Genomic DNA, 72,089 nt, shown 5'->3' on the forward strand with positions numbered 1-72,089 from the left:
TTAAAATTATTTTACGAGGATAAACTGTTCTTAAAATTATTTTAAAGAACATTAATGTTCTGGAAGATAGAGGTAGTAGAATGGCAGAGGATAGGATAGTACGGATAGCACGAGATAAGTCACCAAATGGACGAAGAAGTGCGATAATTTAAATAATTTAGGAGGATAATATTAAAGAAGAAACTGGATTTAAAGCCTACATACAAGAAGGAAAAAAACAAGAAGTTATAACGCCACCTCAAGATGTAGCTCTTATTAAAGACTGACTTTGATCAAACTTTCTTAACGATCTATAAAACGACACATGTATTAGACCTGAGAAAATCTTGGCTCATAGATCTTTTAAGCCTTATAAACTAGCAAAAGTAACAGAGATAAAGTTTGACAAAATATCTAAGAGATTAATATCCAGCTGAGCGGGGTGTTATTGTCCGAGTTGTGAAATTTCATAAACAAGGATCTACTTGTTTGATGAAATGATCCCTTGTTTATATAATTTCTACAACAACTATAGCGGAATAACATCGTTAAACAGCTGCTACAAATATTGACATCATTATTCAAAATAGGACATCTTCTTCATAGATTTCAAGCAAGTATTTGACAGCCTAATACGACCAAATCTAAGAGAGGACATGAAAAATCCAAAGATTCGAATGAAACTTATAGAGCTTACGAAGCTTAGAATGGAAAGGATCGACAGAGATAGCAACTGAAGCAAGACCAGGTATCAAGACAAGACTTACTATCAACCTCACTATTTTATGTCGTGATAGAACGAACAATAAGAGCTACCCAAAAAGAAAGATGCAATTGTAACGTCAACTTTGCAACTTGTTGCGTATTTGAATATTATGGATTTGTCAATAAACATATTAGGGATTTGACAGTAAATAAAATAAAGTTTTAATGCTCTAGAAACATACAGGTCATACGGATAGTATTGGAAAAAATGAGTTCAAAGCGGTAGAACACAACACTAAGTACCTAGTACCTTTAGCTGATACTGTTAATGGAACTAATAGTGGAAGCATTATAGTGAATAAACGAATTTAGTCAGGAAACCAAACTTAGTAAAAATAAAAAAGTTATATAACACATAAGCTCACTCAGAACATTAAACTGAAAATTTACAAAGCAATAATTAAATCAGTAATCATAAATAATATGTTGCTGAAGTAACAGGTGTGATAACGAAAAAAGAAGATAAAATAAGGATACAAAAGAAAAAAGAATTCCCATAAGAGCCCATAATGCTCAATAAACTTAGGTAATAATCTTCTTTCTTCTTCCTTCTTGTATGTAGGCTTTAAAGCCTGTTTCTTCTTCAATATTAGCCTCCTAAATTGTTTAAATTATCGCACCATATTTTTCTTGGTGTTTCAATACTTCTTCGTCCATTTGGTGCTTATCTCGTGGTATTAGTACTATTCTATCCTCTGCCATTCTACTAATGTTTTCGCTCCACTCCTGTTTCCGTTTTGTCATCCATCCATTTATGTCTTCTACATTGCATGATCTTCTTATGTTTTCGCTTCTCTCCCTATCCAACAGACTTTTACCGGATATTCGTCGAAGTATTTTCATCTCTGTTGTTTCTAGTAGTCGTCTCATTTTATATGTGTCAGGTCTTGTCTCCGCCGTGTATGTCAATATAGATCTAATTGATGTTTTACAGATTTTTGCTTTTGTGTCTTTTCTTGGGTGTTTTTTCTTCCAGATGGTATCATTAAGAAATCCTTCAAGAGAACCTTTACTTGGTTTTAAGCTTTATTGTCGTACTTTCTGTTCATTATCTTCGTAACTGGTTATATCTATTCCTAGACACTAAACTTTGCTTCCTGCTTTATTATTTTGCCATCAATTTCGATTTTCCATCCTAGTGGGTATTAGGATGTTATCATACATTGATTTGGTTTTTTTTGCTGATATTATCATATTGTATTTCTTGGCTGTTGTATTTCTTGACTAGGTAATGATTAATTCAGAAAATTAATGAACCACGAAATAAGAGTTATTTCGAAAAGAGAAAACACCGTCTTCAGGTCTTCCAGATCCAGAAGCAGGTATTAAAAAATCACCACATGCAGACAGTAGCCACGAAGAAGACCCAAAACAATATCGCAGCACCGGACAATTGAGGATCTTAGGAAGACGGGAGATAGAGAATGGATATCCATATGTAAATTCAGGAGAGACTAAAGAAATTTTGTAGAAGAACCCAACTTACATATTAAAAGCCGGGTCAACACCACGTAACAAAACATGTTAATAACAAAGTTGTACAACAGATTTGTTGTTCAAACAAAAAATTAAAAATATTCAAAAAAGCAACACTTACATTTTTTGTTCCTTCTGATTTTAGGTATCTCTAATAAATTTTAAGTTATTTTGAAAAAAAAAACATTTTTAATTTTTTTTAACATAAGCCCGTTGAACCGATGAAACTTACAGATCATATCAATTATACATAAGTAAAGTAACTTGTGAAGCGGTAACGATTAATTTGACGTCTTTTGACGAAAAAAAGGAACCAAATTTATTTTGAGCGTAGGTATATTGCTTACTTACTTTTGATGCTACGAACTATTTTAAAAAACAAAAATAAATATTTTTTTAAGCACTTTAAAAAAGTTGTAAAGAGTTTTCCCCAAACAGTGCATCATTTTTTGGTTATTTTACGTTGAAATATTCGTTTTCAAATTTGACAAATGTGAATCTATTTTTCATTAGCTACAACTTTGCTTCTACTGGGACCAGAGAGTCCATAGGTACACCATTGTTTTCACTTATTTATAAGCTATATTTTTACTAAGAATGTTTTTTTCAATAAAATACTTACTTTTTGAGTTATTTGCAAAAACTATTTACTCGCAAATAACTCGAAAAGTATCAACTTTGTGAAAAATGCTATAAAACAAGTCAGTTTATCCATTTCCGGACTTATTTTGAACGTATATTTTTTCACCAACGAGAAGGAGTGAAACCCCCAGGGCAAAAGCACACATTGGCACAATATCATTTTTCTTCTTTGACTTGTTACCTATGTGTATCCCAATGTCAATCAAAGCGGTTCTTTAAAATTTGGAGCAAAAAGCGTGAAAAAATGTACTAATGTCACATTTTTGTTACAAACAACATTTTTGTAACAAAAATTGTTACAAAATGGCAGTATTTATGAATGTGCGTCGTAGTTTTAGTTATTTTTTATTGTTTTATTTAGTTCTATGTAGTCTGACAGTCTGATAGAACGTAAGACTAAAATTGAATTTAAAAGTCAGTAAAACAGTAACCAAGCGACAAATAAAAAATAATAAATGCCTAGAGAGGAATTAAAATAAAAAAAAAAACAGGCAATACAAAGTAAACTATCGAATAGGTAATGGTTACATTGATTTCTCAGTAGGTTAGCTTATCTTTGGTAATTGTTTTTTTTTTGAGAAATAAAGGAACCATAAAGAACTAATAGTCCGTTCTTTAACGGTAAAATATTGCAAAACCTCTAAATTTTAAAGAACCGCTTGGATTGACATGAAATTTGGCAAACACATAGCCAACAAGTCAAAGAAAAAAAGTGATATTGTGCCGATATGTGCTTTTGCCCTGGGGGTGGTTTTCACCCCCTCTTGGGGGTGAAAAAATATTCGTCCAAAGAAAGTTACGAAATGGATAAACTGGCTAATTTTAAGTAACTTTTCTTCTATAGAGTTTTTTCACTAAGTCAATACTTTTTGAGTTATTTGACAGTGAATATGTTCATTTTTTCAACAAGATAACCACGCTTTTAGACGGTTTTTCGTAAATAACTCAAATAGTAAGTATTTTGTCGAAAAAACATTTTTAGGTAAAATATATCCTGTAAAAAATTTAAAAAAATGGTGTATATATCACGTCTCTACACCTAGTAGAAGCAGAGTTATAGCTAATGAAAAATAGGTTCATATTCGTAAAATTCCAAATGGAATACTTTAACGTGAAATAACCAAAAATTAAGCACATTTCAGGGAAAATTCATTACAACTTATTTAAAATGTTTAAAAAATGCTTCATTTTTGTTTTATAAAAAAAATTTCTAACATCAAAATTAAACAAGTTACGCTCAAAATAAAGTTAGTCCCTTTTGGTTTTGGTAAAAAAATCGAGAAAATCACCCCCTAATTAGTATCTTAAATGAACTTAATCTTTACGACTTCACAAGTTTCTTGACTCGTGTATATATTGTTTATATGATCTGTAAATTTCATCGGTTCAAAGTCCTTATTATTGAAAGGGCTGTAGTTAAAAGGGGTTGAACGAGTCACTGATCACGAATGTATGCAATTTTAGAAACACCAAATCTTAATCAATTTTTGTCTAACAGAAAAACAAAAAAATACATGATATTCAGAAAAGCAACTCTGACTTTATTTGTTTTTCGAGATTTTTGGTATCTCTAACAATTTCTAAGTTATTTTGAAAAAAAAAACATATTTTTCAAAATTTAAATTTTTAAAAATTTTACTTTGAAACCAAATTGTTTCAAAAATAAGCACTTTGACTCGATCAAACTTACAAATCATATAAACACAACATAAGTAAAATAATTTGTGGGGTGGTAACGATTAATTTCATTTAAGTTGCTAATTAGGGGATGGTCTTCCCGATTTTTTTTTTTGCAAAAACAAAAGGGAACAACTTTATTTTGAGACCAACTTGCTTAAATTTAATGCTAGAAACTTTTTGTGAAAACAGAAATAAAGCTTTTTTAAACACTTTAAAAAAGTTAAAACAGGTTTTCCCCAAAAAGTGCTTAATTTTTTGGATATTACACGTGGAAATATTCTATTTGAAATTTGGTGAATATGAATCTATTTTTCATTGGCTATAACTCTGGTTCTACGAGATCCAGAGACCTAACGCGTACACTATTTTTTTTTACTTTTTTATGTGCTATATTTTTGCTAAGAACATTTGTTTCGACAAAATACTTACTTTTTGAGTTATTTGCGAAAAACAGTCCAAAAATGTGGTTATTTTGTTGAAAAATGAACATATTCACTCGCAAATAACTCGAAAAGTGTTGACTTGGCGAAAAAGCTCTATAGAACAAAAGTTACTTAAAATTAGTCAGTTTACCCATTTCCGGACTTATTTTGGAGATATATTTTTTCACCCCCAAGAGGGGGTGAAAGTCACCCCCAGGGCAAAAGCACACATCGGCACAATATCACTTTTTTTCTTTGACATGTAAGGTATACGTATGCCAAATTTCATGTCAAACCAAGCGGATCTTTAAAATTTAGAGCAAAAACAACACAATTTACAATATACAATATACAATATACAATATACAATACAAAATATACAATATACAATATACAATATACAATATATAATATACAATATACAATATACAATATACAATATACAATATACAATATACAATATACAATATACAATATACAATATACAATATACAATATACAATATACAATATACAATATACAATATACAATATACAATATACAATATACAATATACAATATACAATATACAATATACAATATACAATATACAATATACAATATACAATATATATTTATGCACAGATATCAAAGTGAGGTCCTGACATTACGCGCACTTAGTGAGGACCGGTAGAAAACGTAGACATAATCGTTTCAACTCTTCATAGTGACCTTGACAAGTAAATAGCAATTAAAAAATGACGAGTATACACAAAAAAAAATACGTATATGTGCCCCGTATTGTTCAAGTATATTGCCACCCAAGTGAGGCCATTATACGCAGCTATTAAAGTGAGACTGTATATACTTTTTCGTTATGCGCACAAAGTGAGGACAACTTTACGTGTATATTTCCTTACAGCTCATCAAGTGAGGACCATACAGTGTTGTCGATAAATATGAGATTAATCGTTTCTACTGCCTTTTTCTGTATAACACAGTAAGAATTATTATTGTTTCGATGTTTCAGTCACTTGTAGTTATAAGAAGATGTGGACTCTTTGTTCTTGCTCGTACTGTTTGTTAATTTTATAACATTTTAGTACCTCAGCATTAAATCACGGTAGCCTTATCGGAGACTAGCGTTAATAAAGAAATAGTTTTATATTTTTTAATAATTTACGTTAAAGATGGATAGGAAAGCAAGAATTTTGAAAATAGCGTTAGTTGAGAACAATAATAATCAAAATGGAGGACACAGTGATAGTTCAGTTATGTGAAATTTATATTGAACTTAACATATAAATATAAAAGCCCGACTTTTGATCTAAGGGGAACACAGTTTTTACGGTACATACATATCTGTCATTTGTCAACCCCCTCCCTTCCATTTCCCCCACCCCTTATTTTTAAATAGGGAAGAGGGGCGTGTGCTAGCTCATTTGAAAGGATATTCAATTCTCTATCCAGTATTATTAACATTGACATAATTATCTATACAGAGTGTATTTTAGTATAGCTACTGTTGCCCCTGTCGATTTTCATTTTGAAATGAAAATTTTAGAACCTTAATTTTAGTATACAAGATGATTTACTTAATTTAATTAAACTTAATGTACCTTTTTTACTGACTTAATTTTACAGTTATTCCACTAGATGGCAAATACAGTGAATATTTGCATATGTTTTATTTCGAATAATCATTTTAAAATAGTTTTAGTTTTCTATTTTCTCTGAAAATTGTTGCAAGCTTCTTGTTCTTATACTTCAAATCATGTCACTACAAATTTATACGAGACTACATATTAAGAGTATAGAAAGTATTATAATATATGACATACATGCTTTTTTCCATTTATTGAAGATATTTCACCTTATCCTGAAACAATGCAATGTGACCAAGTGTCCTCAACTAAAAAAATATATCCCACTATTTTGATATTAAATGTATATTTTGTACTATAAACCGTATTGAAATAGATTGCAACATGTGTGCGTGGTTGGGATATTGACTGCGAAACCTAAGGCTTCATTCGCCTAATCATATTTACCTTTGATTCTTATAACAATAAATAAAATTGATTAACATTTAATATCAATATTATTAGTGTTTTTAAACAATATCAGTATGATATATCAGTATGATAAAGTCAAGATAAACAATACTATAACAGAAAGCTTTGAGGTCAAACAAGGACTGCGACAGGGTGATCCATTATCGCCTATAATGTTTAGCATATTACTAGAAAAGGTTATACAGGAATCAAACATTAATAGAACAGGTCTGATCTACCACAAAAAACATCAGTGCTTGGCATTCGCAGACGATTTGGTAATCTTGGCTAGGAGCAAAATAGAACTTATAGAAACACTCATGAAACTCGAGGAGAGGGCAGCAACCAAAGGATTGTATATAAATGAAGCAAAAACAAAATATATGGAATGGACAAATAAGCAATTCGTTCGGGGGCAATACATAACAATGACAACAGCGAAGGGAACACAGTATAAATTCGAAGAAGTTGAGAGATTTGAGTACTTAAGAACTGTCTTCACAAGAGATCCTAACTGTGAAGAAAAAATACAAAAGAGAATTATGTCGGACAACCGCGCTATATTTGCTTTTAATGGGTTGTTAAGAAGTAAACATATATCACGAAGAGCAAAACTAAGAACTTACAAGACCGTAATAAGGCCGATAGTAACGTATGCTTCTGAAACATGGGTCACAACAAAAAACATCAAGAGTTTTTATTAGTTTGGGAGAGGAAAATGCTGCGCAAAATCTTCGGTGGGAAAAACTTAAATGGACAATGGGTAAGAAGAACAAATAAGGAACTAACTGAGCTCTATCAAGATCCTAACATACTAGCAGTAATTAAGGCGCAAAGACTTAGATGGTTGGGCCATGTGCAGAGGATGATTCCATCTAGAATTCCCAGAATGGTACTATCTAGTTCATTGGCAGGGAAAAGACGAAGAGGAAGACCGAGGTCACGATGGAGTAATGGAGTTAGAGAAGATATGAGAAGAATTAACTTAAGGAACTGGGAAACAAAAGCGACTGACAAAAGGGAGTGGAAAAGAATAGTACATCAAGCCATGGGCCTACTAGGCTCGTAGTGCTTACATATTATAATATCAGTTTTCTAATATTATCCAGTTCCATATCCAGTTCCGAATCCAGTGGTTATATTTCTTCCGTATTGTTTAGTTTCGCTTCCAGTGATTGTATTTTTTTTCTTGTTTTTTTTTTGAAATATTTATTTATTATTTTATTACTATATTGTTTTATTGTGCTCATAATAGATTGCAACATTGTCTACAGACATGAATGCAGTAACAATAAATAAAAAAATCGGAGATCCACACCCCGGATTTGAAATCGAAACCTCTGCTTTACGAATCCGAGATCCGAGGTCTACCCACTAGGTCACTAGGCTATCGCTCTTAGACAATATTTTTTCCTGAAACGGGGAACTTTTAAAGCCGGGTCTAGACTATGTAACAAAACATGCTAATAACAAAGTTGTACAACAAATTTGTTGTACAACTTTGTTATGTAACTTGTTAATAGCATGAGTATCCAGACTATATAACAAAAAACAAAACAACAACATGAGCATAAAGTTTGCAGCATTTTAGATGGATAGCTGGTGGGTTAGGTAGTATATAAAATTGCGTCATATAAGTATGGAGGATCTTTTCATAGCAACAGCAGCTTGTGTAATATTGTGGAGGCGACACCGGCGCGTTAAATTAATATTTTGGATGTGTCCTTCATTAGCAGCTCGAGCAAAATATAGGTAGTGGTACAGCTCTTTTAGCTGATCTGGAAAGAGATAACGAAGAGAGGAGACATTAAATGTGATGGCAGTTTTAAAAACTTCTTAAGAATAGAAAGTTCTGATTTTGAATTTCTTATAAATGAAATCGGCCATAAAATAGGCAGGAAAGACATTTCGAGATGCAATTCCAGTAAGAGAAAGATTAACAGTTATATTATTAGCAAAGTATATGAGGCGTTCTTTGCAAAAACCCCAGTTGTCCTTTTTTTTCGGAAATGGACTTATGGCTTCTATGGATTGAAGGACTAATTACCTACGTTCCTTGCGTAAGAAACTTGCATTAAAATTACAGTAGTTCAAAATATAAGCGACAAAAATATAGGCGATTCCGCCTAAACCCCATATGTCAAGCGCAATTCCCTTCAAAACCATAGTTGTTATTGGTGTTTTTGCGGGAAACTTTATCGCTTGGCTGTCAGAACCGTGGGCTGTCAGTAGGTTTTTATAGGTTAAATATCCTTCGAATAGTTGTGTTGCGTGATATTATAAGTAAACACCATTTTTCGTTCATTTTTTATTTTGGTTTATTACTATAAATATCGTTTTTCCTATAAATTAATGAAAAATTCCTGCAAAAACCCCATATGTCAAATGAATAAATGTCCTTCATAAATAAACAAAAGGAAAAAATAATGTTATTTATATTGTAAACTGTGTGTAATCATCAAAATAATAAATCACTAATTTGAGAATTTCCGTAAACTTAATAGGGTTCAATTAAATAACTTTTTTTTAAATATCTCCGATGTTGTAAAAAGTGACATATGGGGTTTTTGCAAAGAACGCCTCATATTTTTTTAACTTTTTACTTATTGTTTCAGAGAGGAAGTATAACATTTCTGTAGAATTTAATTCCTCAGTATTATCGTCTTCACCTGTTCATGATTGAGTGTCACTGTCTGTTTGAATTGGTGTAGCTGGAGAAGTAGCGGATGTAGGTGTAGTGGACGGAATAGAAAGGCTCAGATATATTGTATGATTGAGTGCCTGTTTGAGTAGCTGATGAAGCAGTCTGCATCTGTGTAGCGAATGAAGTGAATGTTACAGGTTTTATGTCTGAACACTCTGCTCTGTAGAGAATAGTATTTATGTCAAATTTAGAGTTGATTTGCACCGATTTGCTGTTAAGGTTCCGCGTACTGCTTTTTTCTTTTGTTGGCTTGAGTTATAGGCGTACGTGCATTGCATTAGTTTTAACTACAGTTTCTGTATCTATTTTCACTTCTATTTCAGTCTATTCATCGTGTTTTTTATTTGTTTTTTAAATCAATAAATGTAGCTCATCCCATAGCAATCCCATAATACTCGTTACTTACGAAATAGCTCAATTAAATGAGTAGTCAGTTCTTTCGACAATTTCATCGCGTAAATAACCCTACGTGAACAGAGCAAAGAAAAATCTAGCACAATCACTCCAGAATGAACAAGGCGATATGACTCCAACGGTTGCTGCTCGCGTAGGTACTATGCCAGAGAAATGTTTCAATAACATGTTTTTAGGTGTAGATCAGTCGCGGTGCGGTTTTATAACTTTCTTTGATGTTTACCGACATCTGTTGGATAACATAAAACATGCTATATAACCAGAAAAATGTTATACAACACTGTGTTTTAAAACTTGTTTATTTAAAATTTTGTAACAAGTTACAAAACTTTGTTATTTAACATGTTTTGTTACATAGTCTGGACCCGGCTTAACGGTAACTTCTTATAGGTAATACACTACAATTTCTGAATATTTTTTCTGAAATCTATCGAATGGTACCAAACACGACCCCACGGAGGTGGGTGGGGGAGTTACTTTAAAATCTTAAATAGGAACTCCTTTTTTTTTATTTCAGATTTGGATTCTTTGCGTAAAAATAAGCAACTTTTATTCGAAACGGTTTTTCTAATTACGGATAGGTGGCGCTATAATCGGAGAAAACGGGTGTTGGAAATGGAAAATTAAATTAAAATATGGAAAGTCCCCACTAAAATGGAAAATTTTACTTAACTTTTTTGGTTTTAGAACCTAATAATCACAACCCAATAGGTCCCCAAAGCGCTCGAGTGACTGCACATTTAGCATACTTTGCTCCCCTACTATATATGTATTATAAATAATATGCGAAGTAATTATTAACCCAAACAACCATAATTCAACTTTTATTTACTAATAAAGAACTGGACGAAAGTGTCACATCAGCTTTTATGAAACACATGAATATTTACATAAAAAGGTAAGTGATCTGCTTGAAATCGATATTCCCAAAATCATCTAAAAATTGTTTATACTTGAGTACTTTGAGACTCTTGTATGAAATGTGAATACCGAAATACGATTAGGAATCTCCATTATGTAATTTTTAAATAATACATAATTCTTAGGAAATGAAAGGTATTATACAAATGTGTTAAAAAATACTACCTACTGAAATTTTTTGATGGCAATAAATGATGAATTGGTTTATCGAATTTATTTTTAAGGTGATACAGTAGCGATCAACAGGTAGCCAAAACGCGTTCCAAGATTGAGGCTGTAATTTTGAATATTTTTTCGAGATATTTGGCACACGTATTTGTAATATAATAAAGAATGGCGGTACAGAGCCCAATTTGAAAAATATATTAATATGTGGAAATTACTCTGTAAATAAATACAATATTAAAAGAACCAGTCTGTACCGCCATTAAGAAGAACAAAAAAATACACTTTCTTCAAATAAACTTTTTTATCAGATGCCTAGATTTTGTGTCATTTTGGAACTACTAATGAAATAAAAAATTTTAGTAGTTCCAAAATGACACAAAATCTAGGCATCGGATAAAAAAGTTTATTTGAAGAAAATGTATTTTTTTGTTCTTCTTAGTGGCGGTACAGGCTCGTTTTTTTAATATTGTATTTAATTACAGAGTAATTTCCACATATTAATATATTTTTTAAATTGGGCTCTGTACCGCCATTCTTTATTATATTACGAATACGTGTGCCACATATCTCGAAAAAATATTCAAAATTACAGCCGCAATCTTGGAACGCGTTTTCGCTACCTGTTGATCGCTACTGTTTCCTCTTAAGTAAAATATGTCATTTGGATATTTTTTTAAACTCGATAGATCCTAGGGACATGTCGGTAGATCGGTAGGATCATCACTTTTGGGAGTTTTGGGAATATCCCAATTGACAACGCAATATACACCGACGCCGTCTACAACGAGCGACGAATCAGAGATGCCAGATTGGGGTACTTTCGCCCATTTTTAGGGTAATTTGAAAGCACATGGGAAAATTTTTATAGGTTGAATTGGTTGAGGAATTTTTCGGGAGGAAAATTGAGCAAACTGAATTGCAATATAAATGTATTGTTATGATCTGCTTTTTATTAATTATATATTAATTATTATTTATCTGATTAATTATTTAATTGCCGCAAATCATACATAAAAATGAATAAAAAATCTCAGGGTGCCTTTTTATACTAAAAAAAAATCTAAATTATCTCACGTTATACTTATCTTCTCTCGTGGGTTCAGTATCTCTTAGTTGATCCTAATCGGGATAAAATAGGGAAAAGAAATAAAGCAAAATATTAAAATAAACATACAGAATTGTCTTTTATTTGTCAAAATCAATACTCTAAACTCTATCAAATCTAAAACCGGTGGACACAGATGTCTGAATGAAATCTTTACCACTTAAATTTATTATAGTTAAAAAAAAACAATTTATCGGTTTGTTCCCGATGACTTTGGTAAAACAAACTAAACAAAACAAATTTATGTATTCACAAGATTAGCTATACTTCCTATTTACTTTTAGAAATATTGGAATTTTAATTCATATGCCTTTTACTCAAAATTTTAGTTTCCGAACATAAAAATATCTTTCACATAAGTTGACTGACCTTTTGCTTCACTCACTCTGATGTCTTCTCGTGACCCAAAACAGCTCTCCCTCGTTGACTATGTTAAAGGCTACTCATCAAAGCCCTCTCCGTTCTCCAGCTTCAAAACTATCAGCATACCAGCACCAATTCTCCAACAAGCCGGGCCTCTTTTGACACGTACTCGTTTCAAACAAAACTCCAAAAATTCTCTGCTCTCCTTCTCACAATAATACAGAATCAAAGAGGTATTTCGTCTCAATTTGATCTGTCTCTCGTTCCACTTTTCAACACTATTCTCCACTATCAAACAGCCACTGGTATCTGCTAACTATCTATCCACTAAAACGTCGAACCGGTCCTCAGCGATGCCAAAAACATAATGACTTCCCCTTCAAACTCTCTTAATCATTCAAACTACTTTTCCCCTTCCACGTTGCCAAGAATCTGAAACATCGACTTTTCCATTCGACAAACAAAACAGTCACCCTCAAAACCATTCCGACCATCCTAATTACCTTCTGAGAACTATACAACATTTACTCGTGTTGAAACAAAGATACTAAAATTCCAAATTTTCTCCTAAAACCACTTTTCTAGAAATTGATAATTACCTCTACCCTAAACAATCTTTTTCCATTTTAAATCAAAATACATCGTTATTTTCACTTTAATTATTCACAAAAGTCTTTAATGGTTCATCGGAAAGCTCATTAAAACAAGAAATCCACTTACATCCAAACTAAATTCTAATAAATATTTACAGATCAATATACAGGGTGTATCAAATTTATGTGCCCGCGTTATTAAAAAAAAATTAATTTAATTTTTATTTTGCCTTTGATTGATAAAATTGAAAACACAATATTATGTAACACATAACATTATATTAACATTATAACCTATCGAGTATTTGCTTCTGATTAAAAAAACCGAAAAATGGTTTTTGGAACAACCGCTTTTTTTGACCAGTTATAACCGCCAGGTTAAACCGTAAGTAAAAAACCGGTATAACCGAAAACCGGTTTTTTGTTCAACAACCGCCATCCCTACCTTGGTTGTTACAAATACAGTTCGCTGGAATAAGTTTTACCCCCCTTATTAACTTATTTATTTTTAGCACATAAGAAAAACGCTCGGATAGGTCGATTTTTAAAATAATCATAGTATATTATAGCGTAAATGTTTCGAACTTTACGCGATCCCTCTTCTTCAGGTGACAGGTACAACTTTGATTTTTTTTAAATAGGAAAGTAAGTACATCATGTGACACCTCATTTAAAGGCTTTTTTCTACAACCGTGTTAAAAATGCAATTTTTAGAACTCCATACGTGCGTTAAAAATGCTACTTTAAGGCAGGGCCGGTTTTAGGGTTCTGAGCGCCCCTGGCAAAATAAAATTTGGCGCCCCTTCATATAAGAATATACAAATTTACTGCAAATATAAAAAAAAAATAGGAAAAAATCAAAATTTTACCATAAAGAACTATGTAAAAATATATTTATTTAAAAAATAGTAGGATAGTTATTACTTACAACTTATCCAACATAGGGCATAGCATAGCGAGCACATTTTAAGTTCAAGCGACGAAGAAGCGAGGTAAAAGATAAATGCACATTATCAACAACCAGTAAAAAATGTGTATAAATAACTATTTAGATGGAAAATAAGCCACAATTAAATTGAAAAAAATAATTTTATTATCGTTTCGACGCCCAAATCGGGTGTCGTTGTCAAAATACTACTAAATTAAACAAAAATGTTGTTGCTTAGTAAAAAATTCGTCTAATAATTTATTTAATCTGACTCATTTATATCATTTAGTGTGTATAAATCTTCTACAAGACCAAAAAACAAATTGATTGTGCGCAAGATATAGCTGCATCCCCAATAACTAAATTGAGGGAGTGGCATCCACTTAGCATAAAATAACATGCGGATATTCTTTGCAAACGCGAGCTTGTACATCTTTATTTTTTCTCTTCCTTTTAGAGCCGTTGTGATATCCTTGGCCTTACAATCATCTATGCAAATTCAAATAAAATCATTCATTATTTTTTTTTATTATCTCATGAGCTTTTTATTATCTCTATGACTCGATACCTATAGAACCAACCTATGGTTTTAGGTATCGAGTTACTAGGACAAACAATATGCTGCATACTAAAATTAAACCCGGTACTGTGGGATAAGAACATCACTATAAAAACAAAAAGAAGAATATAATATAACACCATGACAAAAAGTATTCTGAATAATGGGTGTGAAAATTGAATAAAAAATACGAAAACCAAATGCAAAATAAGAGCAACAGAGATCGAATACCTAAGTAGAAGCTGTAGAAGGGATAGAATAAATAACATAGAGATTAAGAAAATAATGGTAATGAATTCAAGGGATAATAGACAACATAGAACAAAAGAGATTAACCTGGTACGGACATGGCAGAAGAGCAGACCAAAATCGTTGATAAACAGAATAACAGATTGGAGCCCGATAGGAAGAAGGAAGAGAGACAGACCCCGAAAATCTTTTAGAGATAAAATGGACGAAGCAATATTAGAAAAGAAACCTGCAGGACTGGAAAAACAGAAAGAACTGAAAATAACGGTCAAGTGAAATAATACAGGAAAAACTATGGAAATCCAGGGTGGTCAAGAAAAAACAGGATGTTTCTAAATAAATGCAACAAACTTTAAAGGGTAATTCTATATGAAAAAATAATGACAGTTTGCTCTATAAGCGTATGTCAGCAAATACTTCGTTTCCGAGATATGGGGTGTTGACATTTTTCTTACAAACTGACGATTTCTTTATTGTTCTAAAACCGGTTCAGATATGCAAATGAAATTTGATGTGTTTTAAGAGGTAATTATTGCGCATTTTTTGACATAAAATTAATAATTTTATATCTACTGTTGAAATGGTGTGAATTTTTTTAAAGAAAAACATAGTACGCCACTGAGATATTTCAAATAACAAATCATTTTGGAATTACTCGTTCAATTTATGATATATACAAAAATCTATTATTCCTTTTTTTCATACGTCGTTCGTGCCGTTTTTATGCAAAAAGTGAAACATCTTAACGCGTACAAAGTATTCGAAATAAATTTCTATATATTCATATTATGAAAAAGAACTTGTCAATTCTAATTCATATAGATATACCTGGTTTGTTTTTTTTTTATTTCAAATTACACACCCACGGACACACGACAATGTTGATAAAGCAAAGTTTACAGAACAGGAAGACAAAACTATCTAACCATTGAGGCTATAATGACAAGTAGCAGTATAATAATATCACTGACTATTCATAAATTTGTTGATACTTCGTAAATCTGATCTTCGTGTATTTTAAGTATGTATGTATAACATTGTAATACCATAAAAGTGATAGGTATTACCTGACAAAAATGACCTTTAAAAGCCATAACAGTTTTTAGGTTGCATTATTTTTATTAGAGAATTTTTGTGAGCTAGAAATAGTTTTCTTATTGTTACAATTATTTAATATTAATTGTCTTAGGAGTAATCTAGGCCCAAAGATAATCTATAAAGTCCAAAAAAATAGTGAATGTAAAAAATATTATATTGTTTTGTTTAGCTAATGCCTCGACAACTAATGGCCATTGGCATGGTAGGTACGGTAATTTTGAACAGTTAGGTACCTAGTGTCATGTGTAAGTAGTGTGGGTGTTGAGTAAGTGGCTTGTTACTTTGCAATGTCGACGTCATTGTCTTTGCAAAGAGACGCTAATTGTATCCGAACGTCTGCGGTCCCTCCGGTGAGAACCGATCCCACGAGGACAGAAACTATATTCATTTATTAATTTATAATAAATGAAAAATTTCCGACCCTGGTGAGATTCGAACCCACAACCTTTCGGATTTTTTCGATCCAAAGGCAGGCGCTCTTACCACTGAGCCACGGAGGGGGGTAAATATTATATTTATATATCAGCGTCTCTCAAAATTTGGCGCCCCCAAATTCTGGCGCCCCGGGCGGTCGCCCGGCTCGCCCGCCCCTTTATCCGGCGCTGCTTTAAGGCACTAGTGCTTTAAAATTTTTATGGCACTGCAATTCGTATTGATCGTATAGGCAATTTTGATGTAATGTCAAAAAAATATAAAAATGGAATGTCAGTCAAGTTCAAGTAAAAGTTTTTGTAGATATTGTCCTGTAATTACGTTTGTAGAAAAAATATTGCATGATATGCGTGTTAAAAAGTACATTTTTAAGGCACTCATGTGAATTGCAGAACTCGCTGTCGCTCATTCTGCAAACTTTCACATGCGTGCCTTAAACGTGTACTTTTAACACTTATATCATAAATAACTATTGAAATACTGATTACAAAAATTTATAGTATTTTAAGCCTTTCTGAGAGCATATGCGCAAAAATTTCGCTCGAATTATTTTTAAATGCGTTCATTTTTTTCGAATACTGAGAAAACCTTAAGTATTTTTAAAAAATTTAAACGCAGAAAGAAATATTACTGTATTATCCATGGTCGAAAGTCCTTGAGAACTTCTATAATATTTATTTTAATAAGTCACAGGGGTGAAAAAAAATAGTCTGATTTTTAATTTTAAATATATATTACAAAAGAAACTTTTTGTTCATTATAAGGGACTTTCTGCCCTCGGGAATAATGTAGTCTTCTATTTTGCGTTTAAATATTTTAAAAATACCTATTAGTTATCTCAGGATTCGAAAAAAATAAATGCGTTTAAAAAGAACTCGACCGAAATTTTGCGCCTACGCTCTCAAAAAGGATTAAAGTATTAAACATTTTTGTACTGTTTGAATTTATGCGACGATTGACGATCCACTGTTTTAAAGATTGGTTGAACAGATGTTGCCAGTTGTATGGTCCTCACTATGTGTATCGTAAGTTATTCAACAGGGCATAGAATATACATGGTTAGAAAATATACGCCAAAGTCAGCGCCTCTATGCGGAAAATCTCTGAACTAAAAATTGATGTGGACCATACAAAGTGAGGTCCCACTTTTTTTTGTAAAAAAACAGTGTTTGCTATCAGTACATGTCTACGAAAAAGTCTTACATTGATTGACTAAGTGAGGTCCGTATACTGGACCTCACTTTGTACAGGTCCTCACTTCAACCGCAGTTTCTTTTGATATGTGGCTCACTTCATACGCTGGGAGTAAATATACAATATACAATATACAATATACAATATACAATATACAATATACAATATACAATATACAATATACAATATACAATATACAATATACAATATACAATATACAATATACAATATACAATATACAATATACAATATACAATATACAATATACAATATACAATATACAATATACAATATGCCATATACAATATACAATATACAATATACAATATACAATTTCTATAAGTAAACATACAAACATACAAACATAAAAATCCGTACGGTATTTTTTTTTGAAGCCACGCTTACATACTTAGAACACCAACGAAGTGTACATAGCTTTAAAAATGAGCTTTTTCTACGTCTCAAAAAGTACATTTAGTGGTTCGTGCACGGTCACACGAGGAATAATAAAGTTTTAAATCGGCTGAACGTGAAAAGGGAAGTCCTACAAGTTAAGCTAAGGGTTATAAAAGATATTTTAAGAGCTGGCAATTTTAGTCTAGTTACAACGTTTTCGAATTAAATAAAGTAAAATGTAATGTTACCAATTCAATGTCATTGTTGATGAATGATATTTAAAATTTCAAAAATTTTATTATATTTGAATTTTGATATGTCTCTTACAAGTCTAATGTTTTACTTGTATGCAGTAGCGTACTGATAGATCAGCGGGCCCTGGTTCCAGTTGGGATGCGGGCCCCCGCCCAAAACATTAAATATAAATCATCATAAAATCATTATATCATAAATTATATCATAAAATATATTATAAAAACTCAAGCTAATTTATAGTCCATTTACTCACGGTTTTTGCTGTAAATGTTAATGAACTGTTCGGATTGAGATGAAATTTGGCATACACATATCTAACATGTCAAACAAAAAGAGGTGATACCTATTGTGCTGACGTGCGCTTTTGCCCTAGGGGTGTTTCACCCCTTCTCGGTTGAAAAACATACGTTCAAGATAAGTCCGGAATTGGATAAACTGAATAATTCTAAGTAACCTTCAAGTTCTGTATTTCACTAAGTCAATACTTTTCGAGTTATTTGTGAGTGAATATGTTCATTAAAAAAAAAACACGTTTTGAGACGGTTTCTACCCGATACCTCAAAAAGTAAGTATGTTATCGAAAAAAATATTCTTAGTAAAATATAGCTTATAAACTAGTGAAAAATATGGTGTATATACGAAGTCTTTAAACCCAGTAGGTCATGAAATGTAGGTTCTTATTCGTCAAATTCCAAATCGAATATTTCAACGTGAAATAACCAAAACTTTTCAGCACTTTTCGAGAAAAAATCATCACAAATTTTTAAAAAAGCTATATTTTTGTTATTTTTTAGTTTCTAGCATCAATATTCAATATTAGCTCTGTAACGCTCAAAATAAATTTAGTCACTTGTTTTTTGGTAAAAAAATCGTAAAAATCACAAAAAATTATAATTTTGAAATTTTTTTTTCATCAAAAAAACTTACCTACTAATTATTGGTGATACCAAAAATCTCAACTAGTATAAAAAATATAGGTTTTTCTATTGTGAATATTTTGGACTTTTTGTTTTCCTGAAGACAAAAATTGGTTATAAGACGAATGTATGCAAATTTTGAACAGACATGTTCAAAATTTGCATACATTCGTTTAAGCCCATTTGACTTCAGCCTTTTCAAAAAAAAAAGAACTTTGAACCAACGAATCTTACATATCTTATAAACAATAAGTAAATTAATTTTTCCTCAAGCAGTAACGATTAATATCTTTTTTGATGCTAACTAGAAGGTGATTTTTACGATTTTTTTACTAACCAAAAAAGGAACGAACATTATTTTGATCGAATTTTTTTTACTTTTGATGTTAGAAACTTAAAAAACAATAGACTATTAAAACAGCAAATTAATATTAATCCTATTGTTTTTCGTACTGACATGACTGATCACGATCACTATATGCCAGTCGTTTTTATAAATAATAAAACTCAAAAATTTTCTACATCCAAATCTCCAGTCATAATATTCAAAACCTTAATATCGGAAAACTAACACAGATTTTAAAAAATGAACATTGGAATGAAATTTATATCAACAAAATTGATTCTCAAATGGCATAATATGATACATTTATATATATATATATATATATATATATATATATATATATATATATATATATATATATATATATATAGTTCAGCTCAACAGGCCTTAGGGGCCCAAGGCTTCCATTTCTTTCTGTCTTGTGCTAGGTTTTTCCAATCTTGTACCCTCAGCGACTTCAGATCTTCTTTTGCAGACTCCAACCATCTTCTTCGGGGGCGTCCTCTTTTTCTTTTTGTACCAGCCTCCGTGTTTATTAGTTGATTGGGAACTCTTCCTTCTTCCATTCTTGCTATATGCCCAAGCCATCTTAATCTTTGAATTTTGGCGAGTGTTGTTATTTTTGGTTGTCCATATATTTGCATTATTTCTTCATTCGTTCTTCTTCGCCAGATATTCCCCTCTTTTAAACCTCCATATATCCTTCTGAGGATCTTTCGTTCCCATCTATCTAATTTTACTTCCATATCTTTATTTAATGTCCAGGTCTCGCTAGCATAGAGTACCGTAGGTCGGATAACTGTTGTATATATTCGTTTTTTTGCTTTTCTGGATATTATCTTCGACCTCAGTATCTTATTTAGACTTCCAGCACTCTTACTACCTTTCGCCATTCTTTTTGCTATTTCTTGGTTCTCTTCGTTCCTATTTGTTAGTGGTTACAACTAACAAATGATACATTTATAAATAAGTTAAATAATTACATACAAACCTCTATGGAGATAAAACGCTTAAATAAAAAAATATCAAAAAAACCTTGGATAATGGTGGGGTTGATATATTTTATCAGAGATTTTCTTAAAAAGAAATTAGTGTCTCTACATATATAGGGTCTTGTTATTCTTACTACTATTGTCTATATTTAAAATTTAATTTAAATTTTTAAGAATTACCTACCTATATAAAGGTACAGGCTGAAGGATGACGATTCTATAAACACGAGTATCGAGCCTATTGTACTAGGATTATGTTTATGACCCACTATAAAACTTGCAATGCATATTTGCAACTCTGTAGTTTACCAACCTACATCTTATTCATGAATCTTGCTAATATAAAAAATATAAGTCTTTGAGTTGTCACGTGTAGGCAGGTCCTGGCGGTTAGCCTTTACAGGTGTTGAAATATGGGCTTTGGAAAGCAGGTAAAACTAGTAAGGAACCTTACAACAGTATTGTACACTGTATTTCAATAAATTTTGTTATCAAATTTTTTGAGGAATAGGAAATCTTCGTTTTTATTTATAAGTATCTACACAAAAATTTAAATCTATTAAGCAGTTACATTTCCTATGTGTGTACTTGTGTAGTTCAAAATGTCCCCATCAAATTAGAAACAAAACTTCATCTTCTTCTTTTTTAAATGCCGTCTCATAATCAGTGGTAGGATATCATCATCACTAACTTTAGTCTATCTACCGCTGCTATGAAGACTTATGTTGAACCGCATTTAAACTAGTCCCTTAAATTCCTCAACCATGATACTCTCCTTCTTTTTATACTCCTTCTTTTTCTTATATTTCCCTATTTTATTAATCTTAGCATTTCATATCATCTATCTGACTTATTATTTTTTTGCAGGAATGATCGGTCTTTGCTTTTAAGTTCTCCACGATATTTTCCTTGTTCTTTGACTATTTTGTCGATTCTTTGCTTTTGGACTTTACTTTCCCCCTTCATTACCTTCTTTTCCATCTTAAATAGTTTATTATTCGTGGTAGCTTTTCTTAGATCTGAGTCTACATTATCCAACATTTTTTTTGACTAGTTTGCTTTGTTCTTCCATTGTTTGTAATTTATCTAGGATTTCATCTGCTATTGTGTTCGCCATTTTAGCCTTCAGCGACAGCGAAAGAGGGTTCTCTTTCCTCAACTAATCAGCTGCCTTTTTCTGACAGCACAATGCAGAACAAAAATATTTTCGCTTTGAATCTTAGTCTTCTTTATTATATTTTTTATAGTCTTACGAGAATGCCGGAATATGTACTTGTTAGCCTTTCGTTTTTTATGTGCTTCCGTTATTATATTTACAGTATATTCACTGCAGTCACTTAATTTCATTAAATATGCATTTATAAATGCATACGTATATTTATTTTTTAGCTCCACGTTCCTGCTATAGGTTATATAATATCCTTCTATTTTAATTATAGGTATATCTTTATTAGTCCTGGATCCCACGTACCAAATAAAACATTATTAATAGCAAGCTGAAAATTTGTTCATACCTTAACCTTGTCGATTCGGACAAACTTTGATGCATACTAAACAGGGGAACCTTTAATATGACATGTCAGAGGAATCATGTTGGTAAAAAATAACAGTCTGATTTTTGCATGACAGCTTAATTTTCTCTCTCTTGTTGTTTCCCCATTACTGAGGATCGTGATTTCTTTCAATATTCCTAACAATGTTTCTCCATTGTTCTCTATCTTTAGCTGCTCTAAGAGCTTCGCAGAATGAGTTTCCAGCTGAATGCTTTATTTGGTCAGACCATCGAGTTGGTGATCGTCCTCTTGATCTTCTCCTTGGAACGTTTCCAGCAACAATTAATCTCTCTAAACTGTCGTCACCTCTGCGAACCACGTGACCAAAGAATTGCAGAATTTGTTGCAGACATATTGTGGACAGCCTTTTTTTTAATGTTGAGTTGGTTTAGAATGGAAACGTTTGTCCTATGAGCTATCCAAGGTATGCGTAGAATTCTTCTTCAGGTTCAGGTTCTTCTTCTCAGCATACGCGAAGAGTCCAAGTCTCTGCTCCATATAGAAATATTGAGAATACAAGGGCATTCACCAGTCTCATTTTGATATTATGAGAGATAGATTTGTCTTTCCAAACTTTAGTTAGGCGACTTATCACATTTTTTGCCATACCAATACGTCTCCGAACTTCTGCTTCACAGTTAGTTACCATCGTTAGTTATACTAGACCCGAGATAGACAAAGGTTTTTACTAGCTGGTATTCCTGTAACATGTTATTCAGTTGAATAGTGTCAAATCTGTCGACCACCATTATTTTTGTCTTAGCTTTATTGATTTTCATACCAACTTTATTGCTTTCGTACTCAACTCGTCGCAGAAGATCAACCATTTCTTGCTAATTTGCTGCTACAAGTGTGGTGTCATCAGCAAATCTTATATTGGAGATTATTCTACCAGCTACTGTTCACCTCCTCATGACATGTTCACCATAAATGTTAAATAAGTCAGGTGACAACACGCATCCTTGTCTAACACCTCTCTCTGTCTTGAATTGGTTTGGGAACTTCTGATCTAGTCGTACTGTCGCTATATTAGACTGGTACATATTTTTAATAAGTGTCACCAGGTGCATTGGTGCGCCCATTTCTATTAAAATTGACCAGGTGACAGCTTAATGAGAGGGTAAAAATCAATTGAAAATTCTGTCCGATAAAATTCATGGGAAGTTTTCGCAGTATGATGTTCGAAACCTATATGAGGTCCTGAAAATGGTCTTCCAATCTATCTATACCTCGTCCAATTTACTTACCGTTGCACGTCATCCGCGCCATAGCCTGTGACACGATACCAACACGAAATATTTAGGCGGTGGGTGTGTTCTTTTTTAGAATCAAAATGATTCTAAAGGGGAACACACCTACCGCCTAGATATTCCGTGTTGGTATCGTGTCACAGGCTATGGCGCGGATGACGTGCAACGGTAAGTAAATTGGACGAGGTATACTTGCCATGTTTATTAAAAAAATATATAATATATTCTAAATATTGTTCGAATTTTATCTGGAAATGTCGCAAAACTACTGAATTCGTCCACAATATTTTTTAACTGGATGTTTACTCTTTGCCTCAACGCGTTCGACTAAAGTCCCCTCTTCTTGATTTGCTTTCTGAGTGACATTCGCGGTGTTAGATATTTATGTAAGTACGTAGTTTTTTAGACATGATTAAATTTTCTTATATATAACGGTCTACTCCGCATCCCACATTTCGCTCGCCATCGTTTTCTATCCACCACATAGACTGTTCTATGCCTTTCTTCCATGTTTCTGTAGGCCTTCCTCTTCTTCTTCTATTTATGGGTGTGTAATTTAATGCTCTTTTTGGCCATCTTTCCTCTGACATCCTCATAACATGACCATACCATAGCAATTTCTTTGTTTCTATATGGTCAACCGTGGAATATAAACTTTTTGTCCGTCGTCTTATTTTCTCATTTGATACATGTTCTAATCTAGATATTCTGCATGCTCTACGTAAGAAATCCATTTCCGCTACTTCTATATTTTTTCTTTCCTTTCCTGTGAGTTGCCAACACTCTGCTCCATAAGTTATAATAGGTTCCACAATTGTTCTGTAGATTGTTAACTTTGTGTTCAGCTTCACCTTGTTAGACCATAGTAGACCATTTAAAATACGAGTTGCTTTCCTTCCTTGCTGTATCCTATGCTGTATGTCTCTTTTGGTAGTTCCTTCTTCTGATATTATGCTTCCTAAATATCTATATTCCTTATATTTCCTTATATTTCTTAAATTAAAATTAAATTCCTAAATTTATTAAATTTTCTTAAAGGTCTTTAATAACTGTTGTAATGTGCATGGGTATTTTTATTGCACAAAAGAAACCTGGGAATTGAAATTTTAAACACAAAGATATTTCGAAAGAACATACGAAAAAGTATATACTTTCGAATATTACTATCCCGATATAAAGCTCTACCGCTGTAAGGCCATTTAGCCCCTCGTGTGTTTTCTTTTGAATATCTACAATGCGAATTTCCCAAGATTGAATTTTTATTTGAACAGAGCCAAAGTTTTGCATGTATCCTTAGATGATTCTTTAATGTAAAATGTATATTAAATTTTGAATTGTAATATATTTTTATTTCTATACGATAGTGAGATATATTAGATTTCTCTACAGAGTTAATCTACAGTGCTAGTCAAAAGTCCGTACCCCCCTCGTATCTTTTGAACGGTTATACCTATAATAGTAAAATTTGGAGGGAGGAAATAAACGGAGGTAAGCTTCTTAACTAGTCATGACAGGTGACATAATAGTGACAGATGACTTAACAGCGCCACTGTGACAGATAATTTTAAATGGGACCTTATGGCAAGTGATACCTCGTTTGAAAGGTATTGAAAATACCTATTCAGTCATACTAATTTTGTTTGAGTTTAAGCTAATTTTGATGAATAAATGAAATAAATATAAAATTTTAGTTTCGCATTTAATTAATAAAAGTTCAAAATTCCGCCTATGATTACTTGTCAAAGAGGTTGACGTTGACTTGAAAACTACTAGAGAATTGAAAAACGTCAACTTTTTTGACAAAAAAGCCATAGGCGGACATTTGAATTTTTATTAATTAAATGCGAAACTACAATATTATATTTATTTAATTTATTCACCAAAATCAAAATCAACTTAAACCCAAAACAATTAGTATGACTGAATAGGTATTTTTAATACCTTTCAAACGAGGTATCACTTGCCATAAGGTCCCATTTAAAATTATCGGTCACAGTGGCTCTGTAACGTCATCTGTCATCATTACGTCACCTGTCATGACTAGTTAAGAAGCTTACGTCCGTTTATTTCCTCCCTCCAAATTTCAGTATTATGGGTATAGCCGTTTAAAAGATACGAGGGGGGTACGGACTTTTGACTAGCACTATATATAAAATCAGTACAAATATTTGGTGAAATGCATAAAACGTAGTATCTGCTAATGCTTCAAGTATGTACTACATTTTTGAAGTTTTTACTACACAGCATTTACTCTCATCCTTAGCATATGCTATTATTTACCAGATACATAGAAGGATGTACTACGCTCTTGAAGTATTAGCTAGTTTAGTAATATTTGCTTCAGTTTAAGTGAAGTTGGTGAATGAACGACTTCGGTGTAGGTGTTTTGTTGTTACAAAATGGCAGTATTTATGAATGTGCGTCGTAGAAAAACCTACAAACTAGGAAGAAGATACAATGACGATATTTATAATAATATTAAGGTAATTGTCATGAGTCATGCTTCATCTTCTTTAAGTGCCATCTACGCGACGGGGTTGGCAATCATCACAACTATTCGGACTTTAGAGCCAGCTGCTCTGAAAAGTTCATTTAATGAGCATCCGTATCATTCTCTGAGGTTGCGCAGCCACGATATTATATGTCTCCATGCAGTATCCCGTATACTTACGACTCGTGGAGTTTTATTCAAATATGTAGGTTTAAAACGCTTTTTTTTTATATACTCCACTAACTTGTTCTTTGTCACTATGTCCGGAAAATCTTGTAATCCATTTTAAATATACTTCCAAACTACGTAGACACTTGAAATTTTTAGAATAGCTCAGAAATTGATGAAAATGCAATATTCAACTCGATAAAAAGCTTTTATATGGATTAATTGAGTTTTATTTTTAATTTTGAGACAATTTAAATATGTAAATAATCGAATGACATTTAGATCTGGTTTTAATGTACGAAAATAAATAGCGAACATGGCTTCGTAAGAAGTCTATATTTCGTAATGTCAACTAATACAGATATTACCATATACAACGTGTCTACTTAAGTTGGAAACATATGGGAAACTTTTTGTTATTCATTTTACCAAAAAAAGTTATTCTCTATAAGAAGTTCTGCATGCTCTAAAACCTAAGATTCAATCATCAGATATCAAATTTTGTCAATATTATACGAGGTATGTCACAAAATATGAACTTCGTTCAAGAGTAAAGTACCTTTATTTCTCTCAATATCAAAAATTCTTATTATGAAAAGTTGTTTGGAAATAAAAACTAAGATCAAATATGCAATAACATGCTTCTAATTGGAAAAAAATATTTTTTTAAATTGTTCTCAAATTTATTGATACTAAATTCGTTTTTATTTATTACACATACGATAACTCTTTTATTATTACTTTTACGAAAAAAAGGTATTCTTTATAAAAAGCTCTGTATGTCCTAACACCGAAGATGCAACCATCAGATATCACGTTTTATTAATTTTATACGAGGTATGTCAAAAAATATGAATTTCACTCAAGAGTAAAGTACTTTTATTTTTCACAATATTGAAAACGGTTATTAAAAAAGTTGTTTAGAATTAAAAACTATGTTTCAATATGCAATTATATCCTTCTAATTGAAATATTGTGAAATATAAAGGTACTATAATCTTGAGCGAATTTCATATTTTTTGACACACCTCGTATAAAATTAATAAAAGTTTATATATCATGGTTGTGTCTTAGATTTTAGACCATGCAAAGCTTTTTATGAAGAATAACTTTTTTTCGTAAAAGGAATAATAAACGAGTTATCATATTTGTAATAATTAAAAACGATGTTGTGTATCCATAAATTAGAGAAAAAATTTTATTTTTTTTTCAATTAGAAGCATGTAATTGCATATTTGATCTTAGTTTTTAATTCCAAACAACTTTTTACCATAAGAATTTTCGATATTGAGAGAAATAAAGGTACGTTACCCTTGACCGAAATTCGTATTTTTTGACATACCTCGTATAATATTGAGAAAATTTGATATCTGATGATTGAATCTTAGGTTTTGGGGTATGCAGAACTTTTTATAAAGAATAACTTTTTTTCGTAAAATTAATAATAAAAAAGTTTCCCATATGTTTCCAACTTAAGTAGACACGCTGTATACAGAGTCTAATAAAAAAATCGTGCATATATTAATACTTTATTAATATTTTGTATCTTGACAACGACGTCTGATTTGGACGTCGAAACGTTAATAAAATCATTTTTTAGGTAAATTGTGACTTATTTCCCATTTAGAATAGTTAATTGCAAAAATGCCACAAGGAAAGAGCTTCAGAACAATATTAAATTTTTGGTGACACCGTCTGAAGTTGCTCATGTCCATTTTCTATATAAAGCTTTTTGAAGAAGGAATTTCATTATCTAAAGGTGATGTTCCAATGTAAGCTGTCTCAGTCATGCTCCTCTTTCATTTTTTTACCTGATCCGTGGTGAACTAATGCTGATTATTCTTCGTAGAATATGTCCGCTTCTTCATCACTACTGAAAATGTTGGAGAATAGGCCTTAATTATCTTATTTTACCCCGTGTTGTTATTGTTATTTAATAACAGTGCCTAATCTGGTGTTTACTTTTTTTTACCAATATGCTTTTAGAATGTTTTCTATGTATCATAAAACCGAATCCTCCCACTGCATCATATTCACTACTTATATCGTAGAACGAATGTACTGATTTTAATGTTAATTGTTTTTTGCATTTTCTTCTCACCTCATTTATATGGTTCATTCCACGAACATACGTCTGTTTTGAATTATCGCGACAACGAATATTTCAGTGTGCAACATAAGAAGTACGAAACTAAATGGCTCTAATATAATTATTCCAATAAACAGCAATGTAATTTGCAATTTATTTTCGTTTTTCATATTTTGCACAATAAAATATTCGTTGTCGAAATAATCCAAAACAGACGTATATTCGTGTAATGGGGTATACTAGTGATTTCCCATTTTATATCCTTGTATTCTTCTTGGAGTTCTATATTTTTTTCTTTTCGTAGTCCTAGTATTGTATGTTAGGAAGTACATGCAATTGTTATTGTACTTGGTAGCCCGATGTCGTCCGGGCGTTTTTAGCACCCTCTATTCTTCGCCCTTTCTGGCTGCTACCAAAATAATTGGAGGCTTTCGAACTGCCGGAGACTGAGGGTTTTACTTCTCTTACTTGGAAAACTATAAGTTTGAATAGAATAATAATATTTCCGTAATTATCAGTTATATCCATATAAGTTATATCCATATCCATATTAGTTATATCCATATTAGTTATTTCCATAATTTACTCGATTTTCCATTTATACCATAACGTTAACAAAAAAAACTTTAGTTAAAAATATATTATATTTTGGTATACGCCATACGAGTTCTTAGTAATAACGTCTAAGAAAATATTTATTTTTGAGAATAAAAACTACTTGTAGATAAGGTTTATACTTCTTTGCTTTAAAACCAAAAATATTATTTTTCGTAAAATATTTAAATAAACTGTTCCAATAAATTAAATTTTTTATTTATAATAGCTTCGCAGGTGTTCTCAAAATCGAATCGTACTAAAATAAATCCCTAATATTGTTTCTCTAACCGCATTTAAGCCATTTATATATCCACATTCGGGGTGTTTGTGGCGGAAAGTAATCAACGTAATTTATATCGCTATACTAGAGGGGGGTTTATTAGCAGGATTCAGCTCTTATAGCAAGTAGATAACTAATTAAACTTGGCAGCAAACTTGTAATTACTCCGGAAACTTATGCAGAACTTATGTTAAGCAGGATGAATTCAAATTTTACCTTTTATATGAAAGTTATGAACTCTTTGTTTTTATTTCTTTATTTAGTGCAGACCATAAGCTTCTGCTAGGTAAACTGTTAAAAATGCCATAGAGAATCGCTCTACAATTAAAACACCAATTAAATCTACGCTGGCTAATTATGGATATAAGAGATACGCCAAGAGAAAAAAAATATATCTTATAGAAAAAGAATTTCCATCCCAAAAGAACATAAATAGATATATAGAAGTAAGAAACAAAGGGGGGGGGGTCAGGACTGAAGGGAGTGTTATAGGATCTTATGAATGTTATAGGATCCCGTTTTAAGTTGTTCTGTTCATTAGGTCTATTCTTGAAATTACCTTATTTATAAATGACAAAGAATAACAATTTTTGAATAAAACATATCTTAACAAAGGTTTCTTCTCCAAGAACGAAGTTTCGTTAAAACAAATATAAGAACGTTACTTACAAAATTTATAGAGTTTCTATTATGTTTTTATACCTCTGATGAACGATTTCTGGTGTATATTGAGTGTCCTCATTTTCTAGTAAAAGCTCAAAATGGTCGGTTAAAGTTTTATTTTAATAATTATAGCATTTTTTTATGCATGGGTGCTCTCACTATTGGCTTGAGGAATATTTTACGAGTCTCGTTGATATTTTCCGACCAATTCGTTGCTATTTCTCCAATTTGTATTCCCATCTCTATTTAATTTGTAAATTTGTAAAACGCATTAACTGCCCAATTGAAAATTTTTGTTTTGGCCTTCAGGCTCCATGTTTAGAATCTCAATGTTAATGTGAATTATATTTAACTCACATAACGCCTAGACTAAACAGAGTATACAACTCACGTGGCGTTTAATGTGTTAAATACTTCCACTGCCTTTTTAAGGACCACCAGATCCAGGAATTTTATCCAATTTTCAAAACGATTTTCGATAAATTACAATAATGTAAAACACGTTCTCCGTTTAAAATTTTGAAAAGCAACTGTCAAGTTGCATATGCACAGGTGAGGCGTCTTGTTGTACACAAACGAGCTTTAGCTCGTATTCTCTCTCTCGATTGTCGTTTCCCCATTACCGAGGATCGTGATTTCTTCCAATATTCCTAACAATGTTTGTCCATTGGTCTCTATCTTCAGCTGCTCTAAGAGCTTCGCAGAATGAGATTCCAGCTGAATTATTTATTTGGTCGGACCATCTAGTTGGTGATCGTCCTCTTGATCTTCTCCCCGGAACGTTTCCAGAAACAATTAATCTCTCCAAACTGTCGTCACCTCTGTCAACCACGTGACCAAATAATTGCAGTATTCGTTGCAGACATATTCTGGACAGCCTTTTTTTAATCCTGAGTTGGTTTAGAATGGAAACGCTTGTCCCATGAGCTGTCCAAGGTATGCGCAGCATTCTTCTCCAGCACCACATCTCAAAGGCATCAATTTTTTGAGAATACAAGGGCGAAATATTGAGAATACAAGGGCATTCATCAGTCTAATCTTGATATTTTGAGATATATATCTGCCTTTCCAAACTTTAGTTAGGCGACTCATCACATTTTTTGCCATACCAATACGTCTCCAAACTTCTGCTTCACAGTTACCAGCTTTAGTTGTACTAGACCCGAGATTCTTGTAACCTGTTAGTCAGTTGAATAGTGTCGAATCTGTCGACCACCATTATTTTTGTCTTAGCTTTATTGATTTTTAGACCAACTTTATTGCTCTCGTACTCAACTCTTCGCAGGAGATCAAACATTTCTTGCTCATTTGCTGCTATAAGTGTAGTGTCATCAGCAAATCTTAAATTGGGGATTTTCCTACCAGCCACTGTTACTCTACCGGTCTAAAACCATCCTCATGACATGTTCACCATAAATGTTAAATAAGTCAGTCGGTTTTGAATTGGTTTGAGAACTTATGATCTGGTCGTACTGTCGCTATATTGGACTATTACAGATTTTTAATAAGTGTCACCAGGTGCGTTGGTGCGCCCATTTCTATTAAAATTGACCACTGATTTATCCAGCTTACACAATCAAATGCCTTTTGGTAGTCAACCAAGCATATATAATCATAGGTACTTGAAATTCTCTAGGCTTTTGAATGAGTTGTCTCAGGTTCAGGATTTCTTCCCTTGTACCTTTACCCTTTACAAACCCCGCTTGTTCCTGAGGTATTTGGTAATGTAGATAGGTTTTTAATCTGTTTTTGATGATGTGTAACAAGATTTTACTAGTATGTGTTATTATTGACAGTGTGCGGTAGTTTTCACATCTGGTAGTAGTTCCTTTTTTGTGTAGCGGGTTATAAATTGATGTAAAACAATCAGATGGCCATTTTCCTGAATTCCAAACAGCGACACAGATAGAATGGATGATACGTAATCCTTTGTCACCTAGTAGCTGTAATATTTCACATGGTATTGAATCAATGCCTGGGGATTTATTTCTCTTTAGTGATTTAATTGCATCTTTGACTTCAGCGAGTAAGACCGTAGGTTCTCTAGGGTAGTCAGAGGGCCACTGATTTTCTGCTGATACCTCGTTATTTTTATATAGCTCGCCACAGCAGATTCGCCATGTTTACAATATTTCGTCAGTATCGGTCTTTAGATTACCTTTCTTATCTATTACAGACCACGTTTGACGTTTAAATTCTCTGGTGAGGATTTTGATATTCTGGAATAAATCCCTCGGTTCATTTCGACAATCCCATGTTCCTCTATCTCTCTGCATATTTGAGAGATGTAATCAGCTTTGTCTTTGCGGCACTGTTTTCTGATTTCTTTTGATGACGCTATGTATTTACCGTTTGTTCCGTATCTAGTTTTATGTTCTTTTCTGCGTTGAATCACAGTCCACCTATTATCGGATATCCATGGCTTACGGCCAGTGGAAACCGCTGCCTCACAGTCTTTTGCAGCGTCGATTACCTTATCTTTGAGATAGATCCAAGTGCTCTCAGGGTCACTATCTACTAGGTCTAAAGAAAGAGCTTCTTCTAGGTTTTGTTGGAAGTCACTGATTTTTGATGGATTTAGAGACATGACTTTTCTCTTGGGTCTTCTTTTGGGGACTTTAAAACGAAGTCGAACGTTCAATACCAGGAGCTGATTATCGCTTCCACAGTCTGCGCCATGATATGTTTTACAGTTGATGGCCGACGACTTCCATCTTGATCTTATTAGGATGTAGTCTATTTGATTTCTTGTTCTTATAGATACCCTTATAAATACAGCTTTAAATTCGTTTCCATTTATAATTTCTTAATAAAATTTTAGTACAGTATTTCTATGATACTAAGAAATGTGTTTACGTAAAAAAAAACAAAAAAATTAGAAAGCAAAAGTCACTTGAAACACATTTTCATCTGTAAACTACCTGTCTAAGGACGATTCCCTTTCCATGTTTTTTTTTCTCGCAAAATATAAATAAAAAACGCGTGCTTACGTGCTACGACGCTATAAAATTCTGTAAATGTTTCGATACTCTTAAGTTTTAGTCTCAACAATAAAATTGGATACTAAAACGGTTGTATAACTGCCATGAGAAATCAATACTAGATATACATTAGCTCTAATTTAGGGTTAGCCCGGCTGACCTTTCGAAAATAAATTACCTACTGATAAAAATTGGGTAGATGATAAAGTAATATACGGTGTGGATACGACTTAAAAAAGCATATTTTTAGAGTTGTTTTAAAAAATTATTAAAGGGGCACGGCGATCCCAGATGACAGGTATTTGTAAGATACACGTATTTAATAAAAAATTTATTGGTATAAAATATATCTAAATATTGTTGGAAGCTGATTTCTTTTGGCATTTTAATATTATTTACTATCTTTAATAAATAATAGTCATTCATATTTCATTTACTAAAGCGTATAGCTACTTAGTTTTTCGTAGATAGAATAGTTAGTGTTTATGAACTGAAACTTATCTTTAAATCTATCACGTCTAGTTTACATTGTAAATGCTTAAACAGCCCTGATTTAAGCTATTTTAATACAAATTATGAGTCTCTCATAAATTGTGTAAGCAGAACCCAAAAATCATTCAAATTATTGTTACTTTTTTCAGTGAAAAAGTCAGAATCATCATCATTCTCTTTGCCTTATCCCTATGCGGGGTCGGCTTCCCTAATTGCATTTCTCCACCCAATTCTGTCTTGGGTCATATCAATGTTAATCCCCTTTACCAACATGTCCTGCCTTATCGCCTCCCCCCAGGTCTTCTTTGGTCTTCCTCTCCTACTCCTTCCAGGAATCTGCACTTCAGCTATTCTTCGTATTGGGTGATTAACGTCTCGACGTTGAACATGACCAAACCATCTTAACCTATGCTCTCTCATTTTGGCATCAATTGGTGCCACACCTAGACTTCCTCTAATATACTCATTTCTAATTTTATCCTTCTTTGTCACTCCACTCATCCATCTAAGCATTCTCATTTCCGCCACATGCATTCGTTGTTCCTCTTTCTTTTTCACTGCCCAACATTCAGTTCCGTACATCATAGCCGGTCTTATGGCTGTTTTATAGAATTTTCCCTTCAGCTTCATTGGAATTTTTCTGTCACACAACACACCACTCGCTTCTTTCCACTTCATCCATCCAGCCCTAATTCTACTGCATGCATGAAAAAGTCAGAATACAACATGAAAAACAAATGGAAAATTCTAATTTATCATCAGCTAGACGTTTAGTGCCTTATTCAGCCAAAACCTCAGTGCCAGTTTTTAATAAATTTTCCTTGTATAAATACGGCAATACGAGTCTGGCGAAGATCAAAGTAAGCCCTTCTTCTTCTTAAAGTTCCCTCTCCTATCGGAGCTTGGATATCATAATGGCTATGGTCACTTTGTTGGCTGCTGCTCTGAATAGTTGTAATGAACTAGAGTTAAACCATTCTCTAAGGTTCCTCAGCCAGGAGATGTGACTTATTCCTATGCTTCTTCTTCCTTGGATCCTTCCTTGCGTAATAATTCTCAGCAACTCATATTTTCTCCTCTGGTAATGTGACCCAAATATTCCAGTTTTCTAGTTTTTATACTTTTCATAATTTCTAACTCCTTATTTAAACGTCGTAGCACTTCAACATTGGTAATCTTTTGAACCCACTGAATTTTCAATATTTTTCTGTAACACATTTCGAACGCCTCTATTCTTCTTATGTGTTGTCTCTTCAATATCCAAGTTTCCATTTCGTATAGCAATATAGAAAATATGTAGCATCTTAGAGCCCTCAATCTGAGAGGCAACTGAAGGTCTTTGTTTGTAAGCAGTGTCTTCACTTTTATATATGCTTGCCTTGCAGTTTCAATTAGGACTTTAATTTCTTTGCTTTGATCATTTTTGTCATCAAACCAGGTTCCCAGATATTTGTATGTCTTCACTTTTTCTATTTGGGTTTGCTCTATCATTAACCATTCATTTCCATGTTCTGTTTTTGAGATCATCATAAATTTAGTTTTTTTTTGTTTATTTTTATTCCGTATCGAATGCAATAATCGTTAATTCTATTTAGCAATTCTGGTAGCGATTCCAGGGTGTCTGCCATTATAACGGTGTTATCAGCGAATCTTATGTTATTTACTATTCTTCCGTTTATAGACATTCCATCACTTAGCTCGGCTATCGCTTCCTGAAATATGGCTTCACTGTACAGGTTAAACAGTAGCGGCGACAGAACACAACCCTGTCTTACTCCTCTTTTTATATCAATATTCTCGGATTCTTGTTCTTCTTTCTTTATATTGGTTTTTAGATTCCAATACATATTAATAATAATTCGTAAATCTCGTCTGTCTATGTCTCTGTTTTTCAATAATTCTATTAGTTTTTCATGGCGGACCCACATGATGTAAGGCCAAGGATTTAAAGGATGTAAACCCACATGATTTACCAGAGTAAGCCCAATGATGAAAATTTGGAAACTTAAGATGTTTCCGTTCTTAAGGGATTGGATGCGACACTAGATAAGACTATGCGAGAAAACCTTTTCTTAATAAGGGACCTAGTTTATCGTATCTGTGATCAAGAGAGAAAGAGACATAGAGAGAAAGTTATCGATCTATTGTAATATTATCTTTACCAGCGGATCACTTTTGTCGACCAATGGTCTACTTCTTCCTCGGAGAGCAACTTGGAAAGACAATGTACCTATGTCTGCTTTTTATGTATGTGGGGCATCGGAGTTTGCAAGAGTCATTAGGTGGAGTTTCCTTGGCAGTCTGTTTGACCTGAAACCTAGTGACCCAAAGAGTGTACAATATCAACCACTTGTTGACCAAAAGAACATTATATGTCCAGCTATGCATTTAAAATTGGGTCTCATGAAACAATTCATTTAAAGATATGAGAAGTCCTAGATGTAACAAGTAAATCTGAAACGTCTCGTGGAACCACTTGGTAACAAACTTAGCCTCTTACTTTTACAATGTATAAGGCAAGAAGACGACGGTTAAACGAAACGAAAGGTACTCTAAAATATGCAGTCACATTTCGTCTATTCCTCTAGTAAAAATTCCAACGAAAGTTGGATGATGAGGATTAAGATGGGTATGAGCTCTGAACCGAAATGAAACATAAGCTGTCTATCATTTTTGGTTTTACTCATATTTTAAGTACACGAAACCAACTTTCGTTGGACTTTTCCTAGACGAATAGACGGAATAGGTCTGCATATTGAAGATTCCCTTTTGTCTCTCTTATTCGTCGTCTCCTTACCTTCTTCTCCTTTTTCTTTGTCTAGCCATTCACGTCCACATCTGAACCTTAAAGTCTTCCATTCCATTGTTTTTTGTTGTACGCTCCTTGTAGCCAATTTTTCCCTGTAGTTCGTTTCAGATCATCTGTCCATCTCATAGGAGGTCTGCCTCTGGGTCTTTTGTGTTGGTATGGTCTACAGGTTAGAATTGTTCTGTGCCATTTGTTTAGATCACTCCTAGCTACATGTCCAGCGTATTCCCATTTAAATTTTAATGATTTTTGTACCACATCGCTGACTTTGGTTTTCTGCCTTATCCATGTGTCTGTTTTCCTGTCCTTAATATGCCAAGCATTGATCTTTCCATCGCGTGTTGAGTGACTCTGAGTATGTTCATATTATTTTTTGCGATTGTCCATGTTTGTGCTCCATATGTTAATATCGGAATAATGCAGGCATCAAAAACTTTAGATCTAAGATATAGTTGAATTTTCTGATTTATGAGTATATAGTTCAGTTTGCCTAATGCTGCCCATGTTAACTTTCTTCTTCTTTTTATTTCTTCCGTTTGAATTTCCCAATTTAGTATTATGTTGGGCCGGCGTAGCTACGCGGTAGTGTGCTTGGCTCGCGTGCCGGTGGCCGGAGTTCAAATCCTACCGCCGGCAAGAACAACTAGACATTTTTTAAAAATGTCTATAGGCCCCTGGTCGACTCAGCCTGAATAAAATGAGTACCTTGGGTAAAACCAGGGGTAATAATAGGCGGTTGAAGCGTAGCACTGACCCTGCTACCTTCCTTGCATAGCAGACTACCCTGCTATACGCCCAAAACCACAGCGGCATAAAACGGGAGACTATTATTATTAGTATTATTTATTGTCTTAAGTATATATTATATTATTCAACTTTTTCTATAACTTTGTCGTTTATTATTGTCACGGTTTCTTCGGAGTGCATGACTTTTGTTTTGTTTAAATTTATTTTTAGTCCTATTTTAGAAGATTCTGTGTGTAGTTCTGAAAGCATGGTTTGCAGTTCTTGTAGGTTAGTAGTTATTAGGATTATGTCATCCGCAAATCGTAGATTACTGAGGTAGCGGCCATTGATGTTTATTCCCCTATATTTCCAATTTAGATTTTTAAACACGTCCTCAAAAACTAAGGTAAACAGTTTGGGTGATAGTGTGTCTCCCTGTTTCACTCCCCTGTTTAATGGTACAGGTTCGTGTATTCATTTTCATTTAGGTAGTATGTAGCTGTAGCTTGGTTCATAGTTTCTTTCATTAAGTTAATATATCTGCTGTCTATTCTACAATTTTGCATTGCGTTTATTACGGCCGTGTGTTCTATAGTGTCGAAAGCTTTTTCGTAGTCCACAAATGCTATAAAAACTGTTTATTTTTTAAAACTGCTTAATTTTTCTATTAATAATTTTGTGGTTAGCAGGTAATTGGAAGTTGAATAGCCTTTTCTAAAACCTGCCTGTTCATAATATGGTTGATATTCATCTAATTTCCTTGTTAGTCGGGTAGTTATGATTTTGGTGAGTATTTTAAGCAGGTGTGATAGTAGACTGATGGGCCTGTAGTTTTCCAACTTTTTATTGTCACTTTCTTGTGTAATAAGATTACTTTAGAGTTGTTGCAGCTCTTAGGTACTTTGCCCTGGTGGTCCTTACCTTATATATTGTAAAAGGCAGAGATTAAGGATGTTAGCAGAAAGTGGTTCCACGAGAGGTTTCAGATTTATTGTTTACATGTGGCATTTCTCATTTCTTTAATAAATGTCGCAGTGTCGCTACATCGTCCGATACGCGAATTATTTTTATAATTCTGCTTAAATAGACAGTTTGGTTTCGTTTCGATTCAGAGGTGTTCATTTAGTTCCACCGAAGAGGTCTGGAGAGACCGAAACGTACGTATGGGGATGATGGATCGGCTGTCAGCTCTTCTCCGCCACAAATTTCCATCTATTTTTGTCGTATGCAGTCTACCTTTTCTAAGTCTCTTGCCTCCATTGCTTCATAAATATCGTTGCGCAAACTTCTCCCTGGTCGTCCTCTCTTTCTTCTTTCAGAAAGGATCCATTCCGGTAGTCTTCTAGGCCGTCTATACTCTGGCATTCTTTTAACATGTCCGAACCAGGTCAATTGTTTTTTTTCTATGTCATCATTGATATTTCGTTCCATTTTAATTTCGTTTCTTATTTGTTCGTTTCTAACTCTCTCCAGTTTCGATCTACCGCAGATAATCCATTTCTGTAGTCATAAGTTTGTTTCTATTAGCTTTGGTGACGTCCCATACTTCCGAGTTGTCTTTCATAATTCTTTAAAACTTGGTCAATTGAACGAGACTGTTTCCAAAAACGCATGTTGGCATATACCTATTTAGTTTGTCGCTTGAAATAATAAAGGGCGGTGTTTTTGACGGATCACAGACCCGGCAGCTTCTTAAAGAGTAACGTTTCACCAGAATAATGTCAGAAATTAAAAGGAATGCTTGGTTAGCTTTTAAAACATTGTTAAAGACATTCGTGGAAGTACACGAAGACAGATTTACGTAACTATTGGAGACCTTCAAACTTCTTAGCTTATAATACGAATATTAAACTGCATTTTTTAAATAGTCACCTTAGTGATTTCCCGAAAAATCTTGGTGCGAGTTATATATACAGGTAAGTGACTCCACCAAAATTTGAAGGTTATGGAGAATGTTCTCACATTGAACATTTCAGAAAAACCTATAAGCGAAAATTGTATTACTTTAAGTAAAAAAACTAATTTAAAAGTTTTAAGTTATTACTTTATTACTTATTGTTTTTTCGTCGGTCAGATAGCCAAACGGTGCGAGGCGTTCGATCGACAAATCTAGTGGATCTGAGTTCGAGCCCATGGCCCAGTGAACATAAAAATAAAAAGGCTAACGCAGTAGTATACAATTCTAAGGATCTAAGGCTTTTTTTGCTGGAAGCCGGCCTCTGTTATGATCCGGTCGTACTGCAACCTCTTGGCTTATTATATGTCTTCCGTTCCTTTATGAAAACCATTCCAGAATTCTGGAACCCTGTACTACAGTTGGGTCCAGGATTATTTACCCGTGTGTCACCATTTAAAGCATATGAAATAAGTCGAAAATCTATTCCACGCAACAGCAAGTGATAGAAAGTGGCTACTATTCCGATCACGAAGTGTATTAAAAAATTTGACGTTATCAAATAAATAAAATGTAAAATGTTAGTTTTGCTTTAAAATTTTGGTGCAGAACTACAGCTGCATTTGAAGTAGCTTAATAAATCCTTTTTATCCAATTGGATAAAAGGGACCTTAGAATTATCTTCAATATTTACTATAACCAGAAGGCGAATATTAAAGTAGAACGGGAAACAACTAAGGAACTCGAGATCAAAAAAGGCGTAAGGCAGGGATGCATACTTTCACCAACCTGGATGACACAGTATTAATAGCAGAAACCCCGGAAGATCTCCAAACACTGATAAACAGAATAGTAGAGTGCAGCGAAAAGTTCGGTTTATCACTTAAAATCAAAAAACAAAAATAATGATGGTGTCGATATCTCCACAAATTTTTTCTGACATAACCGTACATGATCAAAGAGTTGAGCGTGTTAGAAAATATATTTACCTGGGAACTGTTATTAATGAAAACAACGACAACTCTGAAGAAATCAAGATCAGAATAGAAAAAGCTAGAGCTACTTTTACCAAAATGAAAATAGTTTTATGCGGAAGAGAGCTAAGTTTAAATCTTAAAATTTGCCTCATGAGATGTTACGTGCTGTCAGTTATTTTCTATGGAATGGAAGCTTGGACACTGAAAAAGATCGATACAAGGAAAAAAAAAGCATTAGAGATGTGGATGTACCGCAGGATACTGAGAATATCGTGGACAGAGAGAGTGACAAACATGGAAGTGTTGCGAAGGATGCAGAAAGAAAAAGAACTTGCCCTTACTACTAAAAAGCGCAAACTGCAATACTTGGGACATATAATGAGGGGACAAAAGTACCAGCTGCTACAATTAATTATTCAGGGAAAAATAATAGGTAAAAGATCCGTTGGCAGAAGAAAACATTCATGGTTGAAGAATTTAAGAGATTGGTACAAGTGCAGCAACTGCCAATTATTTAGATCTACGGTATCAAAAATACGCATAGCCTTGATGATAGCCAAACTTCGGAACGAGGACGGCACCTGAAGAAGAAGAATAAATCCTTTTAATATCATTAGTGTAATCAAATATTTGTTATAATATAAATATTTGACAATAAAATATTTTCTTTTTATTTATTTCACTTTTACGGAAACTTAAACAAAAACTTTCCTTAACTGCGAATGAGGTTAACTTTGTATGAAATTAACGGAAAATATAACGGCCTTAACTTAAAATCTCAATCTCCAAAATAAAATTAGTAGGTAGTCAAAACAGCTGTTTGTGTAATATAAATAATTTCTAAATGCAAAAACAGGACATAAACAGCAAATAATCCAAAAACTGACAGGGACAAGTAAACAAACCAGAAACGTCACAAACACAAATTGTACTTAAAATCTGAAAACGTCCCAAGACCCTTTTTTGTACCTGTCTCTTTTCGATGCACTGAGTCTAGAGCGTTCATAAAAATAACATGTGCCTTTACTTAATAACAGGCGGTAGCTGGTTTGTCTTTAGTTTCGTGCGTGGAAGACAATGATGCTAGATAAAAAGTATGTGTTTGCGCCTTCGATCCAATGCCTCGCATTCATGCAAGGTATGGTTGACTGTTTCAGGTTCTCTGCTACAGAATCTGCAGCATAAGTCTTCATGAAACAGCCCCATTGAATGAAGGTGCCCCTTAACTGACGCATGCCCGGTAAGGAAACCTGTTATGACTCTGCGCTGATTCCTGCTTGTTTTCAACAATAATTCAGCCCTACTAGCATTTATACGTCCGATATACATCTTTCCCTGTGTTTGACCGGTTACACCCTACCAGTGTGATTTGTGTTGGCTTCGAATCCAGGCTTTTTTACGTTCGCGGACGGTACCTGTTGGTACTCCCACGGTCAGCTCTGGACCTAGGTATTTTCTAGCTGATCCTCTCCTGGAAGGTGAATCTTGGAAGCTCTTTCGGTACTGGAAATGCGCCAGAAGCCTGGAATCCATACCAGTATATCAATGTTATGTTGTTTTGGCTGCTTGGCCATCTGTGTATATGTTGTTTTCCCTCAAGTTGTTTTCTCTTGCACACTGTAAGTTTGTAAAAATCTACGGCTTAGTCTAGAAATAAGCTGGTGTCTGATCGGCCTATGGGGGAGCAGTACAGCAAGGGATAAGGGCTTGCGGTTCAGTGATACTGCCCCATAGATTATTACCGGAAGGGCGTTGGCGCCTAAAAACAATGTATTATATATTGTTTTGATTCTACTTATTTTCTATATGTAAGTATTTAAAAATTACACTTACCTTTATTTTTAATTATTATTATAGAATAACTCTTTTATTGGGCTAGCTCAAATTAATAAAATTATCTCAGGGATTTACGTCATCCAATCACAGAAATACAAAACCAATACTAAGAAAAAACTCATGGAAAAATAAAATTCAAAAGTAAAATATAACCGTATATTAACACAAATTGATTTTACCAAAGAATTAAAATACAAATTTTAATAATAGAATAAACTGTAAAACAAACAATCTATGAAATTATTATGCAAAGAATTGTAAATGAATATAGAAAATACCGCAAATTATTTAAAATAGAAAGTTATCCAGTATAGATACAAAAAATGAATTATAACTGGTAAACAAAGTCAATTTAAAAAAATTACGAAATTCTTTATGTAAAAGTTTATGTCCAATTACACTGGAGTCTTTTTGGAGACGTCGGTCGATGAAACCAAAGAAAACCGAAATACTCGCAAACAGAGAATATTGATATAGAGAAATATAAGTTTGAATACCTTGGTGCAGCTGCTACCACTTGTCACTGAATTTACTGTTAACTTAAAAGAAAAATTTACTTACTAGTTTGTGTTTACGGGTGTTTATAAGGATTTGATTAACGAAGACCGACAATTTTTTACTTCTTCTTTAACACAAAACTGCCCCTTTTAGCTATCGGAAATACACTGCCTCCTTCTTTCCTTGCCAACAAACTCTTGGCTCAAATTCCCCTTCCATCAATGGCATCCCTTCAGTTCCATTGGTCCAAACAAATATTCTTACTGCGTCATATATCAACGCCTCCAAATTTCTCAGTCATCAGTACTTTTAAGTCAGTGATTGAAAATTAAGAAAAACATATACACAAGTAGGAACTCTAGCCTATCAAACTGGCTTGAACTCCTTATACAAATATCAGAAATTTCCATCTCTAATATATGTAAATGTTATGAAACATAAATCGGGAACACAGACAAAACAAAATCTTGCTGCATTAATGCTACCCATCAAATATTCAGTTATTCAGAAAAAAAAAACAACAATCAGGAAGTAATTGATGATAAACTGTTGATAAATTGTTGAAAACAAGTCACAGATTTAAGAGAACGTTTCTTTGTGTTATCATTATAATTTAGTTATAGTCTGTTCGCTAAACTTAGACACAACTTGCTATTGATTTTAGTAAGTAATTTTGCCAATTTGGTAAAATTGGTAAAAAAATAATTACTAAATAGTTAATAATTACTAAATACACTGGGGTCCAAAATTAACCGGACACCTTAAAAATGGGTCATTTTTGATGTCTCGAATTTTCTAAACCTGTTGTCCGATTTAAGTGATTTTTTTATATATTATGGACTTACTCTTTAACAATATCGCAGTTATAGTACTGTTGCTAAACAGTTAAATTTTTATTGTGTACCGGGTGTACCAATCAAACTGTGTTTTTTCTCAAAGTTCGTATCACTCTGTGGAATATTCTAGCGTTTATAAAATACTAAAATTAAAATCCAACTATAGCCTCACGTTTTTTCAACATTCTGCTTTTTGATTCATTCGCTTGCATTAGACTATTAAAAAGTTAGGTACTTTAACAACTAGCCATGTTTTTACGGGTTATATTACCCGTATGTACGCCAATGGTAAATATCATATTTTTACTTGTATGTTAAAAAATTTACAATACCTACGTCTTAAAACCCACTAAATTTCATTTCCATATCTTAACCAGTTTAAAGCAATAATTAAATCGTCAGTTTGTAAGACAAATTTCAACATCCTCTATCTCAGAAACGAAGCATTTGCGGACATAGGTTTATAAAGCAAACTGTCATTATTTTTTCATGTAGAACTACCCCTTGAAGTTTGCCATACTTATTTAAAAAAAACACCCTGTATTGATGACAAACATGGCTAATTGCTAAAGTACATAACTTTTTTATGGTCCAACATAAGCGAATGCATCAAAAAACAGAATGTTGAGAAATCATGGGGTTATAGTTGAGTTTTAATTTTAGTTATTTATAGTTATTTTATAGATGCCAGAATATTCCACAGGGTGATGCGAAGTTTGAGAAAAAAACACAGTTTCATTGGTACATCCGTTATACAATGAAAATTTACCTGTTTAGCAACAATATTATTACAGCGATATTGCTAAACAACAAGGCTATAACGTATTAAAAAATCACTTAAATCGGACAACAGGTTTAGGAAATTCGAGACATCAAAAATGACCCATTTTAAGGTGTCCGGTTAATTTCGCACCCCAGTGTAGTTAGTAATTTCTCCAATTTTGGCAAAATTGGCAAAAAACAAAAAAATTACCTACTTAAATCACTAGCCAGTTGTGTCCGACTTTAGCGAGCAGACTATATAATTATAATTTAATAAGGATTAGTGCATCAGTTCATCCTTCTAGTATTCTACTTATTTTGCTTTTTGGTAGCGTTAAAAAATAATTTTCAGAATGTGACCTCTGTGATAAGTCATTTATCATCTACGCTCTGCAAGGTACAACTATAAGTAAAATTTCATATCAGTTTATATTACAGATATCGTTGAATATTTCAGTATTGTTCAGTATATTTGAAATTTTATATTTCGATATTACAATACACACATCCCCGTCAACACAGAAGTGAAATACCTTGGATTACATATCGACCAAAGGGTAACATGGAATAAACACCTCTAAATGAAAAGCAGGCAGTTGGATCTCAAGTTCAGACACATGTACTGGCTACTTGGTAGGACATCCAAATTGTCATTAAATAACAAACTACTCCTGTACAAAACCATATTGAAACCAATTTGGATGTACGGTATACATCTCTGTGAAGGCACTAAATTAACACAAATTACAACCATACAGCGATTTCAACCGAAACTCCTTACGTCAATTACTGGCGCACTCCGATATGTCAGTTATCTCAAAATTCACAATGATCTGAATATTCCCTTTGTAAGAAATAAAATACAGCTGGCAGCGATCAACCATGAAGGTCAAACAAAAACCATGATGACGAACTGATTGAACATCTCCACCAGAATAGATAAATTCAGATAGATTCCAGCGAACGTGGCCACAAGATTTAATACAATGGTGAAATAAACCTATAGGACAAATGCATAGGCAATTTATAAGACAAATACATATATGCTCATAAACAAGATTTGGAGTGATAAAAAGATTCCTACCGACTGGGATTACATGCCGAACATGCCCTATCTAAAAAAGGGGATAAACGGATATGCAAAAATTATCGAGGCATAATCCTCTTGTGCACAGCGTACCTACAAAGTTTTTATTTACACATTAAACTAATAAAGAACTACAATTGACCAGCTATTCACAGTGAAACAACTTCTAAACAAATCGTGGGAATACGACATTGACTTCCACAACATATCCATAAATTTCAAACAGACCTACGACATAGACACGTTATATCAAATATTGCTTAGCTCTATTATCCCCCAAAAATATATCCTACTCGTAAAAGCAACAACAGCCTCGTTAACAGCAACTGTCATAATATTATATAGTCCAGAAAGCCACTGCGCATCCGTTAGGAAAAATATTCTAATTCGGATTTTTTGCACAATCTTACTCAAAAAGGACCCCTTTTAACAAATTTGCATGTTGCCAGGACCAAAAGTTGGTCAAAAATTTTTTAAACTTTTTTTTTTGTTTTTTTCCTAAAATTCTTTTTTTTGCATGGAACAAAATTTTTTTAGGTTTTTTGGATCATTCCAAACAGAAAAGGTCTTTAGTGACTTTTCTCTAAAGTTGATAGTTTTTGACATATAAGCGATTAAAAATTGAAAAATTGCGAAATCGGCCATTTTTAACCCTCAAAAGCTATGTGAAAAACTGAAAACTTGAATGTTGCCAAGGTAGGTAGATATTCTTTAAACATCGATTGATGAAATCCCGAAGAGTTTTTTGCAGAACAATATTCAAAACTCCTTTGTTTCTTAATTGTTAATCAAGCGTGCGCGACACTATTTTCCACCGTTGCATGTGTATGCAGTATGGTGCAAATGAAAGAATAAATTCGTTATTTCGTAAACCGGCGACTTTAAGGAAAAATCCCGAAACAGGTCGATTTTTATTTTCTTTCTTTCTCTCTTTCTTTCTCCCCTTCCTTATACCCTTTCAGATGTCGGATTTGGGTTTAATTTAGCTACATATTCACCCATCTCTTCCATTCTTTTCGGTCCTGTGCTATTAGTTTCATTTCTTCTAGCGTTTTCTGTTTGATTTTTCCTGCTTCTACTATTTGCTGTATCCATTTTTTCTTCGGCCTGCCTTTTTTCTTTTTTGTAATATTCCTTGTTTCGTGAATTTTCCTTGCTAGTCTACTAGGTTTCATTCTCATCAGATGTCCATACCAGTTTAATTGCCTCTTTATTATTTTATTCATTATTGGTTCCTGTTTAGTTATCCCTCTTATTGTCTCATTTCTTATTCTATCCCATTTGGTCTTTCCGGCTATAGCACGTAAATGTCTCATCTCAATTGCATTTATCCTACTATTATGCTTTTTCTGTAAAGTCCAATTTTCGCTTGTATACAGTATCGTCGGTATCACAATCGTATTATATATTTTAATTTTTGTTTCGTGGGACAATTCTTTTTTCCTCAGAATTGGCGCTAGTGCGTAGTACAGTTTATTTGATTTTTTAGTTCTGTTTGTTATTTCGAGGTCTAGTTTCCCATCATTGGTAATAATACTTCCAAGATAATCATATGCTGTAACTATTTCCAGTTGAGTATTTTTGCATTTTATAATTACTTCATTTTCTTCCTTTTCGCCGATGACCATTATTTTACTTTTCTCGATGTTTATTTCCATTTTTAATTTCTCTATTTCTTCTGTCCATATATTTATGAGTTTTTGCATTTTTGTCACGGAATCTGCTATAAGGACTATGTCATCCGCATACAATAGGGCTTCTATTTTTATTGGCTGTAATCTTTGGTATCCTATTGTTGTCTGTATTTGGTTCGTTCTTTCTCCAGTATTTCTAGTCAATTCATTCATGACTATTATGAATAGTAGCGGACTAAGACTGTCTCCTTGCTTGATACCTCTTTCCCAATTGAATTCTTCAGATCTTTCTCCTGCTATCTGTACACGTCCTTTTACTACTCCGTATATATTTTCAATTATTTTTATCAGTGTACTTGGTACTTTCATGTTCTGCAAGCATTTCCATATAATTTGTCTTTCTATAGAGTCGAATGCTGCCCTTAGATCTATGAATGCTAGAATGAGCTTTCCCCCCGAGTCAATACTTCTTTCTATTATATTTCTAATGATGTAAATGTTATCGTTTGTCTGTCTTTCTGGTTTAAACGCTGCTTGTTCTTCTCCCAGTTCTTTTTCTACCTCTTGTCTTAGCCTCTTCTCTACTATTTTCGTGTATATTTTAAAACATACCGATGATAAACATATTGCTCTATAATTTTCGCAGTTGACGTGTTCTCCCTTTTTGTATATTGGCACTATAAGGTTACTTTGCCAGTCTTTTGGGATTTGCTGCTTTTCCCATGCCTCTTTGTATATTTTCAACAACCAGTTTATCCCTTCTTCTCCCATGTACTTGACCATTTCCGGGTCTATGTCATCATCCCCTCCAGCTTTACCTATTTTTACGTTTGATACTTCCAATATTACTTCTTCTCTATTTATTTGCTCTAATTCTTTGTTCTCGTTATCTTGATATGTTTCATTTCTATCATCTATTATTTCATTTCTAAATTTGTTTTCATAGTATTCTTTCCATACTTTAGCTATTTGTTCTGGAGTTGTTTGGATTTGGTTTGTTGTATCCCTTACGGCTGTTATTTCTTTATGTTTTCCTTTCTTCATATGTCTGATTGTTGTCCAGAAGCTTCTATTATTTGTTACATAGTTTTGTTGTAATTCTTCTCCAAACTCTTCCCACGTTTTTGTTTTTACTTTTTTTATGGTGTTTTTCGCTAATCGTCTCAGCCTTTTGTATTCTTCTTTATCTTCTTCCAGTTCGGTCTCAATGTATTTTTTCCATGCTATTTTCTTTTTCTTCACTGCTGTTTTAACTTCATTGTTCCACCATCTCGTTCTTTTATGGAGTTTGTTATGTTTTCTGATTCCACATATTTATGTTGCTGTAGACTTTATGACTACTTTGAAGGCGTTCCATCTTTCTTCCAGTGTCCATGCCTCTTTTTGGTTTTCTAGTTGTCTTAATCTTCTATTTGTTTCTTTTTTGTAATGTTCTCGCACCTGTTCTAATTTGAGCTTATTTACTTTTACTCTTTGGTAACCTTTTCTTTCCACCTCCTTTATTTTTTCATCCTCGAGTTTTGCAGTAACCATCCTGTGCTCTGTAGCTAGTTCCGGTTCCTTTTCAGTTAAGACGTTATGTATTTTATCTTCTAGGTTTATCGTATAAACTATGTAATCTATCAAACTTTTCGCTCTTCTCTCTTCCGCCACGAACGTATATTTGTCTTCGATGTTTTGGTTTGTAAATGTGTTTCCTATTAGTAGGTCATTTGCTTGGCAGAAATCTAGCATTTTGACACCATTCCTGTTCAAACATTCCTCTCCGTATTTTCCAATGCATCCTAATCCTTTGTTGACATCCTTGCCCACTCTTGAATTCCAATCTCCTAAAATTATGATTTTCTCTCTCGATTCTCTTAATTTGTCTAGTGCTCTTTGGAGTTCATTGTAGAATTCTGTCATCGTTTCTTCATCTCTGCCTTCAGTTGGTCCATATAATTGTATGAATCCTATTTTGTCTTTTAGGTCCATTTGGATTGTTATAATTCTAGATGATAATGTTTCATAGTGTGTTATTCTTGGTTCTAGTCTCTTATTTACTATTATACCAACTCCTTCCTTTGCTCTTTGTCCCTGCGGTACTCCTGAATAATAAAGACTATATTCCTCATTTAGATTTATGTGCCCTCCTCCTACCTTTTTTGTTTCACTTATTCCCATTATTTGGATACCCATTTTTCCATTTCTTCAGTTATTTCTATTTCCTTTCCATTTAGAGAGGTCACGTTCCATGTTGCTATTCCTATTTGTTCTGATTCTTCATTTACAAAACTAGTATTTGATTTTCCATTATTGTTATTACTACCACTACTACTATTTATACTACCTATACTACCAATATTTCCACCACCCATCCTATTTCTATTATTATGTTTAACATTTGAACTCCTAAACCTAATCTTATCACTAATCGAGTCTATACTTTTATTTTCATTGTCCAGTGTATTCGTAATTTCCTTGTTTTCTGATCCTTGTCTGGCATCTACTTCGTCTCTTCTCTGTCGCTCTGCTAGTTTTTTGGACTCGCTACCTCCACTACCTTTTCCTCATTGTAGTTCCATCTCCATTCCTTACCATCCACTGTAATTTTGTTGTACCCAATTTTCACTGTTTTTCCTTTATCTCTCATTTCACTTGCTTTGTCTCTTAGAGATTTCATTTTTTCTCTCTCTTTTTTTGTAAGGTCCTCTGTTATCCATATTTTCTTGGGTTCAACATTCTTTAGTTTGTTCCTATTTCGTAGAATGGCTGTTTTTTCTGTTTCGTTTCCTAGTTCTATTAAGCATGTTCTTATTCCAATCTTACATGCTCTTTTAATATTAATATTTACACCTAAATGTTTTCCAATCATATTTGTTGCTCTTTCTTTCAGTGTTGCTGAATCGTCAGTATCAATTTCTAACCCACTAATAATTAAATTATTTTTCCTTTTGTCTTTATCCATTATTTCTATTGTTCGTTGGAGTTCTTTTATATCTTCTGTTATCTTTTTATTTTCTTTTTTAAACAATTCATTTTCTTCTATCAAATCTTGTCTTTCCTTAGTCCATTCATTTTTCATTTTTTGGATTTCTAGTTTTATAATATTTATTTCTTCATTATTTTGTTTTATTTCTTCTTTTAGTTCTTTTATATCACTTCTGGTCTTCTTATTTTCTTCCTTCATTTCTGTTTTTAAGTTATTTATTTCTGTTTTAATCTCCTGCTTCAGTTCTGCTAATATGTTCTTTATTTCATCCATTTCTTGCTTTTCCTTATCGTCTTTTTGGGGTGGTGTTCTTATTGTTGACTTACTTTTCTTAAATGCTTCCTCTTTGTCAAACGAATTATCATGCTCCGGTTTGCTTCTTTTATTGTTAATTCGAGTGGGATTATACCCGTAACCTTATTTTGTTTAAAGTTGGCGTCAGGCAGTGTCTTCCACCCTATCCGTTCAGAGAAAAACACTACCTACCTACTTTAATTTAATTTATCTTCCACCTGATTAAATTTTCCAAAGCCGTCCCTGACTTTTATATTTAATTTTGCTAAACGGCTGGTCTTAATCTATTCTCGACAAGTTTTTTGTTCCTGGTTTATTTTATTTAGTTTTTGATTATAATATGCTTAAATATTAGGTACTGGATTTTTGATTTTATGAATATTAATCTAGGCATGCATTAACTTACAGTTTTTCTGAAGGCTTTTGCGTTGTGTCGTACACTGCACTTTCCTTTAACTATTAATCTTACTTTTAATATTTTATTATTTGTTTATACCACTTAATTTTTGATTTTTATGAGAGCTAAATTTTTCACGTTGTTCACTTTCGATTTCCAGGACCGGACCCGATTTTTATTTTCAATTTATGATATTGTGACATATATGGTATACTAGTGACGTCATCCATCTGGGCGTGATGACGTAATCGATAATTTTTTTTTAAATGAGAATAGGGGTCGTGTGCTAGCTCATTTGAAAGGTTCTTCAATTCTCTATCCAGTAATATAAACATTTACATAATTATTTTTACAGGGTGTCCAATAATTTAATTTTTTTGTCAATTTGCCAAATGATTTAATTTAATAAAAAAAAAATTTTGGACACCCTGTATAAATAATTATGTACATGTTTATATTACTGAATAGAGAATTGAAGAACCTTTCAAATGAGCCAGCACACGACCCGTATTCTCATTAAAAAATATCATCGATTACGTCATCACGCCGAGATGGATGACGTCACTAGTATACTATATATGCCACAATATCATAACTTAAAAATAAAAACCGACCTGTTTTGGGATTTTTCCTTAAAGTCACCGGTTTACGAAATAACGAATTTATTCATTTATATTTAATACGGAAAATAGTGTCGCGCACGCTTGATTGACAATTAAAAAACAAAGGGGTTTTTGATATTGTATTGCCAAAAACTCTTCGGGATTTCATCAATTGATGTTTAAAGAATATCTACCTACCTTGGCAACATTCAAATTTTCAGTTTTTCACATAGTTTTTGAGGGTTAAAAATGGCCGATTTCGCAATTTTTCAATTTTTAATCGCTTATATGTCAAAAACTATCAACTTTAGAGAAAAGTCACTAAAGACCTTTTCTGTTTGGAATGATCCAAGAAACCTAAAAAAAATTTGTTCCATGCCAAAAATTTATTTTAGGAAAAAAACAAAAAAAAAAACGTTTAAAAAATTTTTGACCAACTTTTGGTCCTGGCAACATGCAAATTTGTTAAAAGGGGTCCTTTTTGAGTAAGATTGTGCAAAAAATCCGAATTAGAATATTTTTCCTAGCGGATGCGCAGTGGCTTTCTGGACTAATAATAATAAAATTTATTACACTTAAATACATAAAGATTTAACACAAAAACAATGTATAAAGCCAGTCAAAGATACAGGTTTAAAATTATGGTCCTATATGAAGGCACTTACGTAAATATTATAGAAGTCGAAGTTTTTGTAGACATAAATCAACGAATTCCTCTAATAATCGACCACTCATAAAACACAAAGGGGCAAGGTCAATCGGTTTCGTTTTATGAACTCCCACACAGTAAGCAATACCTACATAATTATAGTTATATTTATCATAACAAAATTGTACCAAAACCACCAAAAAAATTATCAAGGTGATTTAAAAAAAAAATTCGTCTAAATTGAATTTTTGATAAAATTGTCGAAACACACTTTTATGTTTTATTGTAACTTTTATCGACGATTGGCATGCTCTGATATGTTTTACGTAGAAGTAGCGTACGAAATACATTTATTTACAGATAGTCTAGAAAGCCGCTGCGATCCGCTAGGAAAAATATTCTGATTAGGATTTTTTGCACAATCTTACTCAAAACGGACCCCTTTTAACAAATTTGCATGTTGCCAGGTCTAAAAGTGAGTCAAAAATATTTTAAACGTTTTTTTTTGTTTTTTTCCTAAAATTATTTTTCTTGCATCGAACAAAGTTTTTTAGGTTTTTTGGATCATTCCAAACAGAGAAGGTCTTTAGTGACTTTTCTCTAAAGTTAATAGTTTTTGACATATAAGCGATTAAAACTTAAAAATTGCGAAATCGGCCATTTTTAACTTTCAAAAACTATATGAAAAACTGAAAATTTCAATGTTGCCAAGATAGGTCGATATTCTTTAAATATCGATTAATGAAATCCCGAAGAGTTTTTTGCAATACAATATCGAAAATCCCTTTGTTTTTTAATTGCTAATCAATCGGGCGCGACACTATTTTCAACCGTTGCATGTATGTTATATGCGTAAATATACTTAGGGAAAAATATTGTGGTTTAATTTTTTTTTCACCATCTTGCTTGAAAAGGTCTTCTTTTACCAAATTTTCATGTTGCCAGGATCAAAAGGCAGTCAAACATTTTTTAAATGTTTTTTTTTGTTTTTTCCTAAAACTAATTTTTTTGCATCGGACAATTTTTTTTAGGTTTTTTGGATCATTCCAAATAGGAAAGATCTCAAGTGAATTTTCTCTAAATGTGATAGTTTTCGAGATATAAGCGATTGAATATTTAAAAATTGCAAAAACGGCATTATTAACCCTCAAAAACTATGTGAAAAACCGAAAATTTTAATGTTACCAAGGTACGTAGATATTTTATGAGCATCGATTGATGAAATCCCGAAGAGCTTTCTGCAAGACAACATCGAAAACACCCTTGTTTTTTAATTGCTAATCAAGCGGGTGCGACGCTATTTTCAACAGTTGCATTTGGATGTAATCGGAAAACATTTGAAGTTTAAAAAAATTGTTAAAAATTTTTTTGGCCCATTTTTGACTCCAGCAACATGCAAATTTGTTAATAGGGAACCTTTTCAACCATCGTTGATCGTGAAAAAAAAATTGAATCAGAATATTTTTCCGCACATATATATTTACGCACAGTACATACAGGGTGAGTCACCACTAACGGGCCGGAAGATTACAGCGAAATGGTAAAAGATTAAAAAAAAATTTAAATTGAATTGTTTGTAAGTTGTTAAAAGCTACATTTTAAAATTATTTTGAAATATACAGGCTGTCCCAATAAATGGCGGCGTATCAAAGTTATATTTTTTCTTATGGAACACCCTGTATTTTATTGCATTCTTTAATTAGCTGCAAAAAATAAGGTATAGTTTCATAAGGCTTCCCTATACCCATGTACAGAGTGTTCTGAGTTATGTTGACTTTTCTTAAAATGTAAAGTTTTAAAAGAAGGCTTATTCTCAAGCTATTTAAGAAATTATAAAGATATTACTTTTACATATAAATTTTTGGATATTGGTTGAATGTAAAATGTTTGTTTACTGTATCATAATAACATGAAAGCTATGTCTATTAAATAGACGATTATTATGAAAGAAGGTAGATTCGTCTGTACACAATACATTATTAAAAAAAATTAGGATCTTCTCCAAATTCTAAGGTCTACAAACGAAAACTAAACCTCTTTCCCCTTCTGTCTAATGCTGGTGTAGTTGAGTTATATACGGATGATAGTGGTTTTTCTTATGTATTCTACATACACTCGTTTGGCTGATTTCCAATTGACACGAAATTTTTCACGTACTAATATTTGGGTTTTCCGTAACAGAAAGCAGGACACAAGTTCGTTGACGTTATCAAAAATAAATGGTTTATTTTTATTAACTTTTCGTACCTATGTAACATTACCAGTATCACGGAATCTACGAAGAATTCTCTCAAAAACGTCCTTTTTCGGTGTCTTCTATCAGGATACTACTTTTAAGCGCAAACATTAGAAGCTAAGAGACAATTTTGAAAATATTCCCCAATGCAAAGTAGCATGTCTACTCTTTCATAGATATCGTGATTATTCATTTTTGGGAACAATTAAATTTGAACGTAATTGGCTCTGCCAAAGCCATTTTTAAGTAAAAAAAAATTTGAATATCATACACGGATGGTTATAGTTTTGATAATTACCAGACCGTACTGTTATAAATTGACAATGTCATACAATGACATTAATTAACTATATCATTTGTTTTAAAATCGATTTACAGATTAAAAATTTAAATAATTGTAAATTATTCAAAAACTATGACACCTAGATAAAGGACATCCATATACCATTCGAAAGAGGAAAATTCGTTTAGTATAATTCTTTATTAATATAGACGGTGTTCCATTTAAAATAAGCATCATATGACACATTGAATACTACAATAATGAAACTGTAAATTTTGAACACCCTGTAGACAAATGTGTAATAATTAATCATGAAATACATTTAACCAATATCCAACTATTTAGATCTAAAAGTAATGTTTTTATAATTTCTTAAATAACTTGAGAATAAGCCTTCTTTTAAAACTTTACATTTTAAGAAAAGTCAACATAACTCAGAACACTCTGTACATGGGTATAGGGAAGCCTTATGAAACTATACCTTATTTTTTGCAGCTAATTAAAGAATGCAATAAAATACAGGGTGTTCCATAAGAAAAAATATAACTTTGATACGCCGCCATTTAGTGGGACACCCTGTATATTTCAGGATAATTTTAAAATGTAGCTTTTATCAACTTACAAACTATTCAATTTAAATTTTTTTGAAATCTTTTACCATTTCGCTGTAATCTACCGTCCCGTTAGCGGTGACTCACCCTGTATACATGCAACGGTTGAAAATAGTGTCGCGCCCGCTTGATTAGCAAATAAAAAACAAAGTGGTTTTAGATATTGTATTGCAAAAAACTCTTCGGGATTTCATTAATCGATGTTTAAAGAATATCTCCCTACCTTGGCAACATTGAAATTTTCAGCTTTTCACATAGTTTATGAAGGTTAAAAATGGCCGATTTCGCAATTTTTAAATTTTTAATCGCTTATATGTCAAAAACTATCAACTTTAGAGAAACGTCACTAAAGACCTTTTCTGTTTGAAATGATCCAAAAAACCTAAAAAACTTTGTTAGATGTAAAAAAAATAATTTTAGGAAAAAAACAAAAAAAAAACGTTTAAAAAATTTTTGACCCACTTTTGGACCTGGCAACATGCAAATTTGTAAAAGAGGTCCTTTTTGATTGTACAAACAATACGAATCAGAATATTTTTCCTAGCAGATGTGCAGTGGCTTTCTGGACTAAAAGACCATCTTTAAAGTTATGAATTAATGGATAAAAAATAAAATAATCTTAATTGGTACCTATTCAATAATTTTTAGAAGAAAAAAATAAAAATAATAAAAAAATAGTTGAAAGACTGATAAGTTTGTACACACTTAAATGAATGAAGGAAGTGAAAATATAGTAGGTCAAAGTGTGTAAATAATTTATTTCTTTGGCTTTCGACATAAACGTCATCAATAAGAAAACCTTTACAAATTATTTCGGGATTCAACTAATACCTCGTACTATCTTCACAAGCCTGTATATCGTCATGCATTCTTCTGAGCACACTGTTAATTTAGCTTAAAACTTCATTCTGTGGAACTGTTTCCCATTGCTCGAAGAGAGCCACTTTGAATTTATCTAAGGTAAGAAAAGCTGGTACACAGCTTCGAACACTTCTACCAACCTTGTCTTAAACATGCTCGATGGGATTTAAATCGGGACTGTGCGATGGCCATATCATATGAGTAATATCAACTTCATTTAAGTATTCTCTGACCATGCGGGTGGCATAAGGAAGTCGTCGGTTTGGAAGAAGAACGCTACAACTCAGAAATTGCCATTTTTGAGGTTTACCCTCTAACCAACTCTAAATAACTTTATTATGGAAAAAATTGTCAGAAGTTGCACTCATGTAATTACCGCTAGATGGCGTCTTATAACAATTTGACTTGGTCAAACCCATGCATTACATTTTATGGAAGAGCGTCGCAATATAGTTGTGTTTCAGTTGTTGTGGAAGTTATCACGTGTGTTTGGAGAACAGTGTTACAAGTTAAAAAAGGAACGTATTTTTTTGGGGATTTTGTATTTAATATTTAAGGCGATACAGTAGCGATCAACAGGTAGCCAAAACGCGTTCCAAGATTGCGGCTGTAATTTTAAATATTTTTTCGAGATATTTGGCACACTTATTCGTAATATAATAAAGAATGGCGTTACAGAGCCCAATTTGAAAAATATATTATTATGTGAAAATTACTCTGTAATTAAATACAATATTAAAAAACGAGCCTGTACCGCCATTAAGAAGAACAAAAAAATACACTTTCTTCAATTAAACTTTTTTATCTGATGCCTAGATTTTGTGTCATTTTGGAACTACTAATGAAATAAAATTTTTTAGTCATTTAGTGCAGAAACTTATGAGGATATACCTACTTATAATCAGTTAGAGAGCACTAACCAATCCACAATAATTTCGCTTTAGTATTTTCTACTATTAATTGCTTCAATATGGAAATAAGCCACAATTTTACTTCAAAATTAAATTTATTAGATGTTTTGATTGCGGAAATCGTTCTTAAAGTACAAAATATTTCGTGTTTACATGTTTACAACATACTCGCAATATGTGGATAAAGGTGTCCAGTGGGAACACGGGTTAGACACACGTATACGATTAAACACAAAAAATTAGTTTACTTCACAATTTGAAATTTTATTTTGACCTTTAGAAATTGAACATAACATCAAACTTCTAATGCCCAATAATTGATAATTTGATTTGCTCTAAGATTGATACAAAGCCTACTAAAATCCACTTAATGTTAAGGCATCAATTACACAATGCAATTAATAGGACAAATTATTACTGAACTTTCAGAATATTTATTACTAAAAAACAATAAATACTACTAAAAACAAGAACTATTATTACAAGAAACCGCCAGAAAATTTAACATGTTAAATTACCCCAAAAAGACAAAATGCTTGGTTATAACAGCAGATCCAATAAGATGTAAATTGGAGCTGGAAAGTCAGATAATAGAGCAAGTGATGGAGTTTAAATATCTAGGCATCACACTATCTAGCTACGGAAGGCTCGAAACGAAAGTGGAAGATCAAGTGAATATAGCAAACAGACCCGCAAATTACCTAAATGACACAATATGGAGAAATAAAAATATCGGAAAAGAAATAAAAGGCCGAATTTACAAAACAGTCATCAGACCAATAATGACATACGCGGCAAAAGCACAACCCGAATGACCACATGAGCCGAATGACAACAAATAGGGTAGTCAGGACAGCGAGAGACGGTTCCCCTATAGGAAGACGATCAGTGGGAAGACCACGAAAACGATGGAACGACAACTTACTAGAGGCACATTGAAAAAACAGACAGAGTCATGTCTATACAAAAAGAAAAAGAAGAAGAAGAAGACTAATATTATTTTTGTATTAATGGTATTTTACTTATACCATTTTTTTTCTACCGTAATCAAGAAATTGAAATTAATGTAGTGACAGCCATTTTAAATTTCTAATCAGTACTTTCGCTCTACTGATAAGTGCTCCGTTGGGTATATATTGGGAAAGCGTGTCGGCCTCTTCAAACACTGGAAATCGACTTTTGCGATATAGCTTTGGACGATATTAGCAACTTTTCATTATCGTGCCTAAAAGTAAACTTTACTTCAATGTTGTATAAGGTACCACTAAACCTCCAAAATATTCTTAGTGCCCGAAACAATCATTAAACTTCCTTTTTCACGACCACGTCCATTTCTGTGCTAAAAATGTAAGAAGACTTGAAATCTTCGTCAGATTTGTGAGTTGCACGAAAAAAATATTATAAGTAATGACTAGACTTAGGCAAATAAAAACACATGAAATATGCGCATAAATATGCAGTATTTTGCACAAAAATATGCATATTTATCTAGAAAATATGCATATAAAAATAAAAAAATATATATGTATAAATAAAAACAACTTAGAAAGTAGTATCCGTTTTATTTCCAAAATTTTTTACAATATCTCTACTATTTTATAGTAATTAACATTTACTTATTTTACAAACTAAGATTAGAATATTTGAGCATGTTAACAAATAAGTGATATTACTTTGAATTGTGTTGACAATATGATTAAAAGCTGTTTAAAATTTTTTAACAAAAACTTCTGGCTTCTGAGTAGGTACATAATACAGTAAGCTCCCCCCTACTAGATACATAGGAACATTGAGCTATTACGGTCCTGGACCTTTCACTTGTTTCAATGTTTATTTTTTATGTCTAGTAACGTTTAGAACGTCAGAAAATGTACCTATAGAAACTGAGTATTAACATAGAAAGTTGACAAATAATAGATCAGATATTAAATACAGCTGATCTATTTTTGACGTTTATAGTTGTCATTTTGTTAAAGTTGTAAAAGTTTTAAAGTATTGTAATATTCTTGGTGTTTGAATAAAATTATTTTAAAGCAGTGTAATAATAATATTAATTAATGTATTTTTTGTAATGGAAAAATAATTATTTTGAATACTTTCTTGACAGTAACTTGACAGGGATGAAAGTCACATCTGAGAAGGGTCCAGATTAGCCCATAAGCATAGCAATTGGTACCTATCCATGTATCTAGTAGGGTGGCGCTTACTGTATATTATTTGCAAATGAAAAAACTTCCTTCTACATCAACTGATGTAACTGTAGCATTTTTAAAGTTTACGAAAATATTTGCTTTCAAATTAAATGGTTCCTAAAAATGTCCCACCTAGTACTTGAACTAAATACTTCAGAAAGAACCTGGTAACTATTTGCATAACAATTTAAGTATTTAAATTAATTATATCAATAAAAGTTGGTGAAGGAATCTTGAAAATAGCAAGATAATAATAATATTTTTTTCTGTTTATCTAAGAAAAAAAACTATAAGGCTAAATTAAAAGCACGAAGATAAGTCCAATATATTTATATGTTTTTGTTTTTAGTCAAATAAAATAAAACAATGTTAAGCGTCCTTTCGGATTTATTCGCTATTGAATGATTTTAATTTTTTAGGTCTTATTTGAAGAAATTTAAAAAATGACTGAGAAAAGACAAAATACATTGATTTTTTGCGAACTAGCCTTGTATCAGCACATATTAAAAAATATTCTCATATACAATTAAATAACACATAATATGTAGTACTTCCGGTTCTACCACAATTTGAGCAGTAAACTTTATCCTTATCCATAGATAGCTATCTGTAAGTTGCTATACAATTTGAAGTAGTGTTTATTTTCGGCAGTTTAAAATCACAATAATTCACAATTATTACAAAGGAAGGTGTAACCGGTTTCAATTTTACAACATAACTGATTTCTAAAATGGACCATCCCAATAAAAATTTTTACCTAGGGGTATAATCTTGCAGATTTTGGAACCCCTATTCAAGGTCAAAACTATAATATCTAGAAATATTGAAACAAAATTAAGTATTCGGATTTCCAAGCTCTTTGTTGATTTATTTCATGAATATCATAGTTACACCTAAAATTTCAAGTTATATGCAGTTTATGCACAGTTTTATAGAAATATGCAAAATTTTAATATGCAAAATATGCAATTTGCATATTTGCCTAAATGTAAATGACAGTAGACTAATGGATTAGAGCTTTCCAATATGGTCAAACTATCAACTCTGAAGCAACGAAGTGGGCGATGGTCGAACCTCAGTGATCATCACTTCACTTTTTTGGGAATAATCTATCTGATAATTCTGTATATAACTCCGAACAAACAGTGATCATCATATGCGTCTACATTACTCAAAATATCAGCGGCACGATGATGATGATAAGCTCAAAACAGTCGTGTTTCTTCTTCTTCTTCAAGTACCGTGCCCAAATTTTTGGCGTGGGTAGCTTCCATGACAATTTTTTCGATGACTTTCATGACTTTTCCGATTTCGTTCTCGATCTTGGCATGAATTAGTTGATCTGCTGATAAGCCAGTCCATTGACGAAGGTTTCGGAGCCATGAATATTTCTTCCTACCAATTCCTCATTCTCCGTCGATTTTTCCGTTGAGTATTAACTGCAGCATCCTGTATCTGCTACCTCTCATTATATGCCTGAGCTATTCAATTTTTTTTATCATCTTGATTAAGTCACCTTCGCCTACTCTGTTTAAGACTTCTCTGTTTGAAATGCGTTAAACCCAAGATATTCTGAGCATTCTACGATATGACCACATCTCGAAGGCTTCTAATTTGTTCATCATGTTATCCTTTAGGATGCATGTTTCACATCCATACAGTAATACAGGATACACATAACATTTTAGGAACTTGATTTTTAGTTGTAAATTCAGCTGAGAGTTGATCAGAACAGATCTAAGTTTCATAAATGCTCCTCTTGCAATTTCTATACGAGTTTGAATTTCTTCATCCGGATTTAGTGTCTCGTTTATCCAACATCTAGTCCTGTCGCCAGGGGGGGTACAACGGCCTCGTTAATTCAGATGGACTTACCCAAATTTTTTTTATGTATTTTGACCCGTAGAACACGAATTTTTTGGGTAACAGTTGATCCGGATGTCGATAAGATTGTTATAGACCAAGAACTTGAGGAATCAAATAACAGCGATTTTTGGCAAAACAAAACAATATTTTGTATTTTTTGGGTCATTTTAAGCAAAAAATATTTCTACAAGTTTTTTAGTAGGATGCACAGTTTTCGAGATAAACGCGGTTGAACTTTCAAAAAATCGAAAAACTGCAATTTTTAAACCCGAATAACTTTTGATTAAAAAATAAAATAGCAATTCTGCTTAGCGCCTTTGAAAGTTCAAGTCAAATTATGTCGGTTTTGATTATTTGCATTGCTAAAAATTTATTGTGTTATTGCTAAACAAAGCTACAAACAACTAGTGCGTGAGTGATGTTTCTATGATTTCTCATTTAAAATCGAACGAGTAGGTAGAATAGGTACTAGTGCAATCAAGACTATTTCTACGTTACATGCGTTAAAACGCATGTAAAAGCACGGGAAACCCTACGTGTTTATAGCTTTGTTAAACAATAAAAAAATAAATTTTTACCAATGCAAATAATCAAAACCGATATAATTTGACTTAAACTTTCAAATGCGGTAAGCAGACTTGCTATTTTATTTTTTAATCAAAAGTTATTCGGGTTCAAAAATTGCAATTTTTCGATTTTTTTAAAGTTCAACCGCGTTTATCTCGAAAACTGTGCATCCTACGAAAAAACTTGTAGAAATATTTTTTACTTAAAATGGCCCAAAAAATACAAAATATTGTTTTGTTTTGCCAAAAATCGCTGTTATTTGATTCCTCAAGTTCTTGGTCTATAACAATCTTATCGACATCCGGATCAACTGTTACCCAAAAAATTCGTGTTCTACGGGTCAAAATACATAAAAAAAACTTGAGTAAGTCCATCTGAATTAACGAGGCCGTTGTACCCCCCCTGGCGACAGGACTAATCCTATGTATTTAAAATGGTTAACTTTTGTTAAAGGTTTATTATTAACAATTAGTTGCATAGGGCCGACGTCTTGTTTGCTAACCACAAGTAACTTTGTCTTTGTTGTATTTATGCCGAATCCGTTATTGGAGCATTCTCTAGTGACTCGATCTGTAAGCCGTGTTTCAGTTGCTCCCAAATGAGACGGTAATCCTCTGTGAAAGATTTCTGGAATACCAAAGATTGCTCTTCGGTATAAAGGTACGTATCCATTAGGTTGGTGCTCTGTGCTCCGTGTAGCTGTTCGAATGGATACGGCATGCCCTCCTTTACATTATAAACTGCCACCTATTGGATCGTCGAGGTCGAGCACCGAGGGAGAGCATCAACGTATCCACTATGCCGAGCAGCTACACGGAGTACGAGCACTAACCTAATGGGTACCTACCATAATAATGGTAGGGGAGCCCAAGCGGGGATTTTTGCAGTTACTAGAGCGTGTCAGATTATCATATGGGGAGAAACCTGGTACCCTGCAGATGTACCTCTACCATATATTGGCTCTTAACACAGGGAAGTTCGTTAAGGGGGGCCCGAAAAAAAAATCTATCCTTAAAAATACTCGAAATTGTCAGATTAAGATAAGGTAAGTTAAGTACATGCAAAAGAGAGTACATTTTAAAAATCTGACGATTTGAGCGGGGCGTAAGGAAATGGGTGAGTCAAAAAGGTTCACAAAAAAGAAACGAATATTTCGCGACATGAACAACAGATCGAAGAACTAAAAAATATGTCTTCAATATTTTTCAAAAGTCTATCAAATGGTACTAAACATGACCCCTCACAGAGGGGGGTAAGGGGTAAATTTAAAATTTTAAATACAAACCCCGCGATATTTCGCAAAATGGACATCAGATCGAAAAACTGCAAAATACACTTTCAAAATGTTTTTGAAAAATATATCGAATGGTACCAAATACGACCCCCCACGGAGGTGGGGTGGGGGTTACTTTAAAATCTTAAATTTAATGGGACTCCCCAATTTTTATTGCAGATTTCGATATTTTACGTAAAAATAAGCAACTTTTATTCGAGACATTTTTTCGAGTTATGGATAGACGGCGCTATAATAGGAAAAAACGATTGTTGGAAATGAAAAATTAAATAAAAAAATGAAACGTCCCCACTAAAATGGAAAATTTTACTTAACTTTTTTTGGTTTTAGGACCTGATAATCACAACCCATTAGATCCCCATAACGCTCGAGTGACTGCAAATTTAGAATACTTTGCTCCCCTACAATAAATGCATTAAAATTAGTTTTAACTAGTAGTAAGGGTGTGGTGAAACAGTTTTTAATATAAAAATAAGATCATTACTGTAATATGCGTATACTTGATTTTTTTATACATATTAAAACAGAAGCTAAAATAAAATTCAAAGCAGGCTTTGTATAAATTTTTAATCCCTTTGGAAATTGGACATTTTCATTGAAACAACAATCTTTGTCTTACCATCTCATATAATATGTGTTTTTAATATTGATTTGAATAATTAGATAAATCTGTTTTTATGTAGGCAACTTATTGCAATAATATATAGATAAATAATACTTATCCGGCATTATACCATGGAAGGTTGCAAAAGCTGTATTTTATCAGTGACGTTTTAAAAGCCTTTTCGAGTTAACATAGTAAATTTGGGCAATGTGTTAATTAGGAGATGGTTTAATATTTGTTGGTCGTGTATTGTTTATATGTTAAAAATCTCTGTTTGTTAAACACGTTTTCAGTAAACCCTATAATATATTTACAGTGAGAGGCAAAATTATAAATATTTTTTTTCGGAATAGGCGGCTATGGAAGCAAATTCCGAAATAGAGATAGAAATATGCTTTATTGTCATTGAAAATTGTACAATTTTATAGACGAAGCTTACAAAGAGTCATAAAAACAAAACAATAACAAACAGAATTTATTAAAATTACACAAATCGTCAATATAAATAAAAATAAAAAAATAGGTCGATTTATATTTGATGTACGATCGTTTGGTATAATATGTATACCATACCAGTGACGTTATCTATCTTGGCGTGATGAAGTAATAGATTATTTTTTTCTAAGTGAGAATAAAGGTCGTGTGATAGCTCATTTGAAAAATCATCAAATTCTCTATTTAGTGATATAAATATTAACATACTTATTTATACAGTTATTAAAGTTATTACTTATTTCATCTAGAAACTTATTTAATATAAAACACATTTTTTTTTATTTAGCTAATGCCTCGACAACTAATGGCCATTGGCATGGTAGGTACTGTGAATTTTTGCAGTTAGGTACCTAATGCCTTGTGTAGTGTGTGTGTTCAGTACGTGTCTTGTTACTTTGCAAAGTCGACGTCATTGTCTTTGCAAAGAGACGCTAATTGAATCCGAACGTCTGCGGTTCCTTCGGTGAGTACCGATCCCACAAGGACAGAAACTGTTTTCATTTATGAATTTACAATAAACGAAAAACTCCTGATCCTGGTGAGATTCGAACTCACGACCATTCGGACCTTTCGATCTAAAGGGAGGCGCTCTTACCACTGAGCCACAGAGGGGTAAAATACATTTTATTGCTGTCAGAAAACAGAAAAAAATATTTATTTGACAATTAAAAATTGCCAGCGCCTTAGAACAAAAATAATGTTCTTTGCCGACTCCTTTCTCTTGGTAGTAATTGAACCGATGACGAAAATATTCTTGATTATTGTGAATCATTTCTGGAGTTAATTACCTGGAGTAAATTTCTGGAGTAAATAGGCCCCATTACAGCCTTGTATATTCTTACCTTCTTTCTTCTAGGTACGTTTTTTACTTCTTAATAACGTTAGTGCAAACCTTAGCGTATAACAATGGCCAGCCACAATTCTGGCTTGGTTTTCTTACCTCATATTTGGTCTTTTCTTGGTTTTTTTATATCCCTTTTTTCTCGCTTTTGCTTCTAATCTTTTTGTTATTTTTTTATACTGTTGCTTACTTCTGTGGTAGATCTCTTGTGGTAGATTCTACCACATATATTAATGAAATATAAAAATACATATTACATGACAATGTAAAAAAGTTCTAGGACCTAGTAGTGATTTTAAAAACATATTTAATTAACCAAACAACATTAATATTTTTAACAAATTGTAAATGTTTCATGCTTCATAGATGGCAATATAAGGCAAGCCGCACACCAAAGAAACATGAAACGAAAAACATGAAACATGAAACGAAAAACATGTTTCATGAAAAGAAAACACTGCTAAACAAATCTCAAAGTGAATCTCCGCCTATCAATGAAACGAGTGTGATTCATGCTAATGACACATTTTTATTTTCGGAGAGTCTCATAAATGGCCGGACGTATATTTGTTTAGCAGTGGTTTATTTCCATGAAACGTAATTTACGTTTCATGTTTCTTTGATGTGCGGCCTGGCTAAGAGTCACTCATAAGAGTCTACTAATAATCCAAGTAGTCGATGTTATAAATAAATAAAATGGATAAACGCTAAAAGAAAAAAAATGTCGCTTTTAACAACACAATACCTTCATATGTTTCTATAATTTCATAGGCAATCTTAAAGACTTTCTTACAAAAATATTCCAGTCAAGAACAGTTCAACAAATGAAGATGGTTGTAGTTCTTCTTTTTTAAAAGTGCCATCTCCCTGACCAAGGTCAGCAATCATCATAGCCATTCGGACTATAGAGACGGCTGCTCTGAAAAGCTCATTTGATATACATCCGTACCATTCTTTTGGTGGGACCTTCTATTTTTTTCTTAGTGGAAAGTCCTTTTTTGTAGCTAACTGAACAAAAATGCTTTTTTTTGTACTTACAAAATTTTTGTGAAAAAGTAAAAATAAGTAATATTCTTATTTCTATAGAATTATCGATCCTGAATTTTTCACGCCTGTCTGTCCGTCTGTAAACACAACTCGTCCGTTATTAGAACAGATTAAATGACAAATTAATGAGGTGTCGAAGAGCTTATAACCCAAAGGTACATAGTATTAAAGCTGACAAATTTGAACTCAGACTTCCGGTTTCAGCGTTGAGCTTAAGCGATATATTATTCGACGAGCCTTAGCCAGATATCACTTTCGGTTAAAAAATTGTAACCGGAAGTGTAGCACCAAAGTCGCAAAAATAATTACATGTGAAATATCAATCGACGGGTATGGAAAAATCAAGCTCGAATATTTAGTTCCGGTTTTGATGTCATTTTCGATTAAAAATTATGACCGGAAGTTTGTCAAAAGTGGCTCAAAATTAGTGAAGTTGTATATTAATCGACGCAAAGTTACAGGAAGAGTTCAAATATCCACTTCCAGTTCTACTCTGGTCACGTTGTAGTCGAGGAAATGAAGCATTTTGGCTCGCAATTTTTTCGTCCAGCATGGATTTACTTGAAATTTTCACAGAAGGTAGGGAATAGTCCAAGGATCATTTTCTATATCATGCCGCTAAAACCTTGGGGGTGGTTGCCACCCCATCTCGGGGGCGGGAATTTTTTCTTACATTTTAACCATGTAAATCGATGAAAAAGTAATTCTAAGAAAAAAATGTTTTTTACATTTTCTTTGTAAAACTAATATTTTTCGAGTTATTCGCGCTTGAAAGTAACAGTTTTTCGATGAAAAAATCGACTTTTTTAGAGGGTTTTTTGAGAATACCTCGAAAAATATGCATTTAATCAAAAAAACTGTGGATATCAAAAATGTATTTTCTAGTAACACAAACCAAATTCTTTTTGTGTAATATCTTTAAGACTAATACAAACCGAGATACGGCATGTTAAAAGTTAGCTTCTTTCGTCAAATGCATAATTTGAAATATTCAAAGTAAAATAACGGAAAACCTTTGCATTTTTCGAGAAAAACTTAAATAATGTTTTTTCAAGCATACTATTAGCCCTTTTAAAAAATAATAATAAAAGTTTCTAGCCTGAAAATTAAGCGACTTATGATAAAAAAAAATCGGTACCTGCTTTTCTATATGAAAAAATTAGTGAAAACAACCCCCTAACTACCCTCCTAATTAAAAATTGGTCTTCACCTTTCTGTAATTCATTTTATATTTATATTATCAATATACCCAAAAAGTTGTACCTATTTAAAAGGCCTAATTTTAAAAAAATTAAAGTTTAAAAAAAAAATTAATTTTTTGGAATTTCCCATTGTTCACCTTTTACTTCAAAATATCTCCAAAATACTGGAGATACGAAAAAAATAATGAACGACCAAATTGTAGCTTTTTAATAACTAAAATTACCTTATGCATAGATTTTCATTACAGTGAACAGTTAGCAAGTTATAGCTGTTTAAAACCTCTATTTACTAGCAAACACACCCTTATTCGAGCCCTTTAAACCCACCCTAATTAAAAACTAAGGGATCTTATGAAATTTAGTTTACACAGTCTTATAACTCTTCAAAAATTCTACAAAAATCATTTGTGAAAAAACTTTCTATCGCCAAAAATGAAGGAGCTATGTTTATAAAACGAATTTTTTTTTTCGAAAAATTCGTCCGCTTATGGATAATTTTCAGTGTATGTATAATACCGCAGAACCGGTTCGTATACTGGAAGATGACTAAAAAACTATTTGTATTTGTATTTTTGTACATATTTGTAAATTCGTATTTTTGTGTAAATAAATGATTTTTAATTCTTTAATTCTACTTTTTTTTCTGTATAGATCTATTAAAATATCTACTTATAAAAACTGTAATGTTATTAAGGCTGGTTTTTAAGGGTTGAAATATTATGATATTATATCCTAAAGTATAAAACAATCATTATTTAACGAATCAAAACCAAATTTTACCCATATTAAAGTTTACAATGTTTTTATATAATTTTTAACAATAAGGGGTAGTTTACAGCCCTAAAAATAATCAACGCCCTTAAGCATGATATAGAATATGAAGTACAGGGTGAGATGATCCTATTCCCATATTTTTATGTAAATGGATGCAAGCCGAAATTATTCTTTTAGGATAAGTAAATTTTTTATATATAGCTCCAACAATGGTGGTTTTAAGGGTTAAAATATTATGATAGTATATCTTAAAGCATAAAACAATCATTATGTAACTAATAAGTACCAAATGTTGACAATATTAAAGTTTAAAATGTTATTTTATAATTTTTTACAATGAGGGGTGGTTTTCACCCTTTAAAAACCAAAAGCGTACAACGGCTCAATATAGAAAATGAACTAGAGGGTGTAATGAGCTTAGTCCCAAATTTTTGTACAAATCTATGCTGGACGAAAAAATTGCGAGGTTTTGCCATTTTTTCAGCTTTATTTATTCGACTATTGGGTGAAAACCTAGGACTTATAGTAGGATAGGCAAGTGTGTTAAATTTTCAGTTAATGGAGCGTTATGGGGACCAAAAAAGTTAAGTTTTTCATTTTAGTAGGGAGTTTCTATTATTTAATTTAATTTTTTTCATTTTCCATTTCTAACAATCGTTTTTTCCGATTATAACACCATCTATCCATAATTCTAAAAAATGTCTTGAATAAAAGTTACTTATTTTTACGTAAGGAATCCAAATATTCAATTAAAGATGGGGGCTCCTATTTAAGATTTTAAAGTAACCCCCACCCCACTTCATTGGGTAGTCGTGTTTGATGTCATTCGATAGATTTTAAAAAAATATTGAACACGTATTTTTCAGTCTTTTGATCTGATGTTCATTTAGCGAAATATTCGCTTTTTTTGTGAAACTTTGTGACTTATCCATTTTCTTATGCCCCGCTTAAATAAGATTTTTGAAATATACACTGTTCTGCATGTAGTTAACTTTCCTTATCTTAATCTGACAATCTCGTGTTTTTCTAAGGATATATTTTTTTCGGGCCCCCCTTAACGAACTTCCCTGTATTAAGAGTGCATATATCGTAGCGGTACATTTACAGGGTACGAGGTTTCTCCCCATGTGATTTTCTGACGCGCTCGAGTAACTGCAAAAGTCTCCGCTTGGGCTCCCCAACCATTACGATTTGCTTGTTTTCTACTTTATTCGTTATGTTTGTTATTTTCATTCCCAAGATAAACTTTTCTTTATAAGTAGCAAAAGTTTATTAAATCTATGTAATAGAAAAACGTTTTAAGATTTTTAAGTGTTCATTAAACTCTTGTTTAACATTTATTTTCAATAGCTAAAGTTTCCTGTATAATAGGTTGTACAGCAAATCATAAACATAGCAAATTTTAATATTTAAGAAAAATTTTAGGAGTATAATATTATTAATCACATGTTTAAAGAACAAAAATAAGTTTTTAAAAAAGTTTTTTGATCGAAATATCGTTTGATCAAATCGTTTATCAAAATTATTATAGCAATCAGTGGCGGCTGGTCAGGGGAGGCAAAGGAGCAAGAATGGATCGATTTGCTTGAAAATTTGAGAAGTAGTTGATAGTCAAAGGATCAAAATCTATATGATGCCGAAAGGCGCTTTTACCATGGGGGTGGTTGCCACCCCATAACGGGGGTGGAAATTTTTTATTATATTTTGACAGCAAAAGTTGATAAAACGTTCATTCTAAGCAAAAAATGTTCTATACATTTTTTTATAAAATTAATAGTTTTCGATTTATTTGCTATCGAAATTGTTAGTTTTATATTATAGAAAAAATCAATGTTTTTCGATATACATACGATTCAGCCAATTTTTGCCGTAGAAAATTTTTTTCAAACCAACTTCTTGGGAATTATATAGCCTGCAATTTCCTATTAAAACATTTTTTCGTATCTCTGATGCTAATCTTTCTATTCTGAAGAAAATGACATTTTTACCAAACTACAAAAATTTCATTCGCTTTAAACTCCAGTTTTTTAAAAACTAATCATTCTAAGCCACAGACTTCTTGAATGTATTAATAATACATAAATAAAGAAGAATTTATAAAGCTAATGACTAAAAACACCGCTAACTTACATTATTATGCTTCCAATTGGATTTCTTCTTTTTTTTTTCAAAAAAATATAGGTATTGATTTTTTAACCGTAACTCTTCTATTTTTTATCTTGAAAGTTTGTTTAAAAAGAATTTTGTAGGTTTTTAGAAGATCCATACGCCTATTAATATTAAATCATTTTAGTATCCTCATTTACACAAAGAGGTGACTTTGAAAGGGTTGGTAAAGGTGGTTTTTGCATGTTACTACAAGTTTTAATAATTAAAACTTATATTAAAACTAAATATTGACAATTATTGTCAATAGCTCACTCTATTTTTACCGTAGAAAACATTTTTGTTATAAAAAATATAATATTAAAAATATTAAAAAATATTTATATATTTTTTCGTACCTCTGACGTTAATTTTTCTATTCTGAAGAAAAGGCCATTTTTCTCCAAACTACAAAAATTCTTTAATCGCTTTTAACTCCATTTTTTTTAACTAATTATTCTAAGCCGGTCAAACTTTTAGAACCTATTAATAATACATAAATAAAGAAGACCAAATAAGGTCAATAACCAATTTTAATCAGGGTGGTGATTAGGAGGTTGCTTCCGATCACTTTTTCGCTAAAAAAATAGGGACTGACATTATTTTTATTATAAGTCACTTAATTTTTGAGCTAGACTTTTTTTATTTTTGAACATAGATAGTTTTAAGTACTTTAAATTAGTTTGAACAAGTTATCCTCGAAAAATGCATAGTTTTCCCATCTATTGACTTTGAAACTACAATATTTAGCATTTGACGAAGAAGAGCTAACATATAATAAAGTATAGCTCGATTACTATTGGTCTTAAAGAAAATTAAAAATTACGTTTTGATATCGTTTTGATAAAACAAAAACGTTTGGAGTTATTAACAGAAAACTTATTAAAAACATTGATTTTTTCGATATAAAACTTACACATTCGATAGCGAATAAATCTAAAATTATTAATTTTATCAAAAAATGTATAGACCGTTTTTTGCTTAGAATGAATGTTTTATCAACTTTTGTGTTCAAAATATAATTAAAAATTTCCACCCCCGAGATGGGCTGGCAACCACCCCCTTGGTAAAAGCGCCTTTCGGCATCATATAGATTTTGATCCTTGGACTATCCACTACTTATTCTCAAATTTTCAAGTAAATCGATTCATTCTGTAAAATTTGCGAGGTTTTGTCCTTTATGCTTCATTACTTGGACTAATTGTTTATTTCTTGTGATCTGTTATTGTTTTCAGTTATTGTTGTTCCACTTAAATTCTCTAACGCGCTCAATGTTTAAGTCATCGATGGTGATGTTCTGACCGATTCTGTGTCTGATTTGGTTATTGCGGCTCATATACATATTATGTTTCGTCTTATTTTCGTTGATTAGGAGTCCCATCTTCTCTGCCTCCGTCTCGAACCTCATAGGCTCAATATATGGGGAGGCTTAGCCTACATTTTTTACACACTCTACACTATTTTGTTAATTTTGAATGGCGAAAAACAACAAGCACCCTTACTATTATACAAAGTGTAAATTCCACAATATCAGTATATACATAATATATATCAATACTCACGCATATTTGTAGTCAGCACCCTAAAATGAGCTATCCCGAGCTAAAAGTAACAGAGGCTACCGGCCGACCAGCCTCACTTACTGAATGCTCTTGCTAATGCTCCACTCAGCGCAGCAGCGTTTAAGGGACCCAGTCTCCTGTCTCCTGAAAGTATGTAGAGTGGGGTGAAACGAGTATGCGATGGACTACCCCAGCTAATTGAAACAATATTCGAAAACATTACCCCAACTAACCAAGATAGCCATCGTTACACCCTTAGCTTAGCTCAGTCACTCAGGTGTGTGTTCGTCTTGTCCTAACCTTAGATATGAACTCTGAAAATTTAGAATGGTAGCAAACAAAACAATATATTTTAACTAATCATGTTTATTGTTCATAAAGATATAATAAATGAAATGACTTAGCAAATTGCATTAACAAATGTATTCAAATTCTTGCCAAAAACTAACAATTCTGGATTATACTTATGGCTTTTGGTAGCTGGCTCGATGGTAACTTCTTGATGTCGAATGGCACTGCTGTTGTAGACTTCTCGTAGGCCTGGACGGATCTTCGGCCCTAAGCCCCTGCAGCTAGAGATGGTGGTTGTGCAGTCTACGTGTCATGGTCTCACATTGTCAGCCATCTGGTGCATCGCCGGCGATGGGCTTCATACTCCCGAAAGGAGAAAGTAGATTTTATTCCCAAAAACTAGAAGAGTAAACACATATCAACGATCAAGAAGAAAATCCAAAATGTACCTTTGCCCAATAGTATTCAGAAATAGTAATTGGCAAGGTTAAATTACATAGAATTTAGATGAGGAAGATAGTTAAAATTTTGATTACTAAACGTGCATACATGTAAATTAAAAGATAATTTGAAACTAAAATATCAGAACACATGGTCTGACCTTGGAAGTTGGGTTAGATAAAAAACAATATAAAAACTGTTAGATGGAGAAATATAATTACAATATAATATTATCCTTACCCCAAGAGATGATTTGATGGAACAAAATGATTTATTTTTCGAATTACATGCCTTTTTAAGGATTAATTTTTCCCTTCCAGTTTATGTCATGGAGTAAGGACGACGGATGAAGTGACACTTTCATGACAGTGCAACATAGGTGGCGGGCATATTCCGTATTGAGACAGATACTTACGGAGTGAGAATGTGTACGAGGTACGTTCAGTATGTTCAGATGATGATTTAAATGAAAGAGATATATTAAATAGAAGATAATAAAAAAGGATAATAAAATGATAATCAAAGAGGATAATAAAAGAGGGCGCCAACCGATTTTTAAAGGGAAAATAGGTAAACCAAATAGAAGAAGATAATTATTAATGACATATTAAAGGAAATAAGGTAAAATAATTATTTAAAAATAAAATATCAAAGATGTGACGTTTGTAACGTTACAGGGGGATAAAAAATGTAAACGTA

This window comes from Diabrotica virgifera, chromosome 5 (assembly GCF_917563875.1).
Source record: "Diabrotica virgifera virgifera chromosome 5, PGI_DIABVI_V3a".
Lineage (NCBI taxonomy): Eukaryota > Metazoa > Arthropoda > Insecta > Coleoptera > Chrysomelidae > Diabrotica > Diabrotica virgifera.